At 37.5% G+C, this 72,089-nt stretch overlaps 2 protein-coding genes across 5 annotated transcripts in view; both read right to left on the minus strand.

Moving 5' to 3' along the window:
- Positions 1–5,665: 5,665 nt before the first annotated feature.
- Positions 5,666–19,225, minus strand: LOC105532149 (melanoma-associated antigen B10). 2 transcript variants are annotated; one of them, XM_011970234.1, is made up of 3 exons: positions 19,187–19,225; positions 10,996–11,144; positions 5,666–7,423 (listed from the first exon to the last, which is right to left on the minus strand). In XM_011970234.1, the coding sequence occupies exon 3, from the start codon at positions 7,372–7,374 to the stop codon at positions 6,331–6,333; it is 1,044 nt and encodes a 347-aa protein (XP_011825624.1). In that variant the 5' UTR covers positions 7,375–7,423; positions 10,996–11,144; positions 19,187–19,225; the 3' UTR covers positions 5,666–6,330. The 2 variants fall into 2 exon arrangements, with proteins under 2 accessions (XP_011825624.1, XP_011825625.1); XM_011970235.1 differs by lacking the exon at positions 19,187–19,225 and adding an exon at positions 18,664–18,741 and having other exon boundaries at positions 6,033–7,423.
- A 51,861-nt stretch (positions 19,226–71,086) lies between these two features.
- Positions 71,087–72,089, minus strand: part of DCAF8L2 (DDB1 and CUL4 associated factor 8-like 2) — a 162,375-nt gene continuing 161,372 nt past the window's right edge. For all 3 annotated transcript variants that reach the window (XM_011970236.1, XM_011970237.1, XM_011970238.1), the window contains one exon: positions 71,087–72,089. This exon is cut by the window's right edge and continues 1,541 nt beyond it. In XM_011970236.1, the coding sequence (XP_011825626.1) occupies positions 71,692–72,089 (398 nt within the window). In that variant the 3' untranslated portion in view covers positions 71,087–71,691.

Below are 72,089 nucleotides of genomic sequence, written 5' to 3' on the forward strand. Positions count from 1 at the left end.
TGCAAGGGAGTAAGTCATACCCTGCCTGAGAAGTGGGAAGGGGAAAGTCTAATAGAGCATGCCTCTTGGCCTTTCATCCAATAGATCTGCCTACTCAGATCACCCTACAATTTCATGCTGGTAATGATTCAGAGATTGCCAAGCCTATTCATAAAAGTTGTCCAACACACCACCAGTTTCCTCACCTTTACTCCTTCTGGTCCCATTGCTATCCCATGCTGAACTCTGGATACAGATCCCAGACCACTCCCTACCCTGAGTTCTCTGGACTTGGTTTAGCTTGTCTCTCATGGGTTCTGAAAATTGTTCTAGTCCCCGGTTTTCTTGATGTTCTTCACTAACTGAGGTTTTTCTGTCAGGGCACATTTTCTGGACCCTGGTCATACTAACCAAGTTCTTTCTTCTCAAAGTGAAGACAAAAGTTTTCTTGACATATGAGAATTTTAAAGCAAATGCCCAGAGAAATCTCAGTGCTCAAGACATCACTACCGATGTCTCACTTTGGATGAGGGATTAAGTTCATTTTCTGTTCAGCCTACTTAGAAAATGGAAATTAAAATTGAAATAGCAGTGAAACAATACAACTTGGCTAAACATTTATCCCAAGTTTAAAATTTATCAAATAAAACACCCATGAGAGTATACAACATTTTTGGAATGAAAGTTTAGTAGTATTCAAAAAATTGACAATCATCACATTCTTTACACTTTAACTGAATTTATACTTTTCTACATCTTTCCTGTAATAAAACATCTACATTTACCCAAGAAGTCATGTTCAGTAATGTTTATTTCAATCTTATTAGTCATAGCAATAAATGGAAAACACCTTATACATCCATCAGTAGAAGAATTGTTAATTATGATACATATGTCCTTTGAAATTCTTGGTAGTAGCTTAAACAGTGAGGTGGATCTATACGTGCTCTCATGGAAAGTTCCTGCATCCATTTTATTTAGTGACAAATGCAACAGGTACAACAAAATGTACATCAGTATATATATATATGTTAAAAGTTCACAATATATTTTCCTACCACATGTATGTAAGAAAAAAGCCTAGAATATACATAAAAATAAAAGAGTCAAGGTTTTTAATGGTGGTTACTTCTGGTAGGGAATAGATTTTGGAGGAACAGAGTAAGGGAGCAGAATTGTGATTTATCCATAGTGTTAGAATTTTCTTAAGCATCAAGAATATTTGAGTAATTAATATATTTGAGTAAAACTAACAACAGAAATAGGAGCTGTGCAATATTCTAATAGTCACTGCTAGTGGATGTAATGGAAGAAGCCTGAAATTCTAAAGTCTTAGCACAACAAAAGTTAATTTTCACATCCATAAAATCTGATGTGAGTTAACAGGGGGTCTTCACTGTCAGAGGACCCAGGAATCCAGGCTACTTCCATCATGTGGCACCACATCTCATCATGAGAGCTCCACGTTTGCTGCTGAATAGAACAGAAAGCATAGAACTGACACACCGACTCTCAAATGCCTTGGCCTGAAAATGACAAGCATAGCTTCTGTTTATATTTCAGTGGCCCTTTCTAACAACAAATGGACTGGGGAATACAGTCTCCCCATGTGCCCAGGAAGGACAGCAAAACAAGTGGATGGAAACTTGGAGTCTCTCCCACAATCTATTACCTATTAGATGCTCAATAAAAAGCAAATACGAAACTTTGTTTTGACAACAATCTCTATTCTTGGAAAAGTTTCTAAGAAGGCCAAAATTGCCTTGCAATTTGGGAAATTTTTCTAGTGTGTACCATGTGACAGTCATTTTCAAACGTAAGATCACACCAATTTTCTAAAGAGCCATGAAAATCTCAGCAAGGATGATCCTTTGTCTCTCATCACTAAATAGTACCTTTCTCTACTGACCTTTGCAATAATCTCAAAATATGGAGGATGTTATTCTTCCTTTTAGTGCATGGTCTAAATAATACCTTGGGAGTCTCTGCTACCACCTGATTAAGACACCTAAACACTTGTGCAGTGTGTCTTTACACACACTGAAAAGTAGGATTTTCCCCTGGGGCAGATAGAAACAAAAGTCAGGAGAATTATGGTGAATTAATTTTATTCTTTTCTTATCAAAGCACTGCCAAAGACACATTGTCTACATTAATAGTAGGCTGAATAATTGCTCCACAAAGATGGTTATACCCTTATCCTTGAAAAATGAATGTGCTTTGTTATATGACCAAAGGTTATGCAACTGAACTTAAAATAAAAATATTACACTAGGTTATTCAGGTAAGTCTGATATCATGACATGAGAATTCACAAGCAAAGAACTTTCTCTGGCTGGAGGCAGAAGAGAGATGCAGCAGAGGGGAAGTTAGAGAGATTACAAGTGTGAGAAGAATTCAACCTACAAGTGTTGACTCAAAATGTATGAGCCCACATTCAAGGACTGGAGAGAGGCCTGCCAGCTCCAGCTGACGGTCAGCTAGGAAACAGGACCTCAATCTTATTACCACAAAGAACTGGATTCTGTCAACAACCTGAATGAGTTCAGAAGAAGAATCTTCTCAGAGTCTCATAAGAAGTCTGCCAGCTGAAAGCCTGATTTGAACCTTGTGAAAATCTGAGTACAGAATCTAGCAGAACCATTCCATCCTTCACACGTACAGAAACGCAGACAATAAACCCTACAAAGATAATAAACGTGTGCTGTTGTAAACCACTACATTTGTGGTAATCTGTTATAGCTACCATAGAAAACTATTACAACTTTCTGGAAAGACTACAGAATTTATAAGAATTCACTCTCTTCAGATGGTTGCTACACAGTTATTTCCTTGGTCTTTCTTCACTGAACACCTAGGAGGGAAGCTTTGAGTTTTGGCGCTTAGTTGAGCTCATTCATCAGTGTGTAGATTCAGTAGCAACATTCAAAAAGTCACCAGATTAAAACCTCTTCTTTTTCTAATCTCACCTGCTTTCTAAAACCTCTTCTCTGCTTCAGGATTATCTCTCTGCTTCAGGATAAAGTATCAGTTGATTCTATCCCAAATCAAACTCTCCTCACCAGCAGATTTGAAAGCACTTTGAGTGTGGTGGAGGCACCCAGGGATGAATAGGTGTCTAAGCTTCACTATTTGAAGTGAACAATTACATAGAATGGGCTGTTGCTGTTAGGGGGAATTCAAGGTGAGGGGTGGGGTTTCTAGGGAGTTGGAAGTCTCTATGTCCAGGAGAAGGCAGGCAAGTCTGGGCTGTCTATTCCTCTGGAGCAAGTGCAGGCTCCAGAGAAGGACACAGTAAAGCTGGCCAGCAGATCAGTTCCAGTTCAGACAGAAGGGCACAGTGGGGAAGACCCAGGGGAAGGGCACGGTAATGTGGGAAAGTGCTGGACTGAACCCATGTGAAGGGACCAGGGCAGAGTCAGCTCCAGAACAATCTGGGCTAAAGGTGGGAGGACTCCAGGCCAATGAACCCCACAGACAGTCCCAGATTGTGTCTCATTCTCATTCTACCTTCCATTTTAGGGCCTGCTTTTAGTGCTTTGGCGACAGGGTCTTTCTTTTCTTTGTCTGAGAGACATTGTGGAGTAGTGAGAAGTGAAATGAATTAATAGGCCTAAGATCTGCTTCAGGCTGAAAGGAGTGGAATAGTGTGGGCTGTAGAGGAATTCAGACCAGGAGGTCTCAACTCAGCCTTGTCACTTATATGTGAACTTGAAAATTCTATGAGCCTCAAGTTCTTTGTGAAGTGGGCTTGATGAAGTCATTTTGTTCTTTGGCTAGCATATACCTTGTGAAGTCTGACTTTTAGAATGTAAGTTTTTTGTGTAGGGCAGCTGGCACAGTGTTAGTGTGTGCTGGGTTTTTGATAACTAACAGTTGTTTCTATTATGTTTTAGATTGCTAACACTACCAACCTTCCCCTCTTGGAAATTTTTAATTTATTTTTCATCCTGGAGATGTTAATATGCAGCCCTCTAGGACATGGAAAACCAAAGCAATCAAAATGCTTCTTACCAAGAGAACGTTACTTACTTGATAAGAAACTTTTTGAGGATATACATTTTTTATATTGTGTGTTGGGAGAATCTTTCCCAGCTAGATGCAGCTCAACCAGATGCTCCTAGAAAGTGTCAAGGACTTCCTCATTCACTCCCATCAAAACACCTATCCCTTGCTTTGAGTTTGCCAAATTACACTCAAGATAACCTAGTCTAAACACCCTATTAATGGAATGGACTCTGCCATGATATGAATGTGTCTCCCAAAAAGGCAACTGTTAGACACTTAATCCCCAATCCAATAGTATCGTGAGGTAGGGCCTGATGAGAAGTAATCAGGCCGTGAGAGATCTGCCCTTATAAATGGATTAATATCTTTATCACAAGAGTGGGTTTGTTTCGAAAAGTATGTTTGGTCCCTTTTGCTCTTGCTTTCCCTTTCTTACTACCTCACTTTCTGCCATGGGATGGCCCAGCAAGACATCCCTCCCTTGATGCCACCAAACGCCTTGATCTTGGAACTTCCCAGCCTCCACTACTGTGAAAAAAATTCTTTTCCTTAAAAGTAACCCAGTCTCTGGCATTCTATTAAAGCAACACAAAATAAAATAACACAGGCTCTGTCTTTCCTAGGCCAGAGCAAAGAGTGCCAGTAAAGTGGCTTCTGAGCATCCCATGTTAAGACAGTATTTTTCTCAGAAACTTGCTGGAGATGATGTGCATAGAACACGTGGTTTGTGATCAATTGCACTGGAGTTAGGAAAGCACAGGAAACCTTTCATTCCTGCCCCAGGTGAAGATTTCTTTCTGGTTTATCCATGAGCCCAAGCAACTGCTATAATTACTTGTCCATTCCAGACCTTAAGTCTTTCAACCCTGAACATGTCTTCAGAGAGGATGGCCACTGCTCACCACTCTCAGAGCCTCATCTTACCAACCAAGCACAGTGGCTCACACCTGTAATCCCAGCACTTTGGGAGGCAGAGGCAGGCAGATTGCTTGAGTCCAGGAGTTGGAGAACAGCCTGAGCCACATGGCGAAACCCTATCTCTACTAAAAATGTAAAAAAATTAACCAGGCACAATGGCGTGCACGTGTAGTCTCAGCTACTCAGGAGGCTGAGGTAGGAGAATCACCTGAGCCTAGGAAGTTGAGGCTGCAGTGAGTTGTGATCCCATCACTGCACTTCAGCCTGGGTGACAAGAGTGAGGAAAAAAAAAAAACCAAAAAACCACAACTGATTCACACTGAAAGACTTTCAATTTCCCAAACCTCCAATCCCACTTGCCTTAAGATATTTACATTTGATGCTCTCATCTAGATAACCCTCCCCCTACATTCTCACTTTCTTTGACTTGTCCTTTAGGTCTTAGTAGGTATCTCACCATATTCCTTATGTAATATCTACCCCTAGATTCTAAAATCCAGTGGGCACAGGTAGATCTTCCTTATCCTGACATCCTAGCACAAGGCCTTCCAAAGAGCAGATGCTCAATTAATGTTTGAGGAATAAATAAACCAGTGGGCAAAAGGCCTAATTTATTACAATGTAATTATATATTCTTGAATAATGTAAGCATATCCTGGCATATATATCTTAATTTTACATAACAACAGAATAAAAGTCAATAGGGAATGTAATAATTAGCCATCTTTTACTCTTTTCTCTATTTCTTTTCTTTTTTTTTGAGATGGAGTCTCACTCTGTCACCCAGGCTGGAGTGCAGTGGTGTGATCTCAGCTCACTGCAAGCTCCGCCTCCCAGGTTCACGTCATTTTCCTGCCTCAGCCTCCTGAGTAGATGGGACTACAGGAGCCCGCCACCACGCCTGGCTAATTTTTTTATTTTTAGTAGAGACAGGGTTTCACTGTGGTAGCCAAGATGGTCTCGATCTCCTGACCTCATGATCTGCCTGCCTCGGCTTCCCAAAGTGCTGGGATTACAGGTGTGAGCCACCGCACCTGGCCCTCCTTTCTCTATTTCTTGATCCCATTTATTACACTCCTAAATTATTTCACATTGAATTAGGAAATGCCCAATTTACTACCATGCTATCATGTTTCGATCACTAAATAAATGGAGAGTTTCCCAATTTGACTTATAAAGCAATACATCGCTTACTCTTAATCTCACATACAGAAAAATTTGAGCAATGTCATTCACAAACTTAGATAATGAAGCTACTTTAACCATCTATTAAAGGAACATCATCTTTAAAAAATTCCAAGTCATCACATAGAACATTAACACAAACATGTTATTCACCTTGTTGTCTCCAGTTCCACCCTGACCTCCCACAGCTCAGAATGTGGATTTCTTTTCAAACACAAAGTGAAGAATCTGCCTCAGACTTTACTGCAGTTGGGAGGAGTTGCTGGACTTAACCTTGGAACGTGCACCGGCTGTGGCACTAATGCGAGCCTTGGCTGCAACTCTGGCTCTGGCTCTCTCTTCCTCATCTTGCAAAGCCTCTGTATACCAGGTTGAGAATTCACTGGGAACTGTATTATTTATCTTGGCCAAAAACTCAAGAACTTTCATCTTGCTGGTTTCGGCATGGGCTCTTGGGCCCCATAGGAATTGATAGCGTGGAGGATCACTGTTGGGCACTTGCTGGTACTCCAGGTAATTTTCTTTCACCAAATCTTTGGTAAGAAGCTTCCTGGGCTCCCCAAAAATGAAGTGCTCAATTCCATCATATAACCCCATCATATTAAACACTTTCCAGATTTCCTCCTCAGCAGCGCAATTACCCTTTGTGAAGATAATACCCAGGACAGTCATCAGCAGGCCAGTCTTGGGCACGCTTGTTTCATCACTCAGCCTTGCATCACAGTCTAGATCTAGTTTGTTGATCAGGACATAGATGTGCTTATTAGGCTCCACTTCCTTCAGGTCAAGACCAAAGATCAGCTCCAGGTGCTCAGAAGCTCTCCTCAGGATTACGGGGAACTGGCTCTTGCACATATGGGTCACATTTCTCAGCATATCTGCCTTTGTAATGGGCTCTTTCATTTGGTACTTGTACAGCAAGTAATGCACCAACATAATTACTTTCTCACCTAGAGGGCCTCTGGGAAAGTTATCAGTGGCTGCTAGATCTTGTGTGCATCTTGGCATTTCTTCCATTTGGTCGTTGACTCCTTCGGTATGTCTTGTGTGTGAAGCAGCTGTAGCAGATGTGTTGATGGATAGGGCTTCCCAAAGTCCATGGGGATTGTTGGCTGTCCCATCAAGTGAACTCTGGGAAACATCCTTCAAACAAGAAGAGGGGGAGGTGGGGTATTCTTCCTCCTCTTCTAAAATGGCCAGAGCATCTATCAAATCTTCCAGCTCTCCTCGGGCCTGACGGCGTTTTTCCCTGGCACGGAGTTTACTCTTCTGACCTCGAGGCATGATGACTCCGTTCAGGTGCAGCAGCCAAAAGGGCAGGTGATCCCGTGACCTGAAGGAGAGAAGATGAAATGGGGTGTGCCCATTCAGCAGAGAGATACAATTTTAGCTTTACTGATGGCCACCTCTGCAAGTTTTCTTGGTGCATTACTCAAGGAAAAACAAGGCCCCTATTCTTTGATTTCCCTACCCCCCGAGTACTCTGTGAAATAACTAGGGTGTGTTTTAGGTTGCCACTTGCCAGACCTGCCTGGGGCTTACTGGGTGATGACAGCCAGGCCTGGCAGGTCCAGGCTTTGTGGAGGCCCCTTTGTTCTTAGGTAGGGACTCTTTTCTCAGTTCACATTCGGAACTGTCCTCTTGATTTCTGGTAGGTTCTGGGATCCCTCTACTTGACTGACCCCTCATTTCAGTCCCCTCATTTCCCTGCTACCCTGGTGGAGAAACTGAGAGAGAAACTCATCTGATCACACCTGCCTGAGGACATCTAGGATGACTACAACAGAAAAAGTCTGAGGGACCTTCTGTATTCTGGGATCCTTAGTGTTCTCATTCTTCACTCAGGGTTTTCACCTTGGCTTCTACTAGGGTCTGGGACTTCACCCTCTGATGACCTGAGACCTATCCCCTCAGAGCAAGGCCCTCAGATCTCTGAGTTACGAAAGGATAAAGTCAGCCTAACATATCTACCCCACAGTCCCTCAGGGTTGACAGCACAGATGGAACTCTGTGCTGTCCCCTTTTGATCTGGGGTGGATGGCTCCCTCAGAACTCTGGATTCTTTTTAGTCTTCTTAGGGCTTGGGACTCCTCCTCTGCTGACCAGAAGCTGGCACTCTGGTCCAGTGCCCTCCTCTCCCTGAGTTCTCACCAGAATTCAGAAGGTGCTTCATCAGGCCCTGTCCTGGACCTGTCATGAATCCATGGGGCCCCAGTCTTTTGGAGTGGAAGTCCCCCTCAAACTTCACTCAAGATCCTTGTATCCCCTTTTGGCAAGGCCTGGAAATAGCTCCTCTGACAACCTAAACCTCTTCACTTCTTTGAGAAGGCAGTAATGGAATTCAGAAAGTGTCACAATAGCCACTCCTACCTGGGGCCTCCCTGGGCTGAGAGCAGGGGCAGACTCTGTTATGAACCCCTCTCTTTTGTGGTGGGTGGTTCCTTCTGATCTCACTCAGTTTCCTCACCTTTACTTCTGTTGGGGCCTGGGACTCTTCCATCTGCTGGCCTGAGGCCGTAACCTTGGTCCAATGCTGTCCTCTCCTTGAATTTCCAAAGAGGGAATTCAGAGGGTGCTATATAAGAGGTTTTTGCCCAAGGTTGGCTACCACTAACAGCAAGAGCATGGCTATTACCCTTACACCTCACAAAGGGTTTTTATCTTAACTCCTAGGAGGGCCTGGGACTCCTCCTTCTGCTGATTTAACACCTTCCTCTGGCACCAGTTTTTTAACTTCCCTAAAACTCCAGAGGTGGAACTCAGAGAATGTTATATCTGGCCACTCCATTCATGGGCTTCTCAGGCCTGACAGCAGGAGCCTAGATGTTGTGGGGCCCTTCTGATCTGGTGTGAATAGTTGCCTCAAATATTAGGGTCTTCACCATCACTGTTGGAAGGTCTGGAACCCTGCTCTCTACTGGTCTGATGCCAAAGCGTAGTTCAATGCTGTCACCTCCCAGGATCCTGGGAATTCAAAGGGCACTACATCAGAGGATCCCTGTCCAGGGCCTCCCAGGGCTTACACAGGGCTGGGATTCTGTTGGCCCTTCTCTCTTCTGGTATAAGTAGTGTCCTCAGATCTCACTTAAGGTTGTTAACTCCTGACAGGACCTGGAAATCTCTGGAACTCTCTTTTCTGCTGATTTGAGGCTATCCTGCTCAGACTAATGCCTTCATTCTTCTGAGAAGTTAGAGTCAGAAGTTGGGGAAGCCAATTCTAGCCACCCCCATATGGGACCTAGTGCTGAGAGCAGGGGTGCAGCTCTTAGAAGTAAGGGGGTGGCTTGTGTTTTGTGGGAATGGGGAATTGTGACAGAAGTTGCATAGTGGTCTTTCATTGACTCCGGGGGACCTATGACTCCTCCTCCTCCTGTTCTGAGTTATTCGGCTTTAAAAAAAAAGCCTCGTCCCCAACCACCTCACCCCACAGTCCTATATCCCTGGACTACAGAGGGTGAACTGAGGAGGCTTCTGGGCCTAACATCAAGGCATTGGCTTAGAAACATTAACAGCAGGGGTGGTCTCTGTGCTGAGCAGTCTGTTATGGAGTGGGTGACTCTTTCAAAACTTCATCAGGGTCTTCATTTTTATTCCTTTTAGTCTGGGACTCCTCCCTCTGTGGATCTGAGAATGACACCTGGCCCAATGCCCCTACCTCACAGTGAGAAGTGATGTAAATTTTACTACAGATCATCTGATAACTTTGCAAATGGCTAGTGCAGAATCACCTTTATAAAAATTTTCAGTTGATTGGAATCAAGTCAGGGTTATAACAGTAATGAAGATAGAGATTTGGACTCAACCTATACTTGTTACCTGCAGTCAATTCAATAAGGAACTGCAGCATCTACAATGGTTCTCCATCTACTCTGGAAATACTTGCCTTGAAAACCAGCACCCTACGACAGTGTTTGGTGGCAACAAAGGCCACCAGACACAGCAACAAAAAATCCACTCTCTGTTCTGCAAAGAAGTCAGTGATGGTAGCAAGTATTTGGAGCTGGGGATAATATCTGGATCCTTTTTTAAAGACATATGCACACTCAGCCTTTTAGTTACAGAGTCATTGAGGTAGTTAGTCTCAGGAAATCCCTCCTCCAATTCCCCCCTCCTTGAATCTACACTATGCCACTACTCATTGGTACTACTTGCCCTGTTTTAAATGTCATTAATCATCAATCACATCCATTTGCACAGCTTCAACCTCAGTGGTGGGAGGGCCACATACTCAAGGGGGCCACATACCCAAGGGCCACATACACACTTTCTTATCAGGCATCAAGACAACTCTCAACCCTGCTACACTGGAAAGGGTGCAATGAACCACCAGAGTAGTGAAGAGATGTAGCTCTCCCAGAATCAATTAATATCATAACTGGGTGATGCAGGGGAGCAAGCCACACACTGCCTGAGAAGTGGGAAGGGAAGACTCTAGCAGAGCATGCCTCTGGACAGCTCAGCCTACAACTTCATGCTGGTAATGATGATTCAGAGATTGCCAAGCCTATTCAGAAAAGTTGTCCAAGACACCACCAGTTTCCTCACCTTTACTCCTTCTGGTCCCATTGCTACCCCATGGCTGAACTCTGGATACAGATCCCTGACTACCTCATGCCCTGAATTCTCTGGACTTTATTCAGCTTATGATCTCTCTTATGGATTCTGGAAATTGTTCTAGTGCCTAGTTTTCCTAATGTCCTTTACTAATTGAGGTTTTCTTGTTATGGCACATTTCCTAGAACCTTGTCATTCCAAGTAAATCCTTTCTTCTCAAAGTAAAAAGAAATGTGTTATTGAAATATCAAAACTCTAAGGCATATCGTGGAGCAATATGTAAACAGTTATCCTTAGGTGCATATTGTGGAGCAATATGTAAACAGTTATCAATGTATATTTAAAACTCACAATGACCAGGCACAGTGGCTCCCAACTGTACTCCTAGCTACTTGAAAGGCTGAGGCGGGAGGATTGCTTGAGTTCAGGACTTCTAGGCTGTACTGAGTTATGATCACACCACTGCACTCCAGTCTGGGCAACAGAGCGAGGCACCGTCTCTAAAAAAAAAAAAAATAAGTAAATAAAAATTAAGAAGAAAAAAGAGCAAACAAAACAAACAAAAAAAACCCTCACAGTGTATTTTTGTTGCACATGTATATAAGAAAAAGCCTATAATACATTTAGAAATACTACATGCAGGATTTAAAAACTGTGGTTACATTTGAGGAGGGATTGAATTTTGGAGGGACATAGTAAGGAAGTGAAATTTTGATTTATCCGTATTAGAATTTTTGGCAACAAGAATACATGCACTATTTTCTTGGTAGTTAAAATATTTAAATAATAATAACAATGGAATTAGTAGTTGTGTATTATACAGAAAAAGTATGTATGAGATGCAATGGGAAAAGGCTGAAATCTGAATGGCTTAACAAACTAAAAGTTTATCTCTTATGCAAATAAATTTTGACATGAATTAATAGGGGTTTTTTGCTGTCAGGTGTCCCAGGGATCCATGCTGCTTCTATACTGTGGCTCCATATCTCAGCATGGAAGAGAAATTATGGAGGTGGCAGACTGGCTCTCAAACACTTTGATCTGAAAGGGAAAAGCATGCTACTGTTCATATTTCAGTGTCGAGGGGGGGTAGTCACATGACCTTTCCAAACTACAAGTGGACTGGCAATGTAGTCTCCATATGAACCAAGGATGGAAAGCAAGACACAAAGTGGATGAGCACTTGCAGTCTGTCCAATTAACTATTACAATAGTACATGCTCAATAAAAGCTACTAATATAAATTTGTTATGACAACAGCCTTCTTAAGTCTTGGAGGAGTTTCTGAGAATATCAAATATCTTTGCTAAACAACATTTCTTAATGTCTATATGTGACAGGTAATTTCAAATCTAGACTCACACTAATTTTCAAAACAATCCTGTAAATCTCAGCAAGGAGGGTTCACCCCGCTGCACTCAACAACACCTTTCTGCACTGACCTTTTCAATGACCTCTATGATCTCAAGAGACTGAAAAATTTCTTCTTTCTTTTGATGAAAACATAACTTGTGAGTCTCTGCTACCCACCACCTGATGAACATGTACACCTAAGCACATGTACAGGTGCCCTTAGGTGCAATGAAAAACCAGGATTTTCCCTTGGGGCAGATACAGACAAGAATCAAGAGAATGATAGCGAATTATGTTTTTTCTTTTCTTATCAAAGCTGGCATGTCTGCCAGAGAGACATATTCTACCTCTGTGGGAGACTGAATAATTGCTCCACGAAGCTTCACGTATCCTCATTCCTGAAACCCATGAATATGTTATGTTACATGGCCAAAGGCACTTTGCAAATATAATTAAAATTATGAAACCAACCTGAAAATAGGGAGATTACACTGGATTGCCTACATGGGCCAAATCTAATTATACGAGCCCTTACAAGCAGAGATGTTTCTCCATCTGGAGGCAGAGAGAGAAGTTAGAGAAATTCCAAGAATGAGACAGGTTCAATGTCCCAAGTCTGACTCAAAAGTAGAGGCCCACATGCAAAGACCAGAGACAGGCCTGGAGAAAATATAGCAGCTCCAACTGATAGCCAGAAAGAAGACTTACTCCTCACTCTTCTTACAACCACAAAGAACTGGGTTCCTAATAGAATGACCTGAATAAGCCTGAAATGGGATTCTTCATAGTGTGTCCCAATAAGACACACTTATTGTCAGGCTTTGACAGCTTGATTTGGGCCTGTGTAACCCCGAGCAAAGAAACCAGCAGAACCAACCCATACTTCTCACTTACAGAAGGGTGTTATAATCAATATGTTATTTAAAGTGTCTTACTGTGTGGCATTTGTTATGTCAGCATAGAAATCTACTATATGCTCCTAGTATACCAGGATTTATAGGAATCCAATTTCTGGACATGGTTGATACACAGTCATTTCCTAGGTCTTTCCCTATCCACCACTTGAGACAGAGGCTTTGATACTTTACCATTCAGTTAAGCTCACTTATTAGTGTATAGATTCAGTGCCAGTCTCAAATAAGTCACCAGATTACATTCTCCTCTCTTTCTAACTTCATCTGCTTTCTAAACCTCTTCTCTAACTTCAGAGTTATCTTTCAAGGTTAGATTCTGTTCCAAGTCTGACTCGACTCACAGGTAGACTCGGAAAAAATCTTGAGTGTGGCGGAATTACCCAGAGCAGATGAGTAGGTATGTAGTGTTCACTGCCAAAGTAAACAATTACATGGAAGGGGCTGTTATCAGAGAAGTTCCAAGTGAGCAATGTGACAAAACAGAGGACATCTGCAGGGAGTTGGAATGCTCTGAGTCAGGAGAAGGGAAGGAAGGTTATTCTGGGCTTCCTTTCCCATAGGGAGCAGGGTGCAGCCTTCATGGAAGGAAGCAGGGAAGAGCTGGACAGCAGGTAAGGGTCCAGATTTGGGCACAAGGACTCACAGGGGCTGACTCAAGGGAAGTGCTGGATCTGGTCCCATGTGCCAGCACCTGGGCAAAATCAGCTCCCAAAGAACCCTGGAGCTAGGAGTGGATGGACCCTATGAAAATGAGGCCCACAGGCAGTCTCCAAATGGTGTTCAATTCTCATTTTCTCCATTATTTATTATATCTGGATTTAGTACACTGGCCACAGGTTCCTTCTTTTTATTGCCTAGAGAGACGGTGCAGTAGTGAGAAGAGAAATGAATTAAAAGACAGAACATCTGCTTCATGCAGGAAGGAGTGGAACAATGTGGGTTCTAAACAAATTCAGACTATGGTTCTAATTTTGACACTTATGAACCACATGAAGTCAGGAAAATTGCAAAGCTCTATGAGGCTCAGGCTTTACGTGAAGTGACCCTGATAAGCCTTGCCTTGTAGGATTTCTGGGTTATATGTAATGTATGAAAACTCTGGGCACAGTGCCTAGAATTTACTGCATATTTAATAACTAGCATTTGTTACTATTATTAGTTTGACCCCAGGTCCTATCAAAATCTCTGTGATTGTTTTTAAAGCAAGAGATGTCTGACAATATGCAGCACTCTATGATACAGCACACAAATCAGCCAAAAATGCCGCTTAGCAAGTAAAACTCAGTTATTTACTATGCAAATTTGAGGATTTCTTATTTATTGCGGGTGTGGGGTAGTCCTCCCCAGTTGGATTCAATTTAAGACTCCTATAATTTATGTCAAAGACTAATTTCTTCCATCCCTTCAACTATTCTTCCATCCAAACCACCCCTATTTTCATTTCTTTCACTCGCATCAAAAATCTAGCCCTCACTTGAGTTTGCCAAATGATACTAAAGACAACCTAATAAAAATGCCCTTTTAGGAACAACACACACCAGGTCCTGTTGGGGTGTGAGGGACAGGAAGAGGGAACCTAGATGATGGGTCAATAGGTGCAGCAAACCACCATGGCACACGTGTACCTATGTAACAAACCTGCACATTCTGCACATGTATCCAGGAACTTAAAGTACAATTTTTTAAAAAAGCCCTTTTAATTAAGTGGGTTTAGTGGGCTTTGTTTCCCCAGGCCAGAGCAAATAATGCCAGCACAATGGCTTTTGAGCACATTCATGTCAAGTAATATCACTCTTGTTTCTCAGAAGGTCCCTGGAGCTGATGTGCATAAAACATAGTTTGTGGACTGTGCCCAACTGCACTGGAAAAATGACACTGGAAAAGGATGCAAGACGCCTTCCATTCCCGTCTTACAATTACTTCTGGTTTATCTATTACCTCAAAATAACTGCTAAAAGCAGTTCTTCATTCCAGGCATTAGTCTTTTTGAGGATCTGGCCCCTGCTCACTACTCCCACAGCCTTAACCAACCCACCATCCAGACTAACAAAATTGACTGACACTGAAGGGTTTGCAGTTTCCTAAGGCCCCAAACCCACTTGCCTCAGGATACTTTCACTTGACTGCTCTGATCTGGATCTTCCCACCTTCTCTTACTCATCCTTTACTTAGGGTATATCTCACCATCTTCCTTACATGACAGCTGCTCTTAGACTTTAAAATTCAGTGTGCGTGCTTGGGTCTTATTTATCCTGACATTCCCAGTACCAGCATGGTGCCTTCCCTCCAAAGAACAAATGCCCAAGTAATGTTTGAGAAATAAGTGAGCCAGTGTGCAAGAAGTTAGTTTTATTATGATGTAGCTTCTCCTACATGGTTGAATAAACTAATAATATCTAAGTATCTATCTCTTAATTTTACAGAACAGACTAAACATAAGGGAATGCAAGCATTTATCATCTTTTACATTTTCCCTCTATTTCTTCATTCCAACTATTTTACTGCTTTTTTAAAAAATATTTCCAAGGAAATGACTAATCCACTACTATGTTATCTTGTTGGAGATCACTAAATAGGATGGAACTTTTCCTGTTTTTTTTTTTCTATAAAATAGTAAAACTCTACTCTAAAACCTCACAAACATCAATAAATGTATGACTTATTATCACTAATAATCTTGGATTCTTAAGCTACTTTAACCTTCTATTAAAACGAACAACGTTTAAATAAATATCCAAGTTACCCAGAACATGTTATGTACTGTGTTATAACGAGACACAGCCAACCCTCCACTAGTGAAACACTGACTGTCCTCTTCAAAAACACAGTAAAGCATTTTCCTCAGCCTTCACTTGGGGCAGGCAAGGCTGCTGGACACGGCCTTGGAACGCGCACTGGCCATGGCAGCAGTACAGGTCCTGGCTGCAATTCTGGCTTGGGATCTCTCTTCCACATTTTTCCAAAGCCTCTTCATAATGGGATGGGAAGGCACTGGGGACTGTACCATGGATCTTGGCCAAAAACTCTAGGACTTTCATCTTGCTGGTTTCAGCAAAGGCTTGTGGACTCCACAGGAATTCATAGCTTGGAGAACTGCTGTTGGGCACTTCCCGACTCCAGCTACTGCTCTTGCACTAAATCTTTGGTGAGGAGGTTGGTGAGGAGGTTCCTGGGCTCCTCATAGATGAAGTGCTCCTGCCTCTAGTATACCCCCATCATATTTAGCACCTTCCAGACTTCCTCTTCAGGGGCACAATTCCCCTGGCTGAAGATCACACTCAGGATGGTCATCAGCAGGCCAGTCTTGGGCAAACTTCTGTTAGGATTCAGTCTTGTATCATGGCCTAATTCTAATTTGTTGACAAGGACATAGACGCTCTTGTTGGGATCCACTTCTTTCACGTCAAGGCCAAAGACCAACTCCAGGTGATCAGAAGCTCTCCTCAGCATCTCAGGGAAGTGGCTCTTGTATGTCTGGATTACATTTTTCAGCATATTTGCCTTTGTAACAGGCTCTTGCATTTGATACTTGTACAGCAGGTAATGCATTAACATAGCGATCTTCTTATCTATAGGGCCTCTGGGCCACTGCCCAGTGGTAGCCTGGGCCTGTGAGGCATTTGACCTTTCCTCAGCTTGGCTGTCAATGCCTTCATTAGATGCTGTGTATGAAACAGCTGCAGCAGTGGTGGTGGCTAGAGCTCTCCCAGGCTCTTGCTCATTGCTGGGTGTTTTGACAGCAGATGACCTCTCAGGACTATCTTTGAAATGAGGAGATGAAGTGAGGGACTCTTCTTCCTCTGCTACAGTGACTTGAGCACCTTCCACATCCTTGGGCTCTTCCCGAGCCTGGCAGCGTTTCTCATGGGCACAGAGCTTACTTTTCTGACCCCGAGCCATGATGACTCTGCTCAGAGACAAGTAGTAGTGTGAGACAGATGGCAGGTGATGAAGTGACCTCAAGGAAAGACAGTGTGATCCTCCAGCAGGAAGATATCACTTTGACTTTATGGAAGTTGTTTCTGTAGGTTTCTTTGAGAGCATGGTTCAAGGATCCTATGAGGCTACTCTTCTCTGATGGGCCCTTCCTCTGAGGAATCAGTGGAAGTAACTAGACTGAAGCCTGCCAGTCTTACCTGCATCTTACTGGGACTGATACAGTGACTGGCAGGTCCAGACTCTATGGAGCTTCCTTTTTTTCTGGGGTAGATGATGTTTCTTTCAATTCACATTCAGGGCCATCACCTTGACTTCTGGCAGGACCTGTTATCTCACTGCTTAACTGTTTTGATGCTGACTCCCTCATTCCAAAGCGCTCACATCCTTGACTCCCCAGACAAGGAATTGAGGGGGAATCTCATGTGACCACATTTGCAGAGGGACATTGTAGAATGGCAGCAATGCAGAGATCGGTGAGACTCTCTTTATCTTGAGGTAATTAGTTTTCAGTCCTCACTCAGTCTTTACTTTTGCTTCTTGGAGGGTCTGATTGCCCTCCTTTTGCTTACCTGAAACCTATCCCGTCCAAGCAAGGCCTTCACATCCCTGACACTCCTGATAAAGATATTAGGGAGGCCTCAGATGTATCTTCCTCAGGGATCCCTATCAGGAATGACAGCACTCTTAGGGCTCTATGAATCCTCTTTTCTTCGGAAATTCAGGTTCCTCCTAATGACTCCTCACCTTGACAGCCTCATACCTTCCCCTCTGAGGACTTGAGGCCTATACCAATCAGAGAAAGGCCCTCTTTCACCTGATATCCCAGAGTATGCAGTTGGAGGGAGGGGGTGGGGTGCATTCAGAATGACAAATCTGCCCAGGCCTTCCCAAGGCTGACCACAGAGGCAGTGCCTAGCCCCATCAGTCCTCACTTTGACTTCCATAAGGGCCTGAGTCACCTCCCTCTAATGACCTGCCATCGACTGCCCTGTCAAATCTATGTCCTCATCATCCTGTGACCACTAAGGATAAAATGAGGGATACCTTAGCCTGAGAGTCATGCTGAAAGGCTACCAAGGCTCATAGTACTGGTATTCTGTTGGGTCCCCTTTGTTCTGGGGAAGAAAGTCCCCTCAGTCTTTGCTCCGGGTTCTAAACTAAACTCCTGGTTACCCCCAAAGACTCTTCCCACTGCTGACCTGAATGTGCTAGCCTTAGTTTGTACCCTTCCCCAGGACCACCACCAGAATATGAAGCAAGGGGTCACGGGGGCCTTACAGCCACGCCAGGGATCTCCCAGAACTTACATGAAGGGCAGGATTCTGTAAGGCCGCCGTATTTATGGGAAGCTAGCTTCCCGCACAGCCCACACTGGGGCATTTCATTAACACGTGGCAGAGCATAGGACTCCTTCCCCTGCTGCCCGAGGCAGACACCGTGGTCCAATACCTTCACCTCCCCGAGAGGTTAAAGGTGGAAATTCCAGCTACTCCTACTTAGGATCACCCAGGCCTGAGAGCAGAGGCTGAGTTCTGTGGGCACTCGTCCGCTATGGCAGAAAGGGAGTTTTACGGAACTCACCCTTTATTGACTCCTGGAGGGTTCTAAGATCCTAATCTCGGGTGGCTTGATGCCAACACCTTAGTCCAATGCTATCACTTCCTTGACTCTCCAGAAGAATAACGCAGAGTGCCGTACCTAAGAGGATCCCTGCCTGGGGCTTTTGCGGCTTAAGGCAGAGACCGGACGGCATGGCGTTCTTTCTTTTGTGGTAGGGGGTCCCCTCAAATGTTATTCAATGTCTTTGCCTTACCTCCCGGCAGGACCTGGATGCCTTCCTCTGCTGACCAGATACCAACCGCCTCAATGCAAGGTCTCACCTCCCACGGACGGCAGAAGCGGAAGTGTGTATGACATCCGGGCATCCTGCTCACGGCCCGAAGCGCTGCCAGCAAGGGCGGCGTGGTGTGACTTTCTGTGGCGCGACTTTCTGTGGCGCCCCCTTTGTTATGGAGTAGTAGTAATATTAACTCCTCCTCTCGGAAGTAAATCCATATTTTCACTCCTAGTTCATTCATTAAAGGCTCCTCAGGGAAATAATCACCCTTTATTGACTCCTGGAGGGTTCTAAGACCCCAATCTCGGGTGGCTTGATGCCAACACCTTAGTCCAATGCTATCACTTCCCCGACTCTCCAGAAAAATAATGCAGAGTGCGGTACCTAAGAGGATCCCTGCCCACGGCTTTTGCGGCTTAAGGCCGAGGCCGGACGGCATGGCGTTCTTTCTTTTGCGGTAGGAGGTCCCCTCAAATGTTATTCAATGTCTTTGCCTTACCTCCCGGCAGGACCTGGATGCCTTCCTCTGCTGACCAGATACCAACCGCCGCACTGCAAGACCTCACCTCCCACGGACGGCAGAAGCGGAAGTGTACGTGACATCCGGGCATCCTGCCCACGGCCCGCAGGGCTGCCAGCAAGGGCGGCGTGGCGTGACTTTTCTGTGGCGCCCTCTTTGTTATGGAGTAGTAGTAATATTAAGTCCTCCTCTCGGAAGTAGATTCGTATTTTCGCTCCTAGTTCATTGACTAAAAGCTCCTTAGGGAAAAAAATCACCAAACAAGCTCTGGACAGTTTCGCAACATAAACCCTTACGGACAATGGGTTTGCGTACCAGGGTTGACGGGAGAAGAGAGGCTGCAGCAAAAAGGTAGGGTGCCCAAGACAGATTCTGAGATGTCAGAGTAAGTGCATTATGACCATGGGGTCTCTTCACTGGCCAAATGTAGACATTGGGAACTTTCTGTTCTAAAGGATCTACTTTCTATAGAGAAGCCACAGGTGTACACAGGTTTTTGAGACCCGGATCTCTTGACTTTATCTAACATTGCATTGTATTGTGCAGTGAAATTCATTTTAATTGTGATCTCATTTGTTCCACCAAATATGTTATATGCATGTTCTAATACTACTGCTTTGTGCGGCAAGGTTTTTGATTTTGCTACAGTGATTTATACACCACTTTTCAGAAGTCATTTATTCATTTGGATCGGGTGTGGTTTTTCCTTTGGATTTTCTAAAATGATCACATTTTCACCAAATAATTTCTATTTTTATTAAATATTTCCAAGTTACATTTGTTTTTATAGTCTTATCCTCTGGCCATGTATTCAGCATACATTTATGTCTGGTTCCTTGCTTTAATGAGAATGCGTCCAACATTTAGCATTTCACATTTAAGTTTGTTTGCCACAGGTTTTAGGAAATAAAAATTATCTTCTGATGTTAGTTTGTGGAATGTTATCAGGCATTTGTGTTGAATTTTTGTTTTGAAAAATTTTTCTGTACCTCAGTACATGATCAAATGCCCATTTAAAAAAAATCTAACGGCCGAGCACAGCTACTTGGGAGGCTGACACATGACGATTGCTGGAGCCCAAGAGATCGACACCAGCCTGGGCAAAATAGTGGGAGTCGGTCACTATAAAAAATAAAAAAAAAAAAAAAATTAGACGGGCAAGGTGGCGTGCGCCTGTAGTCCCAGCCACTCTGGAGGCTGAAGCCCAAGGATCTCTTGAGTCTAAGGAGGTCGAGGTTGCTCCAGTCTGGGCAACAGAGCAAGACCCATCTCAAAAAAAAAAAAAAAAAAATTAATAATCTAATCTGTTAGTGTGGGAATATTTTAGGCAGTTTTTCCTAATGTTGTATTTTCTTTACATTTCATGGATGCAGACTTTTTTTTTTCCATTGAATTAACTGCAATATTGGACCTGCTATGTGTTTATTGAGGATCTTTGCCTCTGTGTGGGTGGACTTGGCTCAATTATTCCCCTCCCCCTACCCAGGGTATCCTCAGCTATTTCTTTTTTTTTTTTTTAATCAAAGAAAGCTAGCCTGGGAAAATGAGTTGAACATCATAAGATGGTGGTTATTTTTGTGTTTACATAAGATGGTCAGTTTTTCACTGATTATTTGGTAGAACTGGTCCCAAAATGCCTGGTCCCAAAACATTTGAGGGTGGGTGGATCTTTGATCAGTTTCATTTTGCATTTCTCAATTACAGATTTTTATTTCTATTTGGATTAATTGGGCCATTCATATTTTCCTAAATAATGGTCTGTTTTCATTTGGGGTTTCAAATTTAATAGTTACATATATTCTTTTTATTGTAGAAATTCTCAAATATATTCAACTGTAGAGAGAATATACCTGGAACTCAGAATCATCAACACATGTACAATCTGGCTTCATCTATACTCACACAGAACACCATGTCTGCCACTGGAATAATGTGAAACAAATCCCAGACATCACATCATTTTATCTTTAAATATTTCAGTATGTGTTTTTAAAGGCAGAAATATCAACCGATAACACTATCCCACCTTAAAAAGTTAACTCCTTCATGTAATTAACTGTCCAGTTATTTTCACATTTACCCACTGACATCATTTAAGTGTGTTCTTTCTTGAACCCGGGTTCAAATAAATCTAATCATTATCATTGCATTTTATGACCATTAATTTATACATTCTTCCCCCCAACACACATACATTACTTCTTTATCCCTGCAATCTTGGTTTTTACAAAAAAACAGATCTTATGCTCTGTTCAGTTTCACATGGTCTAGCTTTTGCTTTGTGCAACATTAATGTCATTCTTCTCTGTATTTCTTTGAATTGGTAGAGGTTTTATCATATTAAAATTTAATTTTTATTTTCTCTCTTGTTTTATTTGGAAAGATCACTTCACAGGTGATGTGAACTTTCATTACAAGGAAATAACTTCCATTATGTGGGAGACCGAATATTTGTCTCCCTTTTTGTTGATGTTGGCAGTCTTTGGAAGATTAGTATATTTATCCACTAATTAATTAGGGGTTGCAAAATGTTAATTTTTCTAATTCTACCATTCCTTCTGATTTCATTAGATGAAATACATCTTTATGTAGAAATCATCCCTTGTCTATCATTTGTTAATATTTACAGTGTTCTCTTATGGTATTCAAGTTCCTTCTGCACCTATATTTTGTACAGTATTTTAAAACTACTATCACTTAGTTTTCTTTTGTAATGAAGATGCCTATAAAATTGTCTCCTATATAAATCTTTTAAAAGAATAGGCTTTTGTTAGTAGGTTCCACTGTCTTAATTAGCCATTTCTGCATTTATCTTAGTTATTTCCTATGTTTTATTTCTTTGGGTAAAATATGGTTTTATTTCTCTAGCTTCTTGAAGTTTTGCATGTTTAAAATGATTCTGTTTTTTTCTAATCAATTAATTTAAGGCTGTAAATATCCCTTTGTGTACCACCTTATTCGTTTCCCACAGGTAATGCTATAGAGTTTTATGTGCAGTGCTTGACTATTTTACAAGCTGAATATATCTCTGTATTTCTTATGCTCTTAGAATTTTTTGAATATGTGTGTGCAAATGCTGGTGAGTGCAAAAATTATTTTGGTGAATGATGTGAAGAAGAGAGACATAGTTATTTAGAGGAGGTTTCAGTCTCCCAGGGGTGTTTTGTTTTGGTTACATATAATATAAAAGACTTGAACACATTTTACTGCTAGTGACTCAGTTGAGTCGTTCCTATGAATGAAATGGTCTCACATTAGAAAAATCAATCAGTGTAATTAGCCAAGTATAACTGTTAAAGATTATCCAGGAAAACAGAAATTACTTTAAATACATAAGTCAGGTTGAATATGATGCACGAAATTGGTTACTCAAGTGATGGAGAAGCCAAACAGGGGAGAGGTGAGCAAGCCAATATTTGGCAGCTTAAGAAATTTTCTTCAGTCTCTAGGGTAGAAACAAATAAAGGAGATAATGTTAATGGAGCCTTGGAGTTGGGGTCAGCAGGATCTGGAACTAAGGTGGATAAGTATGATGAGGGTGAGAGCCATGGAGAAGACAGTTGAAGGCAACTAATGCAGAGAGAGAAAATAAAAAATAAATTTTAGCTGCTTCTGTCCTCCTGTACTGTACTAACCTCCTGCTGGTGCCTTATGTTGCCTGAACCATGATGGCAGCCAAATGTTTGAGAACATAGGAATTGCAGCCTGCAATCATCTCCTGAACACTGGAGAACAGAGCAAGGAAAGAGTGAGAAATGGATCTGAGGCCAATCAGGTCAAGGACTGGCATATTGCCTTGACATATTGTGAGAAAAATCATACCTAAATTGATACAGAAAAGTATTTTGTAAAAATCAGCATTAATTCATGATAAAAAGATATGTTATCAGAGTAGATAAAGGATATCTGCCAACATCTATAGTAAATATTACACTTAGTAGAAAAACATTGGCTATTGGAAAATAGATAAGAATAACTGCTATCACTCTTTTTATTCCACATTATAATGGGGGTTCCTGCCAATGCAGTAATGGGAAACAGATGAAATAAAGGATTGGAAAATAAGGTGATTTAGATGTCAGTTCTCAAATTATCTTTAATCAAAATCCCAGAAGGATTTTTGTAGAAGTTAATACACTGACTGTAAAGTTAATATGGACATGTAATCGACCAAGAATAGCCAAAACGACTTTGCAAAACAAGAGCAAAATAAGAGGACTAATACTACCCAATCTCAAGACTTATTATAAAATTAATCATGATAGTGTGGCATTTTTGTAAAGACAGGCAAATAGATCAGCGAAACAGAATAGAAATACCAAAATGTCAAAACTTATCAAATTGTATGCAGTTTATTGCATTCCAATTGCATCTTTAAAAAGCCATTACAAATTCTGGAACAAGCAAATCTAATATACAGTTGAAATCAAAACTGTAGAGGAGGGGTGATGTGGAGGTGTTCTATTGTGAAAGACGTGATTGACCTTTATGATGCACTAAAATTTTACTCTATATTTTGATTGGGGATTGGTTACACAGATGTATGCATATGTACATTTAGGTTCTGGCATATGTCCTATTAATACTATTTCATAATAATAATAATACACATATTGTATCAGGATAGAACCACAAAGAACTTTAAGGAAAACAAATATCCAATAAGCTATATATGGGTTATGCTTAATTAGCCACTTTATTTAATTTGTTAATAAGCATAGGTCAAATATTACTTAATTATTTTTAGCTTTGTAGATGCCCAATATTTGAGTAATTTCACTAGATTTTCAATTTCCTATAACTGTGATAGTATTGTATATTATTCAACTGATTTTTGAAATCTCAGACGTTTTAAGACTCACTTTATTGCTTAGTCTATAAATGATTCCTAATATTTTTGGTCATAATTAACCAAATTCCAAATTTCACAATAACAAAAATAACAAGGTAATGGTGCTTTGTAATTAATGCTACGTAAGTTCTAGGTGAGTAACTTTTTGAGGCCAGAACTATTAAAAGACAATCATATAGGTGGCGTAACCATGTAATGTTACTAATAAACATCCATTCATATACCATAATGGGGCCGGGAGCGGTGGCTCACACCTGTAATCCTAGCACTTTGGGAGGCCGAGGCGGGTGGATCACAATGTCAGGAGTTCAAGACCAGCCTGGCCAAGACGGTCAAGCCCTGTCTCTACTGAAAATGCAAAAATTAGTGGGGCATGGTGGCGGGCGCCAGTAATCCCAGCTACTCAAGAGGCTGAGGCAGAGAATTACTTGAACCCGGGAGGCGGAGGTTGTAGTGAGCCGAGATTGCGCCGCTGCACTCCAGCCTGGGTGACAGAGCGAGACTCCATCTCAAAACAAAACAAAACAAACAAACAAATTAAAAAAAAAAAACCCATAATGGAAGTCTATTACTGAATAATTACCACAAAAGTATAAGAAATATTCAATACGTTATTTTAAACAAAAATAATAATAAACTTCTCATGAATAAACACATTTCTGTGGGCTAAAATAATTATGCACAGCACTTACAAGTCATAAGCCCCAAAGAGAGTGAGATATAGTATGTGACCCATGTGTATATTGGCTAGGCCTTGCTTAGAAGGATTAGCTTTTTGGCTGTTCATATCACATATAAGTGATACTTTGCTCAAAATGGGCTATTCCTCTTTGAGAATGGCAACTAGATTGATAGCTGTGCTTTACTGTGCTTTACCTATGTATTTGATGTGGTTATTCTCATATAAATCATATTTTGATATTCACATTGATTTTACAATCACAAACCAGCTATTAAGATCTAAGATTATTTTGGCAAGTAATTTGTGCAGAAGGCATCCATCCTTTTACTCACTCTCTGATACTACCACCATTCCTGAAATCCTTATCTAATCAGTGCCTTTATGGACACTACTTCATTGACAGTGTCTCATGCCCTGATATTTACCACCTCCTTAATCTTTGTCCCATTATTTAAGCTTTAACCAATTACTGACCCAGTTTCTATATGTTTCCAAGAATTAGACTTGGGGATGAGTTGAGATATTTAGCAGTATAGAATTAGTTTTAAAAAGAAAGTAAATACTTTCATCATCTATAACTTAGATATTCCAATCATCAACATTTTTGTTTTAATTTTTAACATCCATATATTTTTAGCATACTGCCTAGAAATTAAGTGCAAATGTTAGTTTTGCCTTTTCTGTGAATTTCTAGGTCTGAGAACAGGAGTAATACAAGAGGAAGCAAGGACATCAAACATCCTCAAACTAATAATCCTGTGGGGGAATGCCCAAACATTTCTTTTCTCATGTCTACTTGTGTCTGGGTTTTTAGGGTCTAGTCCTAAGCGTGGAGTGATGCTGAGACTAAATCTGAAGGACGTTTAACAGTATTCATAGTCTACTGAGGTAGAAAAGTTTCTTAAAAGTTCAAAAATATAATCCAATTTTATCTTCCAAGATTACCATAAAGACATCAAGTGTAACTGCATAAAAATGATTGACTAAAACTATACCTGTTCTTCAGGCAAGTCCTTGTTCTTTGGTGATAGAAACAAATCTGTCATCTTGCCCAGAGCTCTAACTCCACCAGCATCAGCATTCTGATTAACATTGGGGCCAGCAAGTTAATCCTGATGATATTGAAATACAGAGAGATGGTATTCTAGCAAGCATTATAGTGGTAGATAACTGTGACATGGAATTAATAAAACTACTTCCCATGTGCATGCAGAACTCAACGATAATATTTGCAGTACCACACAGGCATGTAAAACTGCACGTCCTCTCTTACAAGAGTAAATGTTTGAAATTGTGCAGTACCTGAAATTAAAAAACAAAATCATGGAGAAGAGAGTAGGACAAGAACCTATGACAGAAAGTCATGCAAATTTTCAGTAGTTAAGTACCTTTGTATTCCCCCTATATTCTTGAATATAATCCAATGAAAAAGTTGCATGCAATTATCTTAGAGAATTTCATAAGATAATCAATGCAAATTATAAGTAGAATGAATTGTTCCCTACCTTTCTTAATTGTCTATGTTACGTACTCATAGAAGAAAGAAGACAAAAATTTATATAAGTAATTAACAAAGGAACTTAGAGTGATATGGATTAAATATTCACATATATTTCTCCAACTGTATATTTACATATACAATTTAAATATTATACATAGTATAATAATTTATAAATTATACTATTTTTAACATTCTGACATTTATTTAAAGTAAAAATGAACATAAACAAGTAAAAATAATGTATGTAACAATATAGAATTTATGTACGTATGTAGGTATGTATGTATTTATTTATTAGAGACAAGGTCTTGCTCTGTTGCCTAGGCTGGAGCTCAGTAGGAAAATCATAGCTCACTGGAATCATAGCCCACTGCTGGGCTCAAGTGATCATCCTGCCACAGCCTCCTGAGTAGCTAGGATAACAGGTGTGTGTCACCACACCCAGCTAATTAAAAAAAAGTTTTTGTAGAGATGAGGTGTCGCTATGTTGCCCAGGCTTTTCTGGAACACCTGGTCTCAAGGAATTCTCCTGCCTCAGCCTCCTAAAGTGGTAGGATTACAAGCATGAGCCAGTATACTGGGTCTAGAATTTACTTTTATCATGATTTCTTAACCTCAGTGAGCTTGGTGTTCTGTTAAAATGCAGTACTATAAGCAGACACGTTAAAATAGTTGTAAATTCACTTTGATAAATAACTGATGTCAAAACTGTATTCCTTGTTTTACTTCTACTCTTCACTGTATTACATATATCAAATTTTAATGGGCTATTTTAAGCCAGTTAATTGGCTTGAAGTTTGAACTGGTAATACACATTAAGTTTATCATAATGCAAAATAGGAGAAAAATGAAAAAAATTTAAATGTTATCTATGTTTACATCTCCTAAAGTCTATTAATAGGTTTTCATTTACAAACAGGAAAAACAGATATGTGGTTGCTGTCAAGAACTGTAAAGAGTCTGAGACTTTGCCCTTCTTGCCAACTAACAAGTTAGCCTGCCACTGTTTCATTTATGCTGGCAGAAGACACAAAGCTCTTGGGTAAGAGACAAAAAAACTATTAACCATAGCAGTAGTACTAGCATTTTCTTCCACTGATCCCTTAACCCACAGTTCCCACAGGGTATCAGCATTTTTCAGAGTATCAGCATTTTCTTCCACTGATTCCTCAATCCACAGTTCCCACAGGGTGATGTGAAAAGCTCTGGGTGACACAGGCACATGCGGTGGATTGCATTACAGGAGAGGAATCCTGAGCCTAGGAAACTGATTTTGCATAATGGGCAGCAAATGTAGCTTCCCTGTGATCTGGAGATGTTATATGTATTTTCAAGGCTGTTCTCTACACAAACTTCCTTGAAAAGATAGTCTAAAACAAAGGGCAACTAGTGTCTCACAAGATGTGCAGAAATGCACATGACCCATAGAGAATTGTCTCCTAACAGTGGCATATTTAATAGTGTGGCTGATTTTCTCCTTCTTTCACTTAAACTTTTGGTAATATAAGTGGATTTACTTGGAGGGGGGGAACACTGCTACAAAGACGATTGTCTCACCTAATTCGTTTTCTAAGCATCCATATGAATATCATATGTTTGGGAGAAAAGAAACAGTAGGACATCAGTTAAAATTCACATAAAGAAATTGGTTTGAATTATTATATGTTTAAGTGACAAGTTGCAAAATGCATTTACTATTGTAAAACTTATTTCAGATGAGTTTCTTCAACAGAAAGTTATAGTTTAAGCAAATTGTAATAAGGTCCCTTTTTTCCATTTTATATATAAAATAAAATATTTTGTTAAAATATGAGTCACTAAATGAAATGAATTGAAGCTATAAAAGACAGATAGGTGAATATAATGGAAGTCGTAGGGTTGGGAAAACTCTTCATCTTACATTTTACATACAATTATCATTAGTGTATGACAGGTAGATGTTCTTAATTGTTCTTACCTCAAGGTTTTAAAATTCTTAATGGCACAATAGTAAGCATTCATTCTCCTCCACAATGAAATATATTGCATGGTTTCTAATATTCTATGAAAAAGTAATCAATTAGTTGTCATGATACATGACTCCTTACCAGTTTTCTAATGGAAGTAACTTCTGGTTACAGGGAGATTTTTGAGGCATTAAATATAAAATTTGATGTAAAGATTTAAAGATTTACAATTTAACATTCTAAGCATTGTGATAACCTCCTTACAAAAAAAAAATCTGAGTGGTCTTCATTACTTAGGATTCAAAAGAAAATTTCTCTATTTGTATGTTTGAATCCACTAGTGACTTTCACAGATAAAATTTCTTGTTATGGAGGTTGAGGGAGTGCTTCTGGAGCAAATAGTCATCAGATCAACTCAAATCACAGATATACACAAAACTGCTAAAAATCTTCTGGTTATTATGTCACTTATCAGAATGTGTTGAAGCTATGTTTCAAAACCAAATATAGTAACATTAAAACTGCCTATAAAATTGTCCACAACATATCAGCTCTGCTTCTAAAAATTCAAAAGAGCATAAAAATAAACACTGCATATACCATGTTAGGTTGAAGATCCGTTATGATTACTTTTTATTTCTCGCTACAAGTTTGTAAACATGCCAGTAATTACTGCACTAAATGAAAAAAAATCTTTCTTATGAACTGACCATGATCAAACAAATACAAAAGTCTACATTTTAAAAATATCAAATCAAATTTCTTTTTAACACTGACATAAAAACAGGCAGTGACTAGAGTTGCATCAATCCTTCCCAACTGTCTCAAAAAATATGTGCACTGTTACAATAAAAACAGTTCACCAGCTGTTTATGTAAAAATTATTTGATGAAAAACAAGCATGGCCATATGGTGCACTAGCTCTGCTGTGGGAGCATGAAGAATAATTTTGTAGGCTGTAGTACATAATGGTCATGCTAAGTAGGGTGTCAACTATTGCAGGCACATTACATTAATAGTTAATCTGTCCTTTTATCCTCTAAGTACTTACATATCTTAATAGCTTGTAGTTTGGAAACAAGTTAACAACTCACTGATTAAGAATTAAAATTTTGGAGTTCGTGACCAGCCTGACCAACTTGGTGAAACCCCGTCTCTACTAAAAACACAAAAATTAGCCGGGCGTTTTGGCGCATGCCTGTAATCCCAGCTACTTAGGAGGCTGAAGCAGGAGAATCACTTGAACCCGGGAGGCTGAGGTTGCAGTGAGCGTGAGCTGAGATTGAACCATTGCACTCCAGCCTGGGTGATGGAGCAAGACTCCGTCTCAAAAATAAATAAAATAAAATAAAATAAAATAAAATTTTGGAAATGACAAAATATTTGATGTAATGTCGACATACATAGTATTCATTTGTTAATTAAATATATTGCTTAAATCATACATTAATGGAACGATATGAATGTGATAGGACAGCTGGTTCTCATTTCTGATGAGAAGTTCCAAAAATATGGAGGTACTACTCCACTGATTTAGAAGAAAAAAAAACCTAGTTAGAAGAGGCACTTCATGTAAGAGCCAAATCAACATACACACTTGCATTCCTAGAGTGTTAAGAATTGTACCTTACGCACCTGTATAAATCTATTGCTGTGTCTGCACATAGTAAACATGAAATAAATATTGGCTGAATAGAATCCTTTTAGAAATAATGAGTTATAAATGCCACCAGCAGACCCTCGAGTCTCATAAGTTTATTTTGAAATTCTGGAATACATCCGAGAACAACTCTTATCCATTACTTACACTGCACACATGAGTATTTATTAGGTTTTGAAATTCCAGTATTTAACTCTCATATCAATATTTCCTTCTTGAGTTGTTTACATATTGAGAACTAGAGTCAATTGAAAAAAAAAAAAAAAGACTGAACAGCCTAGCTCTCATTCAGCAAATCAGAGTGCTTGACTTAAGATCCTTTAAAAGAAGATGGAAACCAAAATGGAAAAGGAAAAAGTGAGGCTAGAATCCAGTCACTCACATTTGTATGCTTTGGTCGATACCCTGACAAAAAGTTCATTGACATGTGGCACTATCATTAATAATTTCAAAATGTCAGTTGAGTGTCATGGTGACATTAATAACTGAGAAAGAAACCACAGCAGAGATAGTTCTGTAAGAAAAATGTTGCAGATGTGCCATCTATTTCTAAAATGCTTATTCTCTATGGTTTTCATGGTTCATTTGATACATGAATGTCTAGTTTAAACTCATGATCGATGTGATTTTTTTCACTTACACCAATTCCAAGCCAAATATATTACTTTTTAATTTCAGAGAATTGGAACGCCATATTAAAGAATTTCAGATTGGTAGTAATATCCTTGTTTACAAGTGGCAAACAAAACTAGTGTGTAGGTGATTAAGTCTCAAGACTCATGGTAAGAATGCTAGAAACTCTGGTATGGATACACACCTAGTATTAGTTCATGGAATATAATAGTCATAATAAGGATGTATTAGGAAAATCACTTCAAAGAATATTTTAGGGAACAAAGTAATTAAGTTGATAGAGACACAGATAGGGAGCTCTCAAGGCTTAATATTTGAATGATGGGACAAATACTGGAATCACAGAAGTGTCAGTACTTTAGTAAATGACAGTAGCAGTGGAGCAAAGCTCACAAGATTAGAAGAGACTGTAAGATATAAAATTATTATCTATGATATTGATGTTTAAGGAAGATTAAAGTTTTTAGTTTAGTTTGTTTTACATATTACAAAAACCCTATTAAAAAGACAGTTTTTCTGGAGTGCACATCTTTTTATTGATTTTTACTATGGTATGTGATTAGAGTGATTTTTATCACTTTACAATATGTTTTTATAAAACAAGAAAACCTGCTGTTTATTTGTTGACTGTGACAAATAGTATCTTTAGTAAAATGTTAGATATGTATTTAAGATTTCAAGGGTACCCAGAAAAGTTGAGAAGGCAACAGTTTGAATGTTAAAATATATATTCACCCAGAATGGAACAATATGGGTAGTGTGAGGTAATGGGTGATATTATATGGTGAAGTACAATTCTAATTAGTGAAATAAAAGTCATCTGGTATTAAGAAATAAAAATATGTTTGAAGTAGTGGTTGAGATTTCTTGATTTATGAGTATATATTTTTAAATATTCATTATATGCTATTCAGATATTTACACTCAGATGTTTATTTTTAAAAGTAAGGAATTGTTCAGAGAAGAAATAAAAATTATCATAATTTCCCAACAAGAGATAGCCAATATATGTATTTTAAAATGTATTAACAATATTTTAAATTTTCTGTAATATTAGTTGCAGATACTTTCCCACATATATTTTTACATATGGAATTATTATTATTATTATTATTATTATTATTATTATTATTATTATTTTTTGAGATGGAGTCTCACTGTGTCACCCAGGCTGTAGTGCAATGGTACAATCTCGGCTCACTGCAACCTCTGCCTCCCGGGTTCAAACAATTTTCCTACCTCAGCTTCCCGAGTAGCTGGGATTACAGGTGCCTGCCACCACGCCTGGCTAATTTTTGTATTTTTAGTAGATCTTTTTTTTTTTTTCTTTTCTTTTTAGAGATGGGGTGTTGCATTGTTGCCACGGCTGGCCTGGAACTACTGGGCCCAAGCAATCTTCCTGCCTCAGCCTCCTGCGTAGCTGGGACTACAGGTGCACCACTGCACTCTGCTTCCTTTCTATATGATTTCTGTATTTGAAGTCATAAAGTTTGTTCTTTCTTCCAAATGTTCTTTACTATTATTTCAAGACTTTTTTAACCTTTAAATTTATAATACATTTACGAGGAAAAAAAAAAATCATAAACTGGTGGTCTGCAGGCTGGATTTGGCCTGGAATTTTTTTTTTTTTATTCACACAGTGAAGTTTTTGTGGTTGTTGTCATTAGTTTGCCTTAGTTTGTTAATGTGTCTGCTTTTATACTTATTACTCAAATATAATGTACACAGGAACAGAAATGTGAACAAATCACAAATATACAGCTTGATGAGTTTTCAGTTTCAGCTTGATGAGTTTTCATAAACTGAACACACTCATGTAACCATCATCCAGATCGGGAAAGAGAACCACATCACAGTACTGTAAAAAAAAAATTCTGCAGACATGCCATCTACGTCTAAAACTCAGGACCCCCCACACACCTTCCAGTTGCTACTGCTTCCCAAAGATAACTACTATCCAACTTCTTAAAGTTCTAAAAGATAAATATACCAGTTTTAAACCTTATGTAAATTGAAACGATGGAAATTACTGTGTTTTGTATGATTATTGGCCATTTTGATATCCTCTTTTGTGGAGTTCTTAAGTCTTTTGTTCATTATTTCTATAGGGTTGTCTCCCTTTTACTTATTGCTTTATAAAAGTTATCTATGTATTTTGGAAATAAGAACTTTGTTGGAAGTTTATAGTCAATCTATCTCCACTTATGCCAATCTTAATATATTCTAATTGATCAGTTTTTACCATTTTTGATTATTTTTTGTCCTGGTTAAAAAATTGTTGCCAACTCCATGGTTATGAAGCTGTTCTACCACATTTTCTTCTGAACACTATATTGTTTTACCTTTCACAGCTAGATAGGGAACTCATCTGGAAGTCTTTTTTTATTATGTTAATTAGAAGTCAAGGTTAATTTTTTCCTCATAAATATCTAGTTGATCCAGGACTATATACAAAAAAGACAGTCCTTTCCTTACTGCATTCCAATTTTCATAATTCAAGTGACTATATATGAAGGTTTATTTCAGAACTTTCTAGCCTTTTCCATTGGCCTACTTGTCTATTTTTCTGCAAATATTGTATTGTCTTAATTACTGTAGTTTGATATGTAAAATAGTATCTGGTAATTAGTGACAATTCATAGCCATTTATTTTTTTCTTTTGAAACCTTATGTCTCAACTTATAGTATATAAGTAAGTATTTTTGCCTCATTGAACTGACTGGAACAGCTTTTAAAATGATAAATAGAAGTGATAGCAGTATTATTAACATGAGTATTTGTCTTGTTTCTGATCTAAAAAAGAAAACTTTCAATTATGTTTGCTCTGGTAATTTAGATGTTCTTCATTAAATTCAAGGCATTTTATTCCTTTTCTATATCAATAGCTTTTATCAGTAATGAGTACTAAATTTTGTAAATACATTTTCATCATTGATATATACGATTTTCTTCTTTTGTTCCTGTTCACTTTATGAATTAAAATGTTTGATATTTTTAATGTTAAATAAATCTTGTATTCCTGCAATAAAACCCTCTGGTCAGGACGTATTATCTTTTTATTTATCTTTTAATCTATATTTAAATTTTATTCATCTTTATTTATTTACATCCACTTGGTCATGATGTATTATCTATTTTCCTTGCTTTTTTATTATTTAATTTCTTCATTTATCACTAGATTTTAATTTGCTGACAATTTGTTTGGAATTGTATCAGTGCTTATGAAAGGAATTAGTTTTAATACTTTTTCATAATGTCTTTTTCAGGGTTTGATGTTATAGTTATACTGCTATTATAAAATAAGATGGGATATGTTTTCCCTTTTTCTGCTCTTTAGAAGTACTTTTGTATAATGTTGGTTTTGTTGTTCCTTAATGAAGCCATCTAATTCTGGAGCGTGCTTTGAGGGAATTTAAGTTATGGATTCTGTTTCAGGATTTTAAACAACGAAATTACAAATTCATTATTACACATATTTTTTATTTCTTTTTTGTCAATTTTATTTAGATGTGCTTTTCTAGGAATTTGGCTTAATTTTTCAAGTTTTCCATAATATTGTTGTTGATGCTATCATATAGTATTTTATATGGGTGTTGGATTTGTAGTGATATTTCTTTTTCATTCTGACTTTTTCAGCATTTATTTTTCTTTTCTTTTCTTTCTTTTTTTTTTTTTTTTGAGACGGAGTCTCGCTCTGTCGCCCGGGCTGGAGTGCAGTGGCTGGATCTCAGCTCACTGCAAGCTCCGCCTCCCGGGTTTACGCCATTCTCCTGCCTCAGCCTCCCGAGTAGCTGGGACTACAGGCGCCCACCACCTCGCCTGGCTAGTTTTTTGTATTTTTAGTGGAGATGGGGTTTCACCGTGTTAGCCAGGATGGTCTCGATCTCCTGACCTCGTGATCCGCCCGTCTCGGCCTCCCAAAGTGCTGGGATATTTTTCTTAATCATTCTTGCCGAGAGTTTATCTGTTGAATTTATCCTTTTAGAGAACTAACCTTTAGTTTGGTGATACTAAGTAATGAATTTGAACTCTATTTCATCAATTTTTGCTCTTATAACATTTTGCTTTATTTTCTTTTGCTATTTTCTTTTCTTTTTTTTTTTGTCGTCTTCTTCTTTTTTTTTTTTTTGTTTGAAATGGAGTCTCGCTCTGTTGCCCAGGCTGGAGTGCAGTGGCTGAAATCTCAGCTCACTGCAACCTCAGCCTCCCGGGTTCAAGTGATTCTCATGCCTCAGCCTCCTGAATAGCTGGGATTACAGGCACGTGCCACCACGCCTGGCTAACTTTTCTATTTTTAGTAGAGACGGGGTTTCACCGTGTTGATCAGGCTGGTCTCGAACTCCTGACCTCGTGATCAGCCTGCCTCAGCCTTCCAAAGTGCTGGGATTACAGGTGTGAGCCATTGCGCCTGACCTGCTATTTTCCTAATATGGGTGTTATTTTATTGTTAGTTCATCAATTTTTACCCTGTCTTATTCTCTAACATATGTCTTTTAAACTGTAAACTTTCCTCTAAGTACATGTTGAACATTATACTCTAAATGTTATGGTGTATTTTATTTTTCAGTCATTTCAAAATACATTCTAAGTTCTGGTTTTTTTTCTTCTTTGTGGTTTATTTAAAGTTCATTTATCAATCTCCTAAGTTCTTAAGTTAGGAAGATTTTGAGGTTTTTATTATTGATATTTACATTTAATTACATTGTGATTAGTGACTGTAATTTATAATTTTCAATTCTTTCAAATTATCTTAAAGTTATTTTATGGCCCAGAATATACTCAATTATTTAAAGTGTTTGCTGTCCGAAAAAAAAAACGTGTGTTATGCATTTTTTGGACAAAGTGTTTTGTGTATATAGTTTGCCTCAAATTTGTTAAAACTATTAAAATATTCTCTATTTTGTGTTCTATTTGATCTGTGTGATCTACCAATTCAGGTAGGTATATTAAAATCTATTATTATTATTTTCTGAGATGGAGTCTCACTCTGTCACCCAGGCTGGAGTGCAGTGGCGTGATCTTGGCTCACTGCAGCCTTCACCTCCTGCGTTCAAGGGATTCTCCTGCCTCAGCCCTCTGAGTAGCTGGGATTACAGGCGCCAGACACTATGCCCAGCTAATTTTTGTTTTTTTAGTAGAGATGAGGTTTCACCATATTGGCCAGGCTGGTTTCATACTCCTAACCTCTGGTGATCCACCCTCCTCGGCCTCCCAAAGTGCTAGGATTACAGGCGTCAGCCACCGTGCCTGCCTCATTATGATTTTAAAATTTTCTATGTCTACTTGTAATTTTGTCAATTTTTGCCTGTCTATGTAGAGTCCATTTTATCTGGGTATAATAATTTAGAATAGTTATGGCCTTCCAGATAATTACATTTTTGATCATTCAGAAGTAATTTCTGTATATCTATTATTGCTTTTTGGCTTTAATATGTATTTTATCTGTTATTAAGGTAACTATACTAGATTTGCTTTGATTAGTGATTACATGATAAAACTTTTCCTATACTTTGTCAACCTTTTTGTACTTTTTATTTCACACAATTCTCCTGTAAATAGCATGTAGTTGATTTTAAAAATCAAGTCTGAATTGTTTTCTTTATTTTGTAAGAGTCATTCTATTTCCTTCATTAGCTAATGTGTTCAGTTTATAAATACTATTTATTATTTGCATTCTTATTGTCTCACTTGTTTTAGGAGTCCCTTTTTCTGCTTCCTTGCATTATTTTGAATTGCACATTTTTATTATTTCTTGTCCCTCTATGATGCTTTTAGTTTTATATTCTTTAATTCTTCTATTCATTTTTCTCTAGAAATTACAACATGCATGATAAAATCACCAAAATCTATTATTTGTTGATTATTTTATTTTCCTCTCAGAAAACAATGAAAATGTAGACTCTTCATTACAATTACTTCCTTTGTTGGTTTACATACTATTATTTTTGTGGATTTTAATTGGCTAGTAATGGATTTTTTTTTTTTTTTTGGTCAGTCTACGTCTATATTTCACATCCATCATTGAAGGATACTTTTGTGAGAAATAATTTGTGTTGGTAGTCATTTTAACACATTGAGGTTATAGTCCTTCAGCTTCTGGATTTTATTGTTGTTGTTGCAAAGGCAGCTGCCCTTTTGACTGTTGGTGCTTTAAATGTGATCCCTTCATTAGCTACTTTTAAGATGTCCTTTGTATTTCGTGTTGGTTTTCTGCAGGTATACCATAATATACCTATTTCTGATTTTCTTTTGTATATCTTTCATGCAATTTGTTGTGATTCTTGAATATGTGGATTGATATTTTCCATTAGTTTTGGAAAATTTGTAGCCTTTTTTTTTGTTTCAATTTCTTTCTTTCCTTATAAACTTCAATTAAATGTGTTTTAGAACTTTTCATTATATTCTCTGTTTCTGTCTTTTTTTCTGTATTTTCTCCACTCTTTTGTCTTCATGATTCATTCTGGGTAGTTTCTTCTGACCCATCTTTCCAAATCATAAATGTTTCAGCTGTATTAAATATGCTGTAAAATCCACCTTCCATGTTCTTAATTTTTGTCATTGTATCTTTCAGTTCTATGATTTCTGGTTGGTTCTTTTAAAAATTGTATTGTCAGTTTTTACACTTTCTTATTTCTTGGTAAATATTTTAAGTTCAGTACTTACCTCCATGATCATAGTTAACATAACTATGTCTGTTAATTATAATATCTATGTTCATTGTGAGTCTGTTTCAATTATCTTGTCCCCTCATGTGCTAGGTTATGATTATGTATTGATCATTTTTGTACACATTTTTAGATATTTTATTGTGTTCTGAATATGAATTTGATGCCTAGATTCAGGTATTTGTCCTAAATCCTCTAGGGAGGATTTTTTTCTGTATAGTGTTTGGAGGCACTAGCAATGTATTATCACCATAATCCAGTTTCAGGGTTTGAGATTTTCTAGAGACCAAATGACCTGAAACTGAGCTTCAGCTCATGCGAGGGCTTGTTTCCTTCTATTTCACGCTTACTCCTGTATGCAGGTTCGCAGGAACTATTCTAAATAAAGTATACCTTACAAGACTGCTCTCCATCTTGGCAGGACCTGGAATTCATCTTTTGATCACCTGCCCTTTGAACCTATCACAGGCATTACTTGGCCCCTCAGTAACCTGTGAAAAGTGGCATCAAATACTGCAAGTACTGCTTTCACTTCTGTGGGTTTCTGTCTTCCCCAAGATAGTGTCTCTTCACTTCCTCATCATTTTGCTACTTTCTGATTACATATTTTTCTTGTCCATATTTTTCAGTTATGTTTATTGGGGTGGAGGTTCTCAACTATGTAATCCATCATTTCAGTAAACTTTACTGGGCTTTTCCCAGTCATTATTTTATACTATTGATACACAAGGGTTGGAAATGAGTACATGTTCTGCCTCCAGTAAGATTTCCTCTGCCTCTAAATTTGATAGGGCAAAGACTACGTATGAAACTTTCTCTAGAAAATACAAAAATTGGCACATATTTAGCAATGGTTATATATAGAATATGCAAGAAAACTTTTTGTCACTTTCTGTTAGCCTTTAAATTCTGTCTTCTATTTTTAGGCTTGAAAAGATACATTATTGTCACATTAATTCTCTTTAATGTAAATCTTGAAATATGTAACAAAAACATAAGCACAAAGCTTAAACACATTTGGCTGCTGGCAGGATGGATGATTCTCCTTGTTTGCCTCTAGAAAATCATACTGGGACAAACTGCAATAAAAAATGCTGATATACTGGGCATCTTGAACCATGCTGAATTTCTCATCTGGGCATTTAATCACTTTATTTAACAACTTTTAATAATAGCTATCATGTGAGGGTATAGAACATGCAGTTCCTGTTTTCAAAGATGCCAGAGTCTCATGGTAGCAATTGTTCAGTAAAGAGATACGTGTAAAAGAATGTAGTGAGTTATCTGGTAGGGGCATTGACAATCAGTTCTCAGAGTCCTGATGATAAAAGTGTCAATTGACAACAGCACAGCTCTGAGAAACTAATGTATCTTTCCACTTATCCTAGCTAAGGATGTGCCTAAAAGCTTATTCCAAAGCCAATCCACCTTTATCCCCTCTCTTCTGCTTTCCAAGGGAGAATGGCATCATTTCTAGGCTTTCTTTGCTACTGCATGCCACATTCACAAGTAGAATACTAAAAATATTTAAATAAAAATCACGAGCAAAAATGGCATATAAAAATGTGGAAAAAGAGGTGACAGAAGTAAAACTAATCAAACACATCATTTTTGAAAAATTATCAAAGAAAAACAATGCATTAAGGAAATACAGCGATTTTTTTCTTTGGTGACTTTACAATCTTTAAAGTAAATTTTAAATACTTTTCTGAAATATTTCAGATCTTATTTCCTCTTATGCATTAATTTACTGGCAATTGTAATTGTAGATATTGAGTTTATTACCAAACATAATATCATGAGTTTCAAATTCCTTCAAAAATGAACCTTCAAATAAAAGTGAGTTTTTTGAAATAAACTAACTCATGGCATCACTTCAACTCAGAGACTTATGAAGTGTGTGGAAAGAATTATTTTGATTACTTTTAATTAACTTTGGGCCTATGCAAGTTAAATATATTAACAAAAGGATTTGATTATTTTAACAAAGATAAAGGACCACCATTTGGAGGAAAGTACAGATTCAAAACAAATCTTCTTCAGTAAATAAAGGGATATGAAACCAAATTATTTGGACTCTACACTGAAATAGAAAACAAAAGAAAAGTAATAAAATGAATTAACTTAGATCAATGGTGATACTCCAGTTAGCCATGTATTCTTCCATATTAATTTCTTTCCATTATTCCAAAAATGTTAGCATATGAATGTCATTTTAAAATATACTTGCATATGTTAATTTCAGTCTGTCTTCCAAAAAATATGAAAATTTGCCTTTAAAAATGAACATGACTAATCTAAGAAAAGTATGTTAAAAATGTAGGTTCATATATTAAATAGTACAAAGACAATATGGTTGAGGATTGCTTCTTTTTCATCATATAACACTTCTGAGTTTACTTATATACCCTGATGACTTTTGATGAAAATATAGTTTTAAAGTAGGAAAGCTTTTCTAATACTCAGGCGCATGGCCTCATAAAATTTCCTTTTTGTACCACTGATTATATAATATTTATCAAATGTAGATAGAATTAAGCTCATTGATTTCATGAGTATGTGAGGAAATTCACTTTGTACGTCTATGCTGAGAATTAACATACACAAATCTATACATACGAACTGTTGTACCCCTCTTTTGATAATGTTATTTCATTTAGTAGATATTGAAGTCCTTTTTAAATTGGATGATGGAGTTATTAGATAAAAGGAAGAGCAGAAAAAATGTTAAATATTTGTTTCAACCTACTTGGATGATATCTGCCTTTTCACCTATGTGTCTGATTATTAAGTAACAATTTTAATTAAAAATATATGTATCAGTCAGGGGCCAGGCATAAAAAGATAATTTAAGCTATGGAGTTCAACAGAGGGAATTTAAATTGGGAATATTAATGTCGAAAAGTGTTAGAAGAACTGAAAGGGCAAAAAGAGGACCATGAGGCAATCTGGCTGTCAGCACTGAAGGAAACAGGTCCTAGTGCTAGAGAGGCAAGGATACAAGGTGGTGTTACCAGGTGATGTTACCAGGTAGTGAATAGAAGTGAGGGCCTTCTGGTAGGAGCCAGAACTTAAGAAGGGGGAGCGCCTCTGGAAGCTAGAACCACATAGGAGAAGCAACCATATCCCAGAATGCCATCTGAAGCAGTGAGAGGTGGGAGAAACACCTTAGGTTCTCCTCTCCATTCATTCTCAAATATCTGGCCAGTAGCTTTCAGTGGCAGAACTCAGTCAGAGGCTAATTGGTAAGTAATTGGTAAACTAATCAGTAAGGGATGTACTTGTGGGGCTCAGTCACCCAATACACACAGTAGAGTAGGAGGAAAGAACGGCATGGCTCTAAGTGCATGCTGGCTAACAAACAGAACAGTATATTCAAAATAGTCAGTAGAAAAGAAAAAAATAGCATTATATAATATTATTTATATAATGTTATTTATAACATAACAATCTCAAATTCATAGAAGACTGGAAGAAATCAGACTAAAAAATGACAAACTTTAAATGACTGCATGGGTTTGAGGTAGTAGGAAAAGATTTTTAAATAAAAAATTTAAACAGTGTACTAAAAGGCACTTGATAAAAAGAAATGTTAACCTCTTCTGAAAAATTAATAAATATAAATATAAGGATTATTGCTTAATGTCATAAAGAATACCTTTGTAACAGCTACATTGTCAAGCATTGAATTTACATTTAATTCTGAAATTAGACAACATCGATATTGCTACTGTATTTCTTGGTATTGCTCTGCTAGTCCTGGCCTATGGAACAGTGTGGCAAAACAAAATGAGATATAGTTAAGTGAAGGTAGTGAAGAAAATTACCATTATTTCCAAATAATATTATCTGTATAAAAACTCAGGAACTTATATGAAAAAATGTTTCAACTTAAAGTGCGTTTGATTACTGAGAGCAAAAAATAAATAACAGTTGCTAATAAAACTTTTATGTATTATCACAATTAATGTGGTGGCTGGGAGTGATGGCTTACACCTGTAATCCCAGCATTCTGGGAGGCCGAGGTGGGGGGATCACTTGAGGTCAGGAGTTTGAGACCAGCCTGGCCAACATGGTGAAACCCTGTCTCTACTTAAAAAAAAAATACAAAAATCAACCAGACGTGTCTGTAGCCCAGCTACTAGGGAGGCTGAGGCAGGAGAATCTCCTGAACCCGGGAGGCGAAGGTTACACTGAGCTGAGTTTGCACCACTGCACTCCAGCCTGGGTGACAGTGTGAGACTCTGTCTCCAAAAAAAAAAAAGAAAGAAAAAGAAAAGAAAAGAAAAATTAATGTGGTAATATAATGAAAAAAAAAAAAAAACACTTCCATTCACAACAATAACAAAAAGTAAGTACCTAACTACATATAATACGTTGGAATAGTCATAAAAAAGGAATGTAAATTTCATGGAAAATTTTACACAACTTTAGATGAGACCTAAAATGTTAAGTAAATAGAGACTTATGTCAGGTTTTTGGATTAGAAATCTTATTTTAAATATCAGAATTCCTCTTAAGTTAATGGGTTGGTTTATTACAAGTTTATTCGCATTCTCACTGGGGTATTTTGGAGGGATAGTATTGAAAATGATGCCAACTCCCATTTGGAAAAGAAGTTAATGATTGAAGTCAAAAATATTGTGAGAAAGAGAAGTATGAGATTTTAAAATGTAATATCTCTTTTCAATTCCACATGACAGGCTGAGCAACTGTGACTATCACCCCTGACTCCCTATATCCACTTAAAATTGCAGACAGCATATTGGTGAGTGTGTGTGCATATGCAAACAAAAGAACATAATAAAATTGTCATTTAAGAACATTTTATATACGTAGATAAGAGAGTTATTGGTAGATAGAAAGTTGATGGGTTCAGATTGAAAGGAAATTCAGAAGTGCCAAAAGTGAAGCAAATACCCGAGGTAAGCAGATTTTCTCAAGGAAACCCTGGGGAAAACAAAGCTGAGAGTGCACAAATATCAAAGCCAGACTAAGCCATAGGACAATCATCAAGATAATTACTGTAAGAAATTTTATTGAGAATAACTGGATGTTTGTGCCCCCGTGTCTCCAGCTCATCGACAGAAGAGCTGGTTGTAGTGAATTTTGTACTCAAAATAAAGCCCAAGAAATTCCTCTGGATAAAATAGTCTGTTCGAGGGCGGGGTTACTAGTAAGGGGATTGTAGCTTGGAGAAGGAAGCCAAGCTTAAGTTGGGACAATCCTCAAGAGATTAAAAAGCAAACAATGCTGCACAAAAATAAATAGAAATATATTGGATATGTTTCTTTCCAGAGTAAAACTCTTTGGTTTGGCAATTATGAAGACTTTGAGCCTACCTTCTTGCCTTCTCACCATTCACACAAAGGTCAATACCTGTCCCAGAGTATAACCTGTTTACTTATGTAGAGTCTGTGGTCAGGCTTAATTACAGAAAAGTCTTATTGTATAAATACACCTACAACCACTGTGGAATCCAGCATGCTATGCTGTACTTCATTTGTAAATATTAATAGACCAACACATATGATAAGACATTTGAGGAAAACACAGAGTGTGAAGAAGGGAGACAAAGAAGAACAAACAGAATAATATAATTAACAGATGAAAACATTCAGAGGAAAAATAATTCAAGGAGAAAATAAATTAAACCCGATTGAGATCATGAGAGAAAATTGTGATGAATATTGCTTCCATGAAACAAGAATGCTTGTCCATGCAAACAGAAGAAGATACAACAATTAGAATACGGTTTTTTGAAATGTAAAATTCAGTAAACTGACTAAATTACAAATGTACATAAGTTATGACGTTATGACTGAATTGCAGATCTAGACAGTATCACAGAATAATCAAGACAAAATCAAGGCAAAGTATGAGACGTGGTGTACAGATTCAGGTAATTCCAGAAGAAAGAGGAGCTAATGAGCTAAAAATGTCTCTGAACTATAGAAACATGTAAACTTTCAGATTTAAAGGATTCATTTACTGCCTATCAGAATAAATAAAATAAGCCCACACTTAGCAAATTTCATCACCAAGGTCAAAATAAAAATCCAAAACATTTCATAGAAGGAAAAAAAGTTTGTTTACAAGGAAAGGAAAATTTCAGGGAGGTAACTAGTATTCTTATAAAAATATAAACTCCAAAAAAAAGATACAATAGCTTTATATTTCTATGAAAAATAACATTTTAAAACTATAAGTATATACTCATATCATTAGTAAGTCATGAGTGTCAAATAAATATACTTTCAGACACTTAAGAGCAGAGAAACCTAATGCCTGTGAAAAGTTACCCAAAACATATTCCAACACAACAAAAAAGGTGGCGACATGTAATATAAGAATGATTGGTATCATAGTATGGCCTAGAAAATAAAGAATGCTGAAGTTTACTTCAAAGAAAATCCATTATATGTTTAGAGTATTTTTTCACTTTCATCAGGAAATAATGATTCAAAGGTCTGGTGAATTGTACTACTTAATTCTATGACAGACATGATTTGGCTAATTGAATAGAAAGTGCTGTTTGTTACTTTTCATGATTTAATATCAGCATATAGAGGAAATCTTTAAAAATTACAGATAGAGAAAAAAGTATAAATATTACAAATGTCACACCATACATATATGATGAACAGAAACGGAAAGTATCATGGGAAAGTGTGGTATACAGAAGCATGTTAATTCTAATTTCTTTTATGAATAGCAGAGTTATGTTCTAGAGGTGAGATCAAGAAGTGCAAGTTTAAGTACATTGTTTAAATTTTACAAACCAACCAACAGAAAAACTGAAAAGAATAAATGTAATACATTCCTCTCTTTTCCCAGAGAAGAGACAACAGAAACTGTATCTTTTATCTTTGGCAAATAAAACTATTTACAAAGATATAATCATAATTATCATAAGAACTAAGCTCAAAAACCATTATCTGTGAGTGACTCTAAATTGTGTGTGTGAGAATGTGAGTGATGCAGGAAAGAAGAGGCTTTGACTTTTTTGCTTTAGTTTCTTCTATAATATTTTATTTTTCTTGAAATTTACATGCATTATCTTCATAAGGAAATATCATTTCATAAGGTTTGAACTTTCTAATAATGTATCAACAAATTATTTTAATTGAAAGTGTTGCCTGTCTGAGGATGAAAAAAAAAACTTAAAAAACAAAAAAGGAAAAGGGCCTGATATAAAGTCTAAAAGTTCTGTAAGGAAAGGAAGTATTTGTTAAGTAAACATTGCTAGACTATTTAGAAAAGCAATAAATACAGAGGCATTTCTCATGAATCATATGTGCATATTTGTATTTTTATGTGCGGAAATATTTTTATTTTTCTGTGGTGTATTTTGGTTTATCATGCATTAACATAATTATAAGGGCAGATAAAAATTATTTAAAGATTTTGATCATCTGTAATTCTTATCTTGTGATGACCTTTTGTTTAAACGAAAATAATGATTTGTAAATTTTATTCAATCTAAAACAAAGTCAGAATGTGTAGGCCATACATAGGAGAGAAGGCATCCCCTGATACCCCAATAACTTATGGAAAAATAAAATAAAATAAAATAAAAGAACAGCTGTGGAGATAGGAAACACTCCTTTAGGGTATTTTTTAAGATATTCAAATAAAATGGAACCTTCATTTTTGTTTGTTTAGTTGTTTTTTCAGCTTCATTGAAGTATGATGGACAAATACAAACTTTCTGTGCATGAAGACAATGTTAGGTGACAGAAGGTATATATTGTCAAATTTCATTTTTTTAAATACCACGAACAAAAATATACAGCAAATATTAAAATAGAGAGGAAATAATGTAAAATATATTTTATCAAAGTTACTAAAGGATGCTGTTATTATTAAGGAACACTTTATAAAGCAACGGAAACCGACTTTCATATAAATAAGTTATGAGTTTAAATTTGTAAAAGAATATGGATGGTCAGTAAATATATAAAAAAATTAAGTCTCAGTAGTGCCCACATAGTTTTAAAATACCATTTAGGATCATCAGATTAGCAAATGTTAAAGTTATAAACACATTTTTGGAAATGAGCATTTTTTTCATTTCTTGTAGGAGTATGTATAAGCATAACCTTTTTGAAAGCCCATTTGCAATAAATATTTACTAGCATTAACAAGGCTATTGCTGATCAGTATAGCAAGCATTTATCATCAGTCCTGTGAAATACAAAGAAATACAGTCAAAGACATGCGCAAAAAGGTCATTGCATTATGCTTTATATAATAGCAAAACAATGGCAAAATAAGCCTCTCCAAGTAGTGAAAGAGAAATGTATAAATACATTAAGAAAAAAACTATTTTCTTAAAAAAAAATCTGAAGCAAGGACTAAGTTGCTTACATTTCAATTAGGATGTGCCAACTCAGTGCTGTGATGATGAGGACAAGAGGGAAATGAGTTAAGATCCAAAGTAATGCCAAACAATGCATCGCTGTATTTGCTACTGCTTCAGGCAAGCCACTAAGAGAGTTCACCGTGACAGAACAGATCACTCAGTAAGCATATTCACTTAGCATCTGAGATTTCTCTGGAAGGGTAGCCAGTCCTGAGAGTAGTCCACAGGAGAGAGAAAATAGGGGTACTTGTCAGCCCTTCTCTCTATTGTTTCTAATTTTCTATTGGCCAAAGGCGATCTTGGGATAGCTAATCCCCCAATACCGATTTGGTGATCACTCTGGAAGCCAGATTCTGCCCTTAACAACAAACTCTACTGTTCCATCCAAGTCCAAACAGGGATGACATGATCTGGAATGGCTTGGCCACCAGCCAAGAAAGTGAAAAATTAAAATATTCAAGGAAATATGAAAAGGCATACAAGGTTGGCATTTCAATAAAATATAGTTGAATAATTATCATAGAACTTTTATAATCAAGTTTTCTAAAAATTAAGAATGGCACAGAAGTGTTTATGAAATTATGTCAAATTTTTAAAAAGCAGGAAAAAGTGGTTACATGTTTGCTATGAACCCAAGATCGCGAGATAGATATGTGGGTAGATAGATAGGCTGATAGTTAAATTGATAATCTAGAAATAAATTTATTACCAGTGTGTTGCTTTCTGTGTAAGGTATTTTTACTCTAGATTTATTTTTTTCCAAATAGTGACTGTGATATTCTAAAATTTCACCATGATTTTGTATTAATTTTATAATTCAAGTAAACAATAAGCATTAGCACACATGAAAAAAAAATACAGCTGAAGTTGTTATAATGGGATCCAGTTTTACTAAATTTTAATAAGCTATTCTTCAGTATACATATAAAACTTCAGGAAACTTCAGACACATGAATATAAACTCCATGGGGATGCATAAAATATGGAGTTTAAAAAACTAGTTGATGTGACAGATGTTCCTTTTCCATCCTGTCGGATAAAACTACCATTATACCATTTTTAGGAAGAATTGTTTTTAGTAAAGTTCACTAAACAAATAAGCTACATTGGTTTGGCATACTAATAGAAAAAAAAAATAAAATATTTCACACTTGTGGCCCCAAGAACCCTTAGACACATAAAATAAAATTATCAGTTGTAGTTCAGCCTTTATTAAAATAATCTGTGGTACTTTAATCTAGAATATGTAAGGGGATTGGAGAAAATTCAAAGGCATTTAATAAAGGGGATATCATGACAACAATTTACTTTTGGATGATGGATGGAAAAGGAGACATAAGCATTTTAGCCTCTCTGTAGTTTAACCAAATCTATATTCTTCCATCTTTATTTTGATCAGATTTACACAAAACCACCAAAACTAATGTTTTAAAACAAAACAAAAGCCAGCCTTCTGTCTAAATACATTTGTAATTAGATGGTGAGAAAATCTTACAAACGTCAATAAAATCTTCTTAAAGCCCAACTATAGATATTGTTTTAGTTGTGCCTTCCTTTCTATTACTTTGTTTGTTTTCTGAAATGTTCACCAGCACTCTGTGAGCCCTAAGTAATGCTCCTGTAGCAAAAGAAAAAAAATGAATGGGTAAAAAAAGAGGCATCATAATCATAATAGCAGATATTTAATGAACATCTTATAATTGCCAGCTATAATTCTCAGTGCTTCACACACATTATTAACTCATTTAATACTGACAAAACCTATGAGGTATATGAGGTGAATATTATTATTGTCATTCCCACTTTACAGATGGGAAACAGGCAGAGAGAGGTGAAACAGGCAGATCCAGGATTTGAACTAAAGAAGACTGGATCCAGAGGCTGTGGTATTAACCATTATAGCACATGCTACCTCTCATGTCACTTAGGTACTTGCTGAAAAAAATAAATTATGCATTACATAGAAAATAATCTGCCACAAGGAATCTCTTTGACTTCTCTTTATTGCAGATGCCTAATTATAGCTGACCAAGAATACGTTTATGGTACAGATATCTACAGAGCTGAGATCTTACATCTGCTTTCCTGGTCCTTGTTTCTCTAAAGCACTTGCCAACCCATGAAAAGGAAGTAATCATGCTGATTTGTGTAATTGCTCTGTTTTATTTCTTAGTACACTTCCCATGAGTAATGACTACTAAATATTATAACCCTTTAGTCTATTGATTTTACCATTCCAAGGTTTAATTCCAGGAAGTATGACATTTAGCAATAACATATTTATAGTTTACGCAAATTTTGAATTTTCAATTTATTATTAATTTCAGAGAAATAAAAATTAAAATTTATTTTCTTAAAGTCATCTATTTTACTACCAATAACATGCAGACCATTAAGAAAGTATGTAAGTTTCATTTTTGCAACAAATAAATTTATAGTTATAAGTTAGTAAATTGTAACTTTATCAATGGTTAAGTGTAGTGAAGATTTCAGAAATGAATGCTTGGTTATTCCTTTTAATTTAAATGTGGGGAGAGGAAAATAGAATAAAATTTAAATGAATTGACAGAAGTAAAACAGTACTTCCAGACGGGTATGGCACTCACATCTTCAATATAAGGCTGACTGTACACCTGAAAAAACATCTAAAAATTAGGGAAGATCCAATAATGAGCTATTGAAAGAAAAATTCTATTGTTTAAACAGAAGGAAGTAGACTCAAAAAATACGTGGCCTTGACATGCTCCTTAGTTACATATATAAATGAATGTAGAAGGAAAGACAGGACTGATAATATATTTTCCTTTAACAGGTATAAGAAGTCTTGTGATTGCTTACTCAGCTTTCTGACTTTTAAAATGAAATGAAATACATGCAGATAAAAATAACCCAAGATCTATCTCAAAGGACTCAAAGTAAAGTAAATCAATGAATGATGTTTGTACTCCTTAAATTAAGATTAATAATGATAACACTGAAAAAGGTAAACACTGGACTTGTCAAATTAAAAGATGAACTTCCTGAAGAATCAAACATGGCATCTGGATGTACCAGAATGGGAAAAAAATACTACAGCTAGAGAATATTTCATTCTTTCATTCTGTAATTAAGAATATTGAATATTATTGAACATCCATTACTGTGGTACTATTTCATGATAAAAAGTATGATACATTAATTATTGCCTTATTGTTGGATAGTTAGATTTTTGCCAATTTTTCTTTTATTGAGCTAGGATAAATATCTTTAAACATCCCATAGTTCTGATGATTTCTTCAGAATACAGCATAAGAGGTTTGCTGGGATAATTTTTATAGGTGATGTAAAAGTAATTTCCATTGACCTGTTAGAGGAATAAGTTGTGACATAAGTTATCATTTAACACAACTCAACCATGAAAAAAAAGGGTTGTCTAGTATTTTGTTTATCACTAAACTTGAGTTATGTAACTTGGAAACCCTTACATAGTTGAATTTGCAATTTCCATTTGAAACATCTTCACAAACATTTTTCTATGACACCTACACTGACTTCACTAACTCAAAAAGTGATTTTTTAAAATATGTTTTAAAAAAGTTTTTTATTACATTTTTTACAGGACATGACTTGTCAAGAATGAGAGGAAAGGCAGGAAAAATTGCCTGTTTGCTTGATATCTAGATCATGGGACAGTGCAAGCTAAAAACATGTTTGTGGCCAAATTTATGTGATATAAACGGCTAATCCTAAGAATAATATTATATATTTTATTTATATTTCCTTCGATTTTTCTTAAATTTAGGATGCAAATGTGACCTGGTTATACATCAGTATGTATGTCTTAAAAGTAAGCTGTCAGTCCTAAAAGTAGTTACCCTGTGCACTGTTTACTAAAATGTGACATGCTGATTAAAAGAAACAAAGCTAAACAACAAAAAACAAGGAACAATTCTCAATGGCCCAGCACACTTACTGAGAACACAATTCAAAGCTCATATCCAGGCCTACAACACTTTACAAAGCCTCATGCTCTGGCCCCTGGACCCCTCTCCAAGCGCATCTCCTGTCACTCTTCCCAGTACCACTACCTTTATCACCATCCCTCTATCACTTGTTGTTCCCTCTATCAGGAACCTTCTTGTAGATTTTCACATGGTTCAGCCTCTTAAATTTTTCAGAGCTCTTGATAAAGGGCTTCCCTAACTATCCCCATCATTCCATAAGGCTTCAACTGCCTTGTTTTAGTTCTATAGCATTTACCTGCACCTCACATTATATTATGTGTATGCTTCTTTGTCATTTTCTTCTTCCAATGAAATCTAAGCTTCATTAGGACAGAGGTTGCTTTCTTAACCACTGAGCTTCTATTACATTGGACATTGTTTGTGGCATAGTAGGTTCTCAGTGAATATATATCCAAGGAGTGATATAACATGATCTGCTGGGAGTCAAGAGAGACTAGGTAAAATATTTATATTTTCCATGTGAACTCAGCTTTGTGAAGTGGAGAAAGAAGTCAGCAAATTATTGCTTAAATTAATGTATATAATCAAGTGATAAAATTTTAAAAATCAGTTGTGTGCTTCATGTAGTAATTATTTCATGAAAAGCTATTATTAAATCAATGTCATGGCATTATAATCATGACATCTTTTATATGTTGAACACATTGTTAGGTTATTTTCATTGTTTCAGGAGAGGACTCAGAAAGCAGAAAAGAGACTTTAAGTCTCTTCTGGATTTAGACACATAAAAGATAAAGTTCTTACACAGAGAATGTGTTGAACACTGACAAAAATGGAAGAAAAATCACAATGAGCAGCGTTTCTTCATTTTCTTAATTTTCTTTACCCAAAAATATGTTCCAAGTTTTAGGGTGGGAAGAAGACAGTACGTAGAGTGATATTCAAAATATAGAATAACTGATGTTGGTCTGCTGTTGACCTACCAGGCACAACTGTTGGTTGTGTACAATCTGTGTTAGCCATTTTGAAGTTAACCTGCTAGACAAGAATCTATATGTTAGAGTGTCTCTGAGAAAAGGGCAATCACTGGGAAAAGAGAAAGTCTGCAGGGAAAAGGATGGCTCCACAAAGGACCTAGATGCCCTGGATCTTCGGTGACCTAACCAATAACTGTCTTTGTAACTTTTTAGCAAGTTTAAGTACCCAGGAACTTTGACCAAACCTCCAGGAAAGAGGATAAAGACCCAGTTGACTGAGAACAAGTTTCCACTGCTCCAGAAGAATGGGGATCTTAAATATAAATTAAGCTGGTAAAAGAAAACAATAAAATAATTGCATTTTGTGCTCAGCTATACTCTATACACTGGCTATCCACATTACATATACCCAGTGGTAGATCTGCTGCAAGAGTAATGAAGCTTAAGCTTCAAGGCCTCTCCCTTGCACCTGTTTCTAGTAATTCTCAGAATTGTAGTGTGTGTGGGAACTCATTTGCACGAAAAGCATTTCTCTACAAGTATTTCAGACCCCAGACGAAATGAATATGAATTGTTAAGTCTCCCGTCATTTTTTATGATTTCTTTCCTTATTCACACACACACACACACACTTCCTAACCTAATTATAAATGTATAATTTTGTAATTTCTTATTTTTTAGTAAGGTCCTAAAATTGTATAAGTTTTAGATTCCACTTAACCTGGACTCACCCTTGTATATACATAGAACTTTTGAAGGATAGCCACCAGGTTGATAAGTGTATTGACTTTGGAGAAGTAATTGTGACAGACCAAGGAGGGGCAAGTTTTTCAAATTTTACCTCATATGCTTTCACAGTTTTTGACTGCATCGTGTTTTGTATCTCTCCTTTTAAATTTCCTGATAAAGGGAAACAAGAGTCTCATTTCTTCAAAATAACTTAGCTTCCAATAAAAGCTGCCAAAACAAACCAAAACAAATGAAATAAAGTGTTTGAATATGTCAGTGAGAGAAACTGATGCCACACCTTCCTCATTTTATTCAGAGCCAAATTTTTATAAAGGTTATTATTTTAAAATTTATTATTGTATAATTTATATATAAATTATGTTTATTATTCATAAAATTTTACAAATTATGTCAATTCAATGGGTTTTTTAAGTGAATGTATAGACTCATGCAATCAGTATCACAATCCAGAAATACTCTTATCATCCCCCCAAAATTTCCTTGAGCCAGTGTGCACTCTATAAATTACTATTTTTAAAAATTTTTTATTTAAGAGCTATTGTCTTCACTTCTCCTTATTTAATCCCTTTTGACTTCTGCTGCTTCACTCATTGAAGCGTTTCTTGCCATGATCAGTAATAACTTCTGTTGTTATTGTTAAAATTAGTGGATTTTTTCAGCTTTTATCTTACTTGATCTTTCAGGTATTCTTGTATTGTTGGGAATTCTTTGCTTTATAAAATACTCTTAGAATTTGTGGCAGTAAGTCATCCAATATCTATTGTTTCTTTCCTTTCTCCATGCTAATAGAAACTGTAGGTAAGATGTTACCAAGTGTGGAGCTCAAGTATATAAATTACAAAGAACCCTTGCATTTGGCGGGGTGATGTAAGAAATTGGCTAAGTATTTCTGGGAAAGATTTTGATTTCCTGATATAGATGCCACCTCTTCTTGCTTCCCTCACTTTCTTCTTCCTGTCTGGAACACAATAGCTTATTGAAGTTTTATGGAGCATCTCCCACCACCATCATAAGAATGGCAGAGCATAAAACTAGAAGCTCCTTGGGATATTGAGGTCATCACGTAGCCTTTATAACAGTCCTGAACTGCTTATCTATGGACTTGTTGAGATGAGAAAAAATAAACTTGCATCGTGTGAATCCCCTGATATTTCAAAATTATCTTACCAACATCTGATTGCACTCACTAACTAAAATAGCTTAGATGGCTTTTCTCAGTTTGAACCTATGGGTAATAGTGCCACCTGGAAGAGTCTTTATAGAGAAAAACCAGGGATGTTATCTGATGACTCTCTTTCTGAGAATATCCTGTTATACGAATCCTCTTCTATTTGAAAGAATGCAGTTTCAACATTTGGTTGTCCATGTCTAGTAGCTAAATATATGTGAGACCACGGATTTTAAGAACTACAATTTTGTACATAAGAACAGACTGGTATGCTAAGTCAGTAAACAACTTTGTTTAGAAAATCAAAGGTACCATTTGTACATTAGCGTTATAGCCCTGGGGGGAAATATCCTTTGGCTATCCAAGATACCAGGATGAAGTTCTTTTTAGAACGATTCTCTCTCTATCTTCCCTCCCCCATTAATAAGCCCAAAAGAGCATATATGGGGATGACTAAAAGATGACCAATACTCATTTTTCCCACTTTGAGATGTGGATTCTTTTCACTGTTTTAAATCCAATGAAACAATATATTTTGGCTATTATAAACATATCAGACAGAAACAAAAGGATAAAGAGAGTAAGTATCATAAGAAAATTTCAGAATAGAATTTTCACGTTTACGTAGTATACACAGTGTGAGGAAACCAGCATGCCTTAAGTTGTCGATTGGAGTTAAAACTGAAACAAATGCATATGAGGACATATTGTACAGGAAAAAAACCCTTAATCTTTTATATATCATTTAGCCCAGCAATGCTATTTCTGTGTATTTATCCTAAAATAATTCTGCAGAAGCCTATTTGGAGCAGAGCTTGGTATTAAAGTTAGGATCTTGCTTAGCTATCATTCTTGTGCACCAGCCAGGCAGTGAATGAAGCAGGATGGGGGAAGAGCACTCTCCTTAAAACATAACAGATCTCTTTTTTCCACAATTAAAAGTTTTTATGAAACTTTTTATTTTGATGAAAACCCTTAGCTACATCCTGTATTTTTCTCTATACCTACTGCAAAGTGGTTTGTTTGTGACCTAGTTTGATAATTAAGGTCAGGGACAAATTGCTTCCTATATTCTGTACAGTCATCATTAGAATGGCGTGCCATACTAATTTTCCTAGGAAAATGTTTAAGATGTCAAATTTAATAAATCTGAAATTCTGTTTTTATTAACTATATGGGAATATCCACTACCTATAATTGAGGCCAGAGGGAATATTTGAATGGAAAATTGTATATTTTTATTGATCATAAAATCACTCAAGGAAATACTAATTATATGAGGTGATATAAAATTTCCTTAAAATAAGTACTTATATATCTTATAAACATTTTTTCAGGTATTTAAAAATATTCATGTTTTGTGAACGAGACCTCTGAAAGTGATTCAGTTTACTATCTTCATTTTTGTTTTTTTTTAACCAAGCAACCAAGTAAGAAAATCATTCAGTGCAGCATGATTGGAGACTTTCTTTTTGCCCCTTGTAATGAAAGTATGTATGGACATTTATTCCAGAAAACCATTACTTATAAACACCAACCAACTTCCTTCCACCTGATCTGAGATTCCTCAGGGAAGTCCTATCACCACAAAAACAGAGGATGTAGCCTTCCCAAAGCTATAGGACTCAGTGGGTTTTAGAACTACTGAACTGTATGACCCTCTGGGATTTTCAATTCTTTTGCATTGTCTTCTCTCTATTCAAATACCTTCTTGGGATCTTTATATGAAGGTGATGCCTCAGGGTGAATTGCCAGAAGTTCAGTACCTCACCCTTTCATTTTGGCTATCTAATCTAGAAGATCAAAATCCCCTAGAACTTCCTAAGCCTGGGATGACCAGCCTAAATCTAATTTGTTCTTGAGCACACTGAAGCCAAATGATTCGAACAGTGAAGGTTAACCGATTTTTCTCTGCCCAGCTTCCACCGCGCTTCCCCACTCAACAGTAATAGGGAAAGTTTATGCCTATCTTTTATTGGTCATGACCATCACATCCCTTAGATTTGTAAATATGTTTTTCCTCTTTTTAAAAATGACAGTAATAGGAAAATAGTTATAAATATGTTTTCTGTAAAATTTAAAAAATAATAAATCAAGTGCTTATAAATCATTTACATATCTCAGTGTGTTTTGATGAAAGGATAATGGAATTTCAAAGTATCCTAATATGCACCTGGGGAGGGCAGTGTCAGGAAGTATGTAAAATTTCACAATTTAAAGTGGTAGCATTGCTAATATTAAACTTCTAAAAATCCCAAAAGGAGTAAGGAATGTGAATTGTTATGGCATAAAAGATAAAAAGTCTTCTGCCTCTCGTGCTGATTAGTCTATTTAATAGAAGAAAAGACTTGCAATGATGATACAGCAAACTATTGAAGTGTTATAATATGGGTCTAAAGGTTACTAATATAATGCTATGGATAAGAAAATATGTATAAAATTACAAAAGAAAACTACATTTCTACCAGAAAATATGTGGAACGACTAGTAAAACAGCATCAGTAAAGGAATACTGAAATACATAAGACAAACTGAATCATATGTGCGAGGAAGACTGCTACAAAGGGTGGAAATTAATGCAAGGATGTTCCTTGATTAGAGAGGATTGACAGGGAAGAGTAGAAAGCCTTGCATAAAACAGTAAGGTGATTATTTGGCATAGTGTAGTAGAAGCTGAGTATTGAATACATGTTCTTCCTTGTTGAGACCTCATCTCCTCCAACTTGAGCTAGGGAATGAGGAAACAGAAGTATTTGCTCCCTTATGATTTCAGGTATTTTGTCGCTTTTTAAAAAAAAGAACAGCACCTTCCCATAAGAATAATTACCTTCATACTCCACCCTGTTCCATAACCTATCACTGCTCTAGAAGTGAGGAATGATAACCAGGTATCTTATAGAGAGACAGAAGATTAATTCAAGATCCTAAAATAACAAATATTGAGAAGGATAGTAGAAACGGTAAGAAAAGAGGAGATAATTAGATGTTCCAAAAATACATCCAACAGAAATTTCAGAAAGAGGAATAAGTCAGCAATAATAAAATAACGTCTGATCAAAATGAAGAAAGTCATGAATCCTTAGTTGGAAAGGGCCCATTCTATATATGAGCCCTGTTTACCTCCATCCTATCAATGAGAACTGTGAAATAATGTGGAAAAGTACACTTGGGAAGTTCTTATGGCCTAGGTCTGGGAATGGAATGTATGTTTCCACTTACATCTCTACTGTCACGTGGTCATACATCACTGAAAGGGAGGCTATGAAATAAAGATGAACTCTGTGTTCAGAAAAAGAAAATTTAGTTTTGGTAAACCATTGGCAATTCCTCCCATATTCTGTACTTCAGACTACTAAATATCCATTTGGACTCTTCTGTTTTAATAGGAGGAATACTTTTGCCCATTTATCTCTGTGTCCCTTGGCTCTAACCTCAGGAAGATCTTGCAAACCCATTATCCTACTTGGCCAAATCTGAAACGGATGTTGGGGCACTGGGGATTATACCAATAACCATACACTTTACACATATACTGAATAATTATACCTAAAACATTTACCATACCAAGTCCTTACTCAGTCACTTTGTTTATTCACATATTTTTTGCTTGCTTGTTTACAGCTTCTTTACCTCCATCCCATCAGTGATTGAAAAATATTAGATAATGATATAAAAGGATATTCAGAATATCTTTGCGGTGGATAAATGCCTAATATGATCCTGTGGTAGGCAGCCTCTGAGACAGCCCTAAATGATATCCTCTTCCTGGCATTCATGCCTTTGAATGTGAGTAAGGTTTACTGACTCACTTCTAGTGAATAGAACATGGCAGAGGTGATGACTTGAGAGACTAGGTTACAAAAAGACTGCAACATAGATATTTTGCCCTCTTTCACTCACCTCTTTGCTCTGATGGAAGTCAGCTGCCACGTTGTGAGCTGCCCTATGGGGTGGTCTACTTAACAAGGAACTATTGTCTCTAACCGTCAGCTAGTAAGGACCAAAGGCCTGCCAACACCCACATGAGTGACCCTGGGAGCAGTTCCTTCCCCACTTGAGCCTTGAGATGACTGCAGCCCTGGCTGACACCTTAATGGCAGCCTCATGAGATACTCTGAGTTAGATAACTTGACTCATAAAAATGTAAAATTAAGATTCAAATGTTTGTTGTTTTAGGCAACTAAGTTTTGGGTTAATGTGTTATGCAGCTATTGATAACTAACTCAGACCCTCTTTGAGTAAAATTTTACAAAATAGGTGTGCTCTTATATCCTTAAATTATGTTTCATGAAAAGGTTCAAGAAGTTGTCAGCGCTGTTTATCTTCAATAATAGAGTATGGATAATTGGGGAATTAATTTTACTTTACACTTCATATTGTTCTCCACTTTTTGGATATTTTACCATGAAAGTGGATTACTTTTTAATCATTATATAAAATAACTAGTTAAAGGTAACCTTTGTTTTAATGAGGAAATAATAACTAACATCACATGCTTTTTAGAAAAAAATTAGGACACTATATATTAAAACCTATGGAGTGTGCTCTAAATCACATTCAGAGGAAATTTTAAAGAACTGAACAGATTTGAACTATAAAAGAAAAATTAAATATAAAGAACACAGCTTTCTGTTTAAGAAGAAACAAAAGAAATAAAACTTGGATGAATTGAAATAAAGCATTAATAAATATAACTGCAGAAATTGATGAGGTAGAAAATAAACTGTCTGGAAAAAAAAAAACACAAACCAGTAATCTTGACCAGTAAAACCAAAATCTACTACTGAGAAAATACTGATAAGATATATAAAATATCGACAAATACAATCAAGAAAAAAGAGATAAGGCACAAATTTACACCAAGAATGAAAAAACTCAAATGATTACAGATAAGAAGTATTCCCGTTAACATTAAGAACCAACAAGGATGTGTGCCAACACTGCTACCATTTGACACTGCTTAGGAAATCCCAGTAAAAATAGGAAGCAATAAAGGAGAAATAATAGTATAAATATTGCAAGAGGAGAAATAAAAGCGTAACTGATTAGAGATTATATGATAGCACATATAGACAATTTGAGATCCCACAGTTAATAAATGATTAGAACTAATATGAGAGCTTAACAATGACCATTTACAGAAAGCTCACATGTGATTCCTACATTTAAGAACAATTCCTTATTGTCTTTGCTCTTTAACTGTCTCTAAAATAGCAATTGCCCTGACGTGGTTTCTGATTCCAGTGGACAATTCCAGCCTTTAATGATGATCCTATTAGACCCATTCTGTCCTTTAACAGATATCTGTACTCACTTAGAAATCGAGGGAACTATTTTGCTGAACTTTTTCTTTATATATTACTCTGAACTGTATTGGAATGGTCATTTTCTTATCTCAGGGCATGTAATACTCATTACAGAGATTTCTTAGGTTGTACTCCACTATGTTTGAGAGCCAGTGTTAATCTTACTGTGTTTCTAAGAGTACGAGAGCACTGCTATCTACTATGGTACTCTGCAGAAGGCTTCTTTCCTGATGACTCTGGGAAGGGCCTGGATTTGTGTATCGCTGGAGTTGTGAGCACTCTCTCAATGTACATGTGTCTGCATAATTAACAGACAGCTCTTTAAACATTTTGGTGGGAAGTTCCAATTACATAATGAATTCTAAACGAAGCTGATTTGATATGCACATGGATACCATATAATGTCTGTTACCTAAATCAGGCAGAGACACCTCCCCTGTCTCCAGTGAAGTGAGGTTTTAATGCACTTAAAATCAATTTTTAAGCTACATCTGTATTTCAAATAAAATGTCCTTAAGGTGATGGCCAAGGCAAATTGTTTTGTTTTGTTTTTAGAGACAGGGTCTTATGCTGTTGCCCAGGCTGGAGTGCAGTGATGCAATCTTGGCTCACTGCAGCCTCAACCTCCTGGGCTCAAGCAATCCTCCCATCTCAGCCTCCCGAGTAGCTGGGACCACAGGCACACACTACCACTCCTGGTTAATTTTTGTGTGTGTGTATATATATATATATATATATATACACTTTTTTTTTTGTAGAGATGGGGGTCTTGCTATGTTGCCCAGGCTTGTCTTGAACTCCTGAGCTCAAGAGACCCACCTGCCTTGGCCTCCCAAAGTGCTGGGATTACAGATGTGAGCCACCATGCCCAGCCTGGCAAATTCTTTTAGTTACAACTTTATTTTGAAAATTGTGAATTCCTTGAGAATATTATATTTTCCTAGGAAGTCCGTTTTCTCACTTTCTAAGAAAATTATGTCCAATTTTATCCTCTCTTTTCAAACTTTTTTTCAAGAAAATTCTTTCCCCCACAAAAGTCTAAGCCAATGGTCTTATCTCACATTTTACTAGACAGAAAGTCAAAGCAATAACATCAGTATCCTAACATCCATCTTCCCACCACCAAACCTGTCGACTCACTTGACTGAATTTACTTTGTCTGGCTTGGTCCTAGAAAAGGCCATTATTCCACTAGTTTCTAGATCATATATCCTTCTCAAGAGCTGGAATCCTGGAGTTTTCCACTCCTTCCTACATCATTGATTTCTCTCTCACATTCAGATATTTACTATCAACAATTTTTTTCTAATATATTTCTTCTAAAAACTTCCCTAATTCTACATCTTGTTCCAGCTGTAACTCCATTTTTCTTTCTTTCTACACAGCAAAACTTCTTGAAAGATTTGTCTACACTCGCCATTTTTACTTCCTCTCCTATATACCCTTCAACCAACTCACATCTGACTTTCACTCAATCTCTATGCTAAAAATGTTGACAACATTTTACAAACTGCAAAAATATATATGTTTTGTGGTAAATGATCAGTGTTTAAAAAAAAGCAGTGACGTGTGAATATTTTCTAAGTCCTTATTTACTAAGTACTTTACAAATTTCTTTGGTGATAAGTCTCCCTTTAAGGAAATTTCTTTTAGGAATTTACTAAACATTGTCCTTTAAAATTTTCATCTTTATTTCAATTTACAGCTTTTATTTGACTTTTATTAGAAGCAGCTTACCAGAAGCACATCATTGAACAAAACAGTCAGAGTGATAAAAGGAAGAACATTTTCAAAAGGTCACAAATAATGAAAATTACTCAGCATGAATCACAAAATAAGTAGAGATTTCAAAAACCAAAGGAACTGAATTATTTCTACTCATAAGATAAACTACTAGAATCATGATAGCTACTATAGTTAGGGAGTTTTTCAATGGATATTTTTTGCATGTAATAATTTCTTACTATTTTGAAATAATTTTAGATTTCCAAAGATTTTTCCCACATATCCCTCACCCAGTTTCCTCTAAACTTTACATCTGACATTGCCATTGTATATTTATTAAAACTAAGAAACCACCGCCAGTTCATTACCATTAACTAAACTACAGACTTTATTCAGAGTTTACCACTTTGTCAACTAATGCCCTTTCTGTATTCCAGGATCCCATCCAGGCTAGCACGTTGCATTTAGCCATCATGCCTCATTAGACTCCTCTGATCTGTGATAATTTTTCAGCCTGTCCTTGTTTCTTGTAACCTTAAAAGTCTTAAGGATTACTAGCCAGGTATTTGTAGAATGTTCCTCAATTTGGAGTTGTTTTATACTTTCCTCATGGCTAGACTGAAGCTATGGTTTTTGCAAAAGAATAATCATAGAGGTTAATGTCCTTATCATTATATCATATTGGAGGCATATGATATCAATGTGACTTATCACTGGTGATGTGAACTTCTATCACTTGGTTAAGTGGTGTTCATCACATTTCTTTACATAAAATGACTACTATTTCCTCTTTTTATACTCAGCGCTTTAGATGCAACACACTAAATTCAGCCCACATTCAAACGGGGAGGGGAATCAATCTCCGTCTCCTGAAGAAGGGAATATCTACTGTTATTTCGGATTATTCTGTGGAGGGAGATTTGTCCCTTCTCCCTTATTTATTTATTTATTTATTTATTTATTTATTATCAGTATGGACTCATGAATATTTTATACTTTGGGTTGTAGTCTAGTGCCACATTATTTGGGATTTTTTGGTCAAATTATTACAGCTTTGGCCACTGAGAACTCTTTCAGTTGGTTTATGTGTCCTTTTGATAGACTCTCATCCGTTTGTTTTATGAGAACTTTCTGACTCTCTAGCACTACAAGATGCTCCACGTTCCTCTTGTATATTCACTGCCCCAGCTTTAAAATCAGCCATTTTTCTGAGGATTCCTGGTTCTTTTTATTGAAGAATGGGGTTAGAAATCAAGATCTGGGTGCTGGGTGTGATCATTGCTGCTGAAGTGTCATTGCTCCCAGAGTCTCTCCGTAGAGAGAGCAAGAAAATGTATGTATGTACTCTAACCCATGTATATACACATTTCTTTAATTATTTCTGCATCTGTCCATCTCTCTTTCTCTCTGTTTCTCTCTCTCTCTCTCTCCATATATATATATATATATGTGTGTGTGTGTGTGTATGTGTGTGCGTATATATATATATATACACACACACACTAGGGCAAGAACCCCGGGATACAGAAAGCCCTCTGTCCTTGCAATAAGGCAGAGGGTCTAATTGAGCTGATAATACAAGCCATCTGCAGATAGCAAAACTGAAAGAGCACACTGTAACACACACCCACTGGGGCTTCGGGAGCTGTAAACACTCAACCCTAGATGCCGCTGTGGGGTCAGAGCCCAAAAACACTCCCCACGACCTGCCCTTCTGCATGCTCCCCCTAGGGGGTTGAGAAATGGGACACCAAAGAAGCAAGCCACACCCCTGTTACATACCCAGAGAGGCGGATAAGGGAAATCTCCCATTTCATATATAAAGCTAATTGTGAGTTCATAGTGATGTCTCTAACTCTAATTTGGTACTACAGAGTTCATTTCACCTTTATTTCTTGCTTATCTATAATCTCCCTCTCTGACAGTGAGAAACCTGGTTCTCAACATGCATCATGAATTTACTTATTTATTCAACCCTAGACATACGTGCAGGTTGAGAATTAGTAACCACAATCCCAGTGAAAAATAAATTCAGCAACTAGAGTTCAGTTTTTATGGACCATTCCTTTTGTCTTTAGCTTTCAGTTTCCTTCAAAACACCATTCAGCAAAGTTATTTATGCTAACTTCTTTTCCCCCACCTGCTTCAGCGAGGTTATGTCAAACACTGTAATAAAGGCAGAGTTAGTTGTCATAATCTATATTCCATCCTGAGATCCCCTGATATCCTGCTGATTTTTTTACTATGCATACATTAAAATGTACTCTTTTTTGACGTACGGTTCTATGAGTTTTGACAAATGCATTGAATCATATATCCACTCAGTGTTTTCAGTAACATACAGATCAGTTCCATCATCCTAAAATCCTACAGATTTTTGTTGAGGGGGGACTATGAGAAAGCACTTGGAACAAAATCTTTTTTCCTTTAAATATTTGGTTTTATGTGATGATGTTAAGGTCAGTTTATTTCCATATTTCCAAAAACATGTTTAAAACTTTTACAAATATCCTTACTCACCAAGAGTTCCTAATTACAGACTTTAAAAAATATTTATAGGTGTGATTATTAATTGTCAATTATAAGTCTTAACAGAGTAACACTGAAGGCCCAAATACTGTGTCTTACTTTGTAACTCTCACTGCAAAAAAGAGGAGCTTGTCTATAGGATGCAAGCTCTTAATGGTTACCTATCATGAATCTCAGTCCCTTACAGTGTTTGTCATACCACTATCTAGCAAAGAAATATATATTCAGTGTTCCATTAAGACATGAGATCTAAATTTGAAAATTCAACCCTCTCATTTTACTGTTGAGATTAAAATTGAGAAAATTTAAGATAGTGAAGTTCCTAGAAGTCAATCACAGGATGGCTAAGATTCAGTCTATTGTGAATTTATTGCATTATGCTTTTGGCTCACAACATGGGAAAATAAGCACTGCTGACAGTCACTGTTGGACTTTGACAAATCTTCAAAATTGTTTTGGCCTACCATTTAGCAATTATGCTCCATTATACATATTTTTCATCTCTATTCTTTTCCACACCTGTCTCCTTAAGAAATGGCTGCCAGAAGATTTCTTTTTAAAAGTATAGTTTGGCATCTCTCACAACTTTATGCAGATAAATCCTGTGCATAATTAGGAGACAATTACAATATTTCATAAAGGTCATGAAAACCTACACAGAACTGTCCTATAGACAACCCACATTGGATGAAAATAATTGGTGTTGAAAAATTAAACCTAAAGGGGCAGCTTCACCTGCTTATTGAACTGACGGAATTGTTAGTTTTGCCCAGTATCTCATAGCTGTCTGGTGGTTGTATTCTGTTGCTCTCTTCTATGTGCTAATAGGAAACATATGTGCATAAATTAAAACCATAACAATTACTTCATTTTCTAGAACCTAAAAAGCATATCTCAGAGATATTGCACGTTCAGTTCCACACTACTGCAATAAAGTGAATATCACAATTAAGTGAATCACACCATTTTTTGTTTCCCAGTGCATATACAAGTTATGTTTATACTATACTGTAGTCTATTAACCGGGCAATAGCATTATGTCTTAAAAATAATGTACATACCTTAACTAACAGTATTTATTAATAAAAATGCTAATGATCATCTGAGCCCTCAGAAAGTCATAATCTTTTTGGTGGTGGATGGTCTTGCTTTGATGTTGATGACTGCTGACTGATCAGGATGGTGGTTGCTGAAGATGGGAATGACTGTGGCAATTTCTTAAAATAAGACAACGATGAAGTTTGCCACATGAATTGAATCTTCCTTTCCCAGAATATAGTGCTTTCAAAAAATGTGATGCTGTTTGATAGTATTTTACCCACAGTAGAACTTCTTTCAAAACAGGCATCAATCTTAAACCCTGGCACTGCTTTATCTGCTAAGTTTATGGAATATTCTGGATCCTTTATGGTCAATACAACAATGTTCACAATGTCTTCACCAGGAGTAGATTCTGCCTCAAGAAACCACTTTCTTTGTTCATCCATAAGAAGTAATTCCCCATCCATTCAAGTTTTATCAAGAGACTGCAACAATATAGTCACATACACAGGCCCCACAATTAATTCTAGTTGTCTTGCTATTTCCACTACATCTGCAGTGACTTCTTCTACTGAAGTGTCGAACTCCTCATAGTCATCCATGAAGACTGGAATCATCTTCTTCTAAACTCCTGTTAACATTGTGATTCTGACTACCTTCCATGAATCATGAATGTTCTTAATGGCATCTGGAGTGGCAAATCCTTCCCAGAATAATTTCAATGTACTTTGCTCAGATCCATCAGAGAAATCTGCATCTATGGAACCTATAGCCTCATGAGGCTTATTTCTCAAATAACAAGACTTGAAAGTTGAAATGGCTCCTTGACATAGGGGCTGCAGAATGGATGTTGTGTTAGTAAGCATGAAAACATTAATCTCCTTGCACTTCCCTCTCAGAGCTCTTGAGTGACCAGGTACATTGTCAATTATCAGTTTTATTTTGAAAGGAATCTTTTTTCCCTGAGCAGTAGGTCTCAACAGTGAGATAAAATTATGAGTAAACCATGTTGTAAACAGGTGTGCGGTCATCCAGGCTTTGTCATTCCGTTAACAGACCACAGGCAGAGTAGATTTATCATAATTACTAAGGGACCTAGGAATTTTGGAATAGTAAATAAGCATTAGCTTTAATTTAAAGCCACTAGTTGCCTCAGCCTTTAATAAGAGATACAGCCTGTCCTTTGAAGCTTTGAGGCCAGGCATTGACTTCCATTATCTATCTATGGAAGCAAGCCCTAGATGGCATCTTTTAACAATACAAGGCTATTTTGTTTACATTGAAATCTGTTTAGGCTAGTCACTTGCATCAATGGTTAATATGGTTTGGATGTTTCTCCCCTACAAATCTGATATTGAAATGTAATCCTCAGTGTTGGAGGTGAGGCCTGGGGGGAGGTATTTGGGTCATGAAGGAAGATCCTTCATGAATGATGGCTTAGTGACATCCCACTGGAGATGAACGAGTTTTCACTGTGAGTTCACATGATATCTGGTTGTTTAAACATGTGTGACACCTCTCCCCTCTGTCTCTTGCTCCTGCTCTTGCCATGTGACAACCTGTTCCCACTTCACCTTCTTCCATGAGTAAAAGTTTCCTGAGGCCTCACCATAAACCCAGCAGATGCTGGCATCATGCGTGTACAGCCTATAGACTCATGAACCAATTAAACGTCCTTTCTTTATAAATTATCCAGCCTCAGGTATTTCTTTATAGTGACATAATGGACTAACACAGAAAATTGTATTGAGGGCGTGGGGGCTCATGCCTGTAATCCCAGCACTTTGGGAGACTGAGGCAGGCAGATCAGGAGTTCGAGACCAGCCTGGGCAACATGGTGAAACCCTATCTTTACTAAAAATAGAAAAATTAGCTGGGCATGTGGCACATACCCGTAATCCCAGCTACTTGGGAGACTGAAGCAGGAGAATAGAGATGGAGGTTGCAGTGAGCCGAGATTGCGCCACTGCACTCTAGCCTAGGCGACAGAGTCTTAAAAAAAAAAAAAAAAAAAAAGAAAGAAAGAAAGAAAAAGGAAAATAAAAGAGAGAAAATTGCACTGAGAAATGGGACATTGCTACAAAGATACCGGAAAATGTGGAAGTGGTTTTGGAACTGAGTAATAGGCAGAGGTTGGAAGAGTTTGGAGGGCTCAGAAGAAGGCAGGAAGATGAGGGAAAGTTTGGAACTTGTTAAAGACTGGTTGGGTGGTTGTAACCAAAATGCTGATAGAAATATGGACAGTGAAGGCCATACTGATGAGGTCTAGGTTGGGAATGTGGAAGTTATTGAGAACTGCAGTAAAGGTAAATCCTGTTACACCCTAGCAGAGAACTTGGCTGCATTATGTTCATGTCCTAGAGATCTGTGGAAGTTTGAACTTAAGAGGGATGACTTACCATATCTGGCAGAAGAAATTTCTAAGCAGCAAGGTGTTCAAGAAGCCTGTTAGAAGACTAGATGCTTCTAAAAAGCTAAATCAGGAGCAAAGGAATGACTTAACATTGGAACTTGTATTTAAAAGGGAAGCAGAGCATAAAATTCAAGAAAACTCACAGCCTGGCCCCTTGGTAAAGAATCCAGGCAGGCTGCAGAGCAACCACTTCCTAGACACAGTAGCATAACTAAAAGGCAGCCAAGTACTAATATCCAAGACAGTGGTAAAAAGGCCTTGAAGGCATTTCAGAAGTTTTTAAGACAGCCTCTCTCATCACAGGCCCAGAGGCCTAGGAGGAAAGGATTGTTTCAGGTACCAGTCCCAGTGTGTTACTACCCTATTCAGCCTCAGGAAACTGCTCCTCACATCTTGGCTGCTCTGGCTCCAGCCTTGGCTCAAAGCGGCTCAGGCACAGCTCAGGCCACAACTCTGGATGGTGCAAGCCATAAGCCTTGGCAGTGTCTATGTGGTGTCAAGTCGGTGCATGGAATGCAAGAGTGAAGGAGGTTTGGAAGCTTTCCCCTAGATGTCAGAGGATGTATGAAGAAGCCTAGGTGCCAGTAAGAAGCCTTCCACGGAGGCAGAACCCTCACAGGGAGACTACTAGGAAAGTGCAGAGAGGAAATGTGGGGTTGGAGTCCCCACAAAGAGTTCTCCCCACCAGTGCACTGCCTAGTGAAGCTGTGAAAAGGGGGCTGCTGCCCTCCAGACTCCAGAATGGTATAGCCATGGACAGGTTGCATCCTGAGCCTGGAAAAGTTACAGGCACTCAACTCCAACCCGTGATAGCAGTCACAGGGGCTTCAACCTGCAAAGCTACAGGGATAGGGCTGCCCAAGGCCTTAGGAACCCAACCCTTGCCCCAGTATGCCCTGGATATGGGACATGGAGTCAAGGAGATTATTTTGGAGCTTTAAGATTTAATGCCGACCCTGCTGGGTTTCAGACTTGCATGGAGCCTATAGCCTTTTTCTTTTGGCCAATTTCTTGCTTTCAGAATGGTAGTGTTTATCCAATGCCTGTACCACCATTGTATCTTGTGAGTAAATAACTTGTTTTGACTTTATAGGCTCATAGATGGAAGATGAGTCTCAGATGAAACTTAAGACTTTGAACTTGATGCTGGAATGAGTTAAGACTTTTGGAGACTATTGGCAGGGCGTAATGGCGTCTTTCAATGTGAGAAGAACATGAGATTTAGGGGGCAAGAGGTGAAATTACATGATTTGAAGATTTATCTCCTCTAACTCTTATTTTGAAATGCAATCCTCAATGTTGGAGGTGGAGCTTGGGGGTGGTGTTTGGATCATGGGGGAAGATCACTCATGAATGGTTTAGCACTGTCTCCTTGGTGATGAGTGAGTTTTCACTCTGAGTTCGCATGAGATCTGGTTGTTCTGGTTGTTTAAAAGCATGTTCCCCCCACCCCTGCCACCTTATTCCCCTTTTTTTGCCGTGTGATGTGTCTTCTCTGGCTTCACCTTCTGACACGAGTAAAAGCTCCATGAGGCCTCACCAGGAGCTGAGCAGATGCCAGTGCCATGCTCTTACAGCCTGCAGAGCCATGAGCTAATAAAACCTTTCTTTACAAATTACCCATCCTCACATACTTCTTTATAGCAATGTAACATACAAACACAATGGTTTTAGTTATATTTTCTGGATAATTTGCTGCAGCACTTGTTGCTTTACCTTGAACTTTTATGTTATAGAGATGCCTTCTTTCCTTACACATAATGAACCAACCTCTGCTAGCTGCATGATTTTCTTCTGCAGCTTGCTCACCTCTCAGCCTTCATAGAACTGAAGAAAGTTAAGGCCTGCCTGACTCTGGATTAGGTTTTGGCTTAAGGGAATGTTGTGGTCGGTTTGATCTATGCAGATCACTCAAACTTTCTGCATATCAGCAATAAGGCTGTTTCAGTTTCTTATCATTTATGTGCTCACTGGAGTAGTACTTTTAATTTCCTTCAGAAACTTTTCCTTTTCATTTACAACTTAGTCAACTATTTGGCACAAGATGCCTAGCTTTTGACCTATCTCAGCTTTTTTGATGCTGTCCTCACTAAGCTTAATCATTTCTAGCATTTGATTTAAAGTGAGAAACGTGTGACTCTTCCTTTCACTTGAACACTTGGAGGCCATTGTTGGGTTATTGATTGGCCTAATTTCCATATTCTTGTGTCTTAGGGGATAGGAAGGCCATAACAGAGGGAGACAGACACCGGAATGGCTGATCAGTGGGGCACTGAGAACACACACAACGTTGATTGAATAAGTTCATCATGTTATAATGGGCACAGTTCATGGTGTGCCAAAACAGTTACTATGGTGATATCAAATATCACCAATCACATCTTGCCTGTAATCCCAGTTGCTCAGGGGGATCACTTGAGGCCAGGAGTTCCAGACCAGCCTGGGCAACATAGCAAGACCCCACCTCTAACAAAATTTTGTAAAAAAATAGGCTAGCCAGGGGTGGTGGTTCAGGCATGTAGTCCCCCTACCTGGGAGGCTGGGGTGGGAGGATCCCTTGAACCCAGGAGGCTGCAGTGAGCTATGATTGCACTACTGCACTCCAGCCTGGGTAACAGAACAAGATTGTCTAAGAAAAAAAAGAAAAGATCATCAATTACAAATCACCATAACAGATAAAATTATAAGGAACATTTGAAGTATGGCAAGAATTATCAAAACGTGGCAGAGGCATGAAGTGACCACATGCTGTTGGAAAAATGGTGCTGATAGACTTGCTTATTGCAGAGTTGCCAAAAAACTTCAATTTGTAAACAAAACAAAAGCAATATCTGCAAAGCACAGTAAAGTGAAGTGCAATAAAACAAAGTATGCCTATACTACATCAGCTTCATTGAGAGAGAGAGAGAGACAGGGAGAGAGAGAGAACGAGGGAGAGAGGAAGCCAAGGAGGATGACTAAGAGGCAGTTGCCCCCGGCCAGGACTAGGATGAGGTGTAGAGGCTGTGTCCCCCATCTCCAGGGCTGGACTGAGGCCTGAGCACTCCTGCAGCAAAGCCAGCCTTGCCAAATAATGTCTCTATGAGACCGGAGGATTTTCTTTTCTTCTAGGCAGGTTTGGATTTGGGGTGGATTTTAGTTTTGTTTCTCTCCCCTCTTCTTTTTTAATGGTGTATTATCTTTGTTATTTTTATTTTATTTTTTGAGACAGAGTCTTGCTCTGGAGTCACCCAGGCTGTAGTGCAGTGGTGCGATCTTGGCTCACTGCAAGCTCTGCTGCCCGGGTTCAAGTGATTCTCCTGCCTCAGCCTCCCAAGTAGCTGGGATTACAGGTGCGTGCCACCATGCCCAGCTAATTTTTTTTTGTGTTTTTAGTAGAGACGGGGTTTCAGCATCTTGGCCAGGCTGGTCTTGAACTCCTGACCTCGTGATCCACCCGTCCTGGCCTCACAAAGTGATGGGATTACAGGCATGAGCCACCGCGTCCGGCCAATGGTGTTTTACCTTTGATTCACTTTTAGACCTCACCCCTGGTTGTTATCTTTCTTCATCAACATCTTTTCCCGATTTTGTCCCCTTCTCTCCCCAGATCTCTTAGCTACCTTCCAACCCAGGGAGCAGCAGTGTAGACAGGAAGCCACAAGCCTGAGACTCCATCTCCTCTCCTTCTTAGAGCCTGGAGCCGGCCAGGAGAAGGAGGTGGTGTTCTCCAGTTCACCAGCACTGAGGAAGAATGGGGTTCTTACCATGTCACCCTTCCCTTTGTCTCCTGCTCCCAAGACTGGGCCACTTCTGAGTGAGTCAGCAGATCCCAGCTCAGCTCACACTGAGAATGTAAGAATATGTGTGTGTGTGTGTGTGTGTGTGTGTATCAAGTTCAACTTCTCCCTTTAGGGACCTATAATTCCTCCAGATGGCAAATGTCCAAGTCTAAGTAACCAGGGGATTTATTCAGTCCAAAGCATGTGGGGGAGGTTGTATCAGTCAGGGTTCAATCAGAGAAACAAACACTCTGATTGAACAAATATAAGATGATACACATATGGGGGTGATACACATATAATAAGGGACTTATAATAGGGTCTAGGCCTTATTGAATTGTGAAAGCCGGTTAATCAGTCTCAGTGAGGCTTTTGTCTTTGCATCATATGCTGGAACCTGAAGTCAGCAGGGAAGTCAGGAAGAAGAGATGTTGCAAAGTAGAGGAAGCAAGGGTAAATAGAATCCATGAGGAATATCTGGAGCTCTCAAGGACTGACTGGGACCCATGTTGATCTTCCACTGCCTCTAAACCTCCAATTTCAATGACATGAATGTCCTGCCAAAAAAAGTGGGCATTCTTTTTTATGGAGCTGGGAGAAGGAAGATATGAAGGAGAACTGGAGCAATTGTGGGCCCAGCTGCTGTCCCCACACCAAGGTAAGCCAGGATATAAGCAAAAATATTCATGAGCTGTAGTAGCACCTTTCTTAGCATAAAACAAATGTGGCTACTACTTTACCTTTGCCTCCTAAATCTTTTACCAAATGCCTCTTGTAGCACAAGCTATCTCAGAACCATTCAGGGAACTCTGAGTAAAGTTTTAGTTCAGCTAAGTGAGCAGAGTATAAATCCCCCAGAGGCAGACCTTCTAAACAGCAGGTGGGGAAAGAACTGCGTAATTTATCTGCTTTCACTTTTGCTAACACTGACACTGTCACTTGAAATCCCAAATGATTTTTTAAAAATGTTTTGTTAATATTATTGCTGGTATGTATCCCATGAAGTTATACAGGGTGCCCCAAACTTGGAATTCTAGTTTTAACACTCTTCTTATGGACTATAAATTCTCTTTTAGGACTCTTAAGATCCTTTCCTGACAGCAGACCTTGGTAGGGGCTTCTTGAGGCTCCCAGACCCCCGGGTAGTTGTCCCTAACTTTGGATCTCAGTGAGCAGGAACTTCAGTCATTATGTTCCATTCTAAATTCTAATCTCATTATGCAAATTGCTCTACATTTTCCCAAAAACACAGAGATAATACTCATTTCAAGAAGTATTATCAAAGAAAGCCATTGTCAGGACATAGGATGTTTCATTACATCCTTCTTTCCCAAGAAAAGTCTACAGAGAATGGTGTGGTATAGTTCATGGGTGTTGGGGAAAAGGGGATCTTCTGAATTCATTCACACAAATAACACATATAAAATAAAGATGAATATTTTTATTGAGCAGTAATTGGACATCCAGTGCCCTTATTTAATTTATATTAAATGAGGCATAAAACAATTTTTAAAGCAATTTAAACAGCAGAGAGAATTTTAAGCAATGTGAGGATGTCAAATAGGATTTTTCTACCAATTACACCAAACGGTTATGTGTAAGTATAAACAATTTTTATTGCAACTTGTTCTTAAAAGTTAATTAAAATGTATTTTCAAATATGAGAGAGTTTTATACCAGTAGCTGGCATTTACAGGAAATAGCTGTCCCAGGAGGACTTCCTGGAAGGTAACCCTGTAGGAGTTCCCAACCTTAAAACTTTAAGAAAACTTAATGCACAGAGTAAACAATGTCATGTGATCAAATTTAATTTAATTCTTACCAGCTACAGTGTACTCAAATTTTTAAAAATTAATATATGGATTCAGAAAATGTAGGCAATCTCATGTTATTTATTCTGAGGGAATGAATTATCTGGTTAGGAATTAATCTACACACTACTTCTTCTCTTTTCCTTTTCTGAGACTGTGTGTGTGCATGGCCAAGTGTTAGGAATTAATCTGCAAACTACTTCTCTTTTCCTTTTCTGAGACTGTGTGTGTGCAGCCAAGTGTCAGTATCGACAGAACAAAACTATAGTTTGTCTTATTTTACTTCTAAAGAAGAAACATATTTCTGAAATTTTCAGGTTAACTGAAGAACTTGATCTTCAGAAAAAATTGTTAAAGATGAAAAAAAGTAAAAAGTAACTGTTTTCAGAATGTCAGATTTGAGTAGATGCATCTAATAAGGGTATTAATTTTTTCAACAAAATTCGGAAAATCTAGAGGTCAACTATAAGGGAACAAGGGAAAAGAGGCATAAATAAGTTGCGTATGCACTCATGTAAGAATAAGGGGTAACAAAAGAGGCATAAAGAAACCAAGAGGAAAGGAATGAGAGAAGGAATGTATGGAAGAAAGAAAGCAGAGAGGAAGGAATGGAAGAGATGGTTTTCAGCATATATTGTGGAAATTAGAAGACAAAAAGCAAATCTATTAATCTATTGACAATTCTAAATTAGTCAAACTGAATTTTAAAGTCCAGTGTACTTAGGTGGCATCTAGCTGGACTGGGTATGAGGCCTTCAGGATGGCATGCACTGCACTCGGTCTTGGCCCTCCTCCTCGGATGTCTCTGAGGTGCTGGAAGACTCATCCGATTCTTCATCTGGAAATTCGGCTTCACCACTTCTCCAGCCCCGGTGATGACCTCTCTGTGTCAGGTGACGCATGAGGAACCAAAGCATGTACTGGTCAAACAGGCTGGCATGGTGCAAGCTATCTTCATCTCGTTCCCACTTGTTCTTCTTAATCACCTTCTTTAATCCAGTAAGCTCAGTGGCAGCTTTAGCTGTGGGTGTCCAGATCTTCACATTATGATCTAGGCCACTGGTCGCCAGCACAGGTAGGTAAGGGTGGGGTTCAAGACAGTTTATTGTACCTTCTCTGTTCCCCTTTAGGAACTGGATGATCTGGCAGGATG

The sequence above is a fragment of the Mandrillus leucophaeus genome, unplaced genomic scaffold, assembly GCF_000951045.1.
Source record: "Mandrillus leucophaeus isolate KB7577 unplaced genomic scaffold, Mleu.le_1.0 Scaffold937, whole genome shotgun sequence".
NCBI classification, from domain to species: domain Eukaryota; kingdom Metazoa; phylum Chordata; class Mammalia; order Primates; family Cercopithecidae; genus Mandrillus; species Mandrillus leucophaeus.

Excerpts from the sequence above, each read along its gene's own strand:
- LOC105532149 (XM_011970234.1), bottom strand. The coding sequence starts at position 7,374 with ATGCCTCGAGGTCAGAAGAGTAAACTCCGTGCCAGGGAAAAACGCCGT.